Source organism: Arachis duranensis, chromosome 9 (assembly GCF_000817695.3).
Source record: "Arachis duranensis cultivar V14167 chromosome 9, aradu.V14167.gnm2.J7QH, whole genome shotgun sequence".
Lineage (NCBI taxonomy): Eukaryota > Viridiplantae > Streptophyta > Magnoliopsida > Fabales > Fabaceae > Arachis > Arachis duranensis.
This window is the reverse complement of record NC_029780.3, coordinates 15,975,871-16,045,746: the sequence shown is the minus strand read 5'-3', so window position 1 is coordinate 16,045,746 and position 69,876 is coordinate 15,975,871. Positions and strand designations below refer to the sequence as shown.

Sequence of the window (69,876 nt, the reverse complement as noted above, 5' to 3'; positions counted from 1 at the left end):
ACAGATGATATCATCAGCCATAGGGCAGGCATACATCATTTGCATATGTTTGAATTTGTTTGGGTTTTGCCTATTTGTTTTGGATTTCTACATCATATATGCTATGTTACCTGATTATATGCTACTTATTCTATTTGTACCTTATTTGTGTATTAATTGTCTGTATTGCTTGTGTTTGTACAACTGAGAGATCCCTCATGTTGGTATCGGTAGATGTTGAGGGTTGTTCTTGATGAGATGGATTGATAATGCGATTGCATGATGATGATGATTTTTGAATGAGATAATTTGAGCCCCCTAGGTAGACGCAGTGACGTGATTTCACTAGCTCGCTTAGTGAGTTTTTATTGCAGTGCATTGTATTTATTTGGCACTTTTACCGTACTGGGAACCCATGGGCCCGGGGTTCTCATTCCGTATATATCTCTTGTTTTTCAGATACAGGTTCAGGTGCTCAGAAGTGAGCTGCGGTTCGTCTGAGAAACGGCGAAGATATTTATTTTCTCTACTTTGTGTTTTCCTTAGAATCTCTCCACCTTTGTTTTGAAAAGATTATATTATGTGTTGAACTCTTTTGGAACTTGCCTATAGAGGCCCTTATGTTTCCTTTGGGAGAGATTAGGATGTACTGTTGTCAGTTACTTTCATACTGTACCCTAGCCGGCCTAAACTTCGCGGGTCGCGACTAGTGGCTATTTACTTATGTTATATATATCTATCTGTTATCTATCTCTTAATCTCCTTTATGCCTTGTCCATATATCGCTTTCGGCTTCACGTTCTATATTTTCGTTGTCGATATGTGAGTGATACGTCTTCGCGATTTTATTTCTACTCTTTTCAGGCTTTTCGATTAATACTCCTTTCGAAATTACCTATGTTTATATATTAAAAAAAATCCACCTGAGAGTCGTACCACCGTAATATCATTGACTTATGACTCGAGCATAAGGATTTGAATATTAGGGTGTTACAGTGACTAATCTTGTATGTGTTCTTAAGAAAAATAAATTTGTCCAATTTTTCAGATATACGCTTATTTTCAACTCCCCGAAGCATTTTGTTGCTTACTATGCCCCTTCTCGTCTCTGGGTGCCTAGGTATCCCACCATAAGCTTTTTCTCATTTGAACCTCGCCCTTAACTTGAAGGTTATGTCATCCTAAGGTGTTTCTAGATGGAAAGATCTTATCAACGTCCATGAATAATAAATCATAGCATAAATCAAACTGCCGAATTAGAAAAATTAGGTGCTATCATATAGCATAACTTTGTATCGGCTAAGTTCATGAGTTGGAGATAAGCGGACTCGAACCTCTGACATCCGCCACAGGGTAAACCACCACCTCTCAAGCCACAAGTGATTCTACCATAGGCGCCAATGATAGACAATAACTCACTCTTAACACAGCTTACAACTTGTGCTCTCCAAAGAGAAACTCTTCTCAAAATCTCAAAAGGTGCTCAGTTGGAACATCCATTTGTGGATGGTATGTTGTGCTATACAACATCTTGGTACCACAATTATAAAAGAGATTCTTCCAAAAATGGCTCAAAAAGAGTGGGTCACGATAAGAAACTATGATAGCGAGAAAGCCATGAAATCGGACCACTGTGTTAATGAACTTCTGAGCTATCATTTTTGCTGTGAAACCGATTTTCAAGGGAGCCGTGCAAACTGTCTTAGTAAACCAATCAACCACTACGAGCAGTGCAGTAAAGCCGGATGAGTTAGGCAATTTGGTGATGAAGTCCATACTCAAATCATCCTAAGGTCGTGCAGGTATGGGAAGTGGTTGGAGCAATCCTTGAGGTTTAGCAGTGACAGATTTGGTGCTCTGGCAGTCCACACAATGATCAATGAAGTGTATCTCGTCTTGATGCATACCCGACCAGAGAAACAACTCACATAACCCTTTGAAAGTCTTTAAGATACCTCCGTGACACGCAATTATAGCACAATGAAAGTGGTGGAGGAGAAGGACCTTCAAAATGGCAAACTCGGGTACCCAGATTTTTTCGTTATACAAGAGTAACCCATCATGAAAGTTGTAATCCGCAGCCAACTCCCATTTCTGCAACCTTTCTTGCACTGTTAACAGCTCTTCGAATTCTTGATTATCTTGGAAAATTGCAGAAATAATGGATGATTGAACAACTGCGAAAGCTTGGAAGTGAAATCTCTCACCCTCTTCATCTTGTCTTGATAAGGCATCAGCCACCTTGTTGAACTTTCCTGGTCGAAATTCAATGTCAAAGTTATACCCAAACAACTTAGAAAGGTAGTGCTATTGCTCTGGGGTTGGGATCACTTTTTCAAGAACCCCCGAAGTCCCTAGTGGTCAGTCTTAATAGTAAATTTTTGTCCCAAAAGGTAGTACCGCCACTTGGCTAGTACCTGAGTCACTGCATATAATTCCCTTACATAAGCTGAGGCATGTGCTAACCGAACCCCAAGCTTCTTACTAAAATAAGCCACAGGATCACTCTCCTGCGACAAAACTGCTCCGACACCCGTTCTGGATGCGTTCGTCTCAACCACAAATGGCTATGAAAAATCCAACAGTGCAAGAACCGGTGTGTGGGTCATAAGTTTCTTTAATTGGACAAAGGTTTGTTCTGATTCCAATGTCCAGTGAAAAGCAATATTCTTTAACAACTTGGTCAAGGAAAAAGCCAGTTGAGCATAATTAGTCACAAATTTCCAGTTGTAACCGGTTAACTCGAGGAATTCCCAAAGTTTTTTATTGTTTTGGGAATTAGCCACGCAAGAATTGATTCTATCTTTGTCGAGTCAACCTGAACTCCAGCCACTGTTATAACATGCCCTAAGTGCTCAACTTGTTGTTGGAAGAATGAGCACTTAGATCTTTTTGCAAAAAATTGATTATCACGCAAAACTTGCAATGCTTGACTCAAGTACGCCATATGCTCCTTCTTCGATCTGCTGTATACCAAGATATCATCAAAAAATACCGTAATAAAACGCTTCAAGTAAGATTGAAAAATTCAATTCATTGTCGCTTGGAAGGTGGAGAGAGCATTTGTGAGCCAAAACGATATCACGACAAATTCATAGTGACCAATATGTGTCCGAAAAGTTGTCTTCTCTATGTCTTCCTACCGCATTCTTATCTGATGGTAGCCACTCCTCATATCTATTTCAAAAAAATTAACAGCCCTATGCAATTCATGTAATATTTCATCTATGGTTGGTATTGGAAATTTATCTTTTACTGTTCAAAGCCCGGTAGTCAACGCCGAATCTCCAGCCTCCGTCCTTCTTTTTCATTAGCAAGACCGGACTTGAGAAGGCACTCTGGATGTTCCTGATGACCCCCACCTATAGCATCTTATCAAAAAGTCTTTCCATCTCTACTTTCTGAAAGTGGAGATATTTATACGGTCTAACACTCATTGGCGCATTCTTAAGGGCTAAATGAATAGAGTGATTCACCAGCCTTAGTGGTGGCAACTGTATTGGCTCCTCAAAGAACCCTAAGAATTTTTTGAGTATCTGCTGAACTTCATCATCATTAGTCGTAAGCTCCTCTTTATTGTTTCTAGATTCAACAGCCTCTAAGTGGAACAGTGATGCAATAGCTTTTCTCTCCTGTAATTTTCTCAGTTCTCTACAGTTGAGGCTACCTTCCTTTAACAACCTCTCACCTTTGAAAATCACCCAATTGCTAGAAACCTTAAACTTCATAAGTAATTCCATGTAATTTATCTGAATAGTGCCCAGCCTCATCATCCAGTGTATATCTAGAACTACGTCTACTCTTTTCAAATCCAAGATATACGCATCCACCGCAAAGTCATATCCCTGCACCGAGAGAGCTAACCCCCTGTATTTTGCACCGCAATGGATGAAAGCCCTATTGCCCACCAAACCCTTCACAAATTTATGAGTGCTGCCCATTAATCAAAATCAATAGAGGACGATTCCCATGAGTACCTCGAACATAGAGGGTTTCAGGGTGAAACTCCCTTTCCAGGACATTGAGGCTTATTCTCAGAGTCGAATGCTCATCATTATTCCCTTCGAAATCAGAACCAGCATCGCCGGCCTCCCCCTCCACCTTCTCTTGTAACAACTTATGGAGTTGATCTTAACACACCAAGAGTTGGTAAGTGGCTTTACAACAGTGGCCTGGCGCATATTTATCATTACAATAGTAGCACAACCTTTTTTCTCTTCTCTCGAAGATATCAGTGGTGGTAAGTTTCTTGAATAAAGTGCGGGTCATCATGGGTGAAGGAGAAGAACCTTGCGATACGATTGATGTAGAAGCGACATGAGTGGAATTCTATGTTGTAGTTCTTGGGTTGGGGCTAAATCGGGTCAGAGTAGTGATTGACTGGTTGTACTAGGTTACATTGCTCTTGGATAGGCCCAAGGTCACTGCATGTTTCTGTTCATGTATTTTAGCAATGGATACAATTTGGATGTATGAACTGAGCTGGGCCAGTAACAATTCACACTTCAAATGCTTTTGAAGTCCATCAATGAATAGGGTTATGATCCACTCCTTTTCAGCCCAGTCACATGGTTACTAAGCTCCTCAAATTGACATTTGTATTCTTCCACAAATCCTCCTTACTTCAGCTCCTTAAGGGCGGTGCGGTGGTCATAAAAGGCATTCTTAGCAAAACAAGAATTTAGGGCATCGAAAAAGGTCTCCCATGTGTAAGCGATGTTATTGTTGACTCCCAATGGTACCATCCATATGTGGGTCTGACAAGATGGAAGGAAAGATCATGGATTCTCTACTCAACGGAAATATCAAAAGTTTCAAGATACTGACGAGCTCTGAAGACCCAGTCTTCTACCCTCTCTCCATCAAACATAGGCAAGTCGACCACTTTCAACTTGCATGGCTAGTGTGTTTCCCCACGTGGGCTTAGTGAACCCAAACCCGAACCAATCACTAATTCTTTCCTTGGCTGAATCTGATCATCGCTTTTGGACTTCAACTTCAGATTCTTGCGAAGAAGTTTCTCGATGGTGGTAAGTTGGGATTGTGTCTCCACAATGCGCTCATTAGTCTCAACAAGCCCCTGACTCAACATTGCAACTTCGTGCTTGTTAGAAAGGGTGAGCTCCTCCAAACGATTTAGGCAAGTTCCTTCCACCATCGTTGGCCTCTCAATGAAAAGCATCAGTTGGTACTCCTTGGTAATGAACCAATAAAATAATTTCAAAATCAACAATTAATACAGAGAATCACAATAATAAACAATAACATAAAATAAGAAGAATTAACATAAATATGTGTGAATTATATGGACGATGAAGATAAAACAATGATTCCCTTTTTGAGTAAGAGAGACTCCTCAAAGATATATGATATTTTTTGCATATCTTTTGTGACTCCATTTTCTGCTATATATGACTCTCTCCACTAGGTGGTTACGTAACTAATTTTTGCTACTATCGCAAGCATTATTTCCCTAATACGCATTCCTTCACGCTTTGTATTTCTTCATCCAAACTGGCTACCTCCTTTCCCTTTTGTTTTTCTGCTGGAACTTGAATTACTCTTCTCAATTACCCCTTCATTATCTATAGTCTCCTCTATTGGGATAGGATTGGTACTTGAGTTCATATCATATGGGCAGGGATTGAAACTACAAATATAGCAGGAAAAATTTTGTACATCTAGAATAATGAATTTTTGATAAATTGTGAAGTTATCAAAGGTATTAGATTGATGGCTGTAAAAAGTACAATTAAAGAAAAAATGTTTGATTATACCTAATGTGTTGTCTATAAACCTTAGTACCTTACAACTAAGATGAGATTATGAGAAAAAATTTTGTAAGAAGAATATTCACAAAATTACAGTTAAAATTTGTCTGAGTTACCTTTACTATTAGGAGGGGACATTAATGAAATAATGGGAATTGGAGAGAGAAAAGAAAATGCATCCTTATCAAAGAACAATAAAAATTTCAACAGTTGGGTGAACTAATTGGTTATTTAGAAGTTGATTTCATGGGGAGGAAGCTTATATGGTATATAGGAAGAAGTTATAAGAGGATTGATCCAATTTTCTTGGATAAGGAATGGTAGAAAATGTTCATTACCCACTAATAATGACTCTGGAAACAGATAAGGTTGATTAGAGTCCAAAATATTTTGGTTCTTTTGATACATAATTTACTCACAAAAACTTTACAAATTTCATTAGTAAAATAGGTAGAGTAAGTTCAATATCAAATAAAAAATGAGTGAAGTAAGATTTTTTTTAAGTGATTTCTGTGATGGCATGAAATTCTTTAGTTAAGGATGGCTAAATTTGACTGGCCAATCTTGTAATGATATGTGGAAGAAAATTTTTTTCATTTGTAATATTACACAAGTACGATAACTAATAAGTAAATTATTACAAGGACATTTAGGGATTTTTTTTGCCAAAAATATATTTTTGTTATATGGGTCTTAATCTGAATAGACCAAACATAAAATAGAAAAATAATTGGATATCTAAAAATATTAGAAAACAAATAAATATAATTTTTAAAAATGCAACATAAACTAAGATGAATAGGACATTATAGAAAAAAAGAGATGTTATTTATCTTAGAAATTAATTAGAAGTGTATGTCATTGTTTTCAGTATTAAATCATATTTGTAAAAGCAATTATATAGCTTACAAAGGATATTTTCTTCTTTACTAAATAAATATATAATTAATTAATCATCGTTATGAATGTATTTAAATTATTTTTTATTTATAATTTTATATTTTTATAACAGTAAATTGTCCATCGTAAAATAAAATATACGACAGAATCATTTAGTGAAAACTCCTAACACTGATGAAATAAAATTACGAATAATGAGTTATAGTTTTTGTTGTTTTTTATTGTATTTTAATGAGTCAATAGAAATAAAAATTGTTAGTAAAGTTGGTATATTTTAAACTTGTTTTAATGATTCACACGCCCTTGATTGCATATCTGTTATGTTCGGTAAAAAACATTTTTACTTAAAAAAATACTTTCAACATATTAAATACATAAATAAGTACTTTATATTCTTGTACTTAAACATAATTGATAAATAAAAAATTATTTTTATATAAAATATTCAAATATCAAATTATTTTAAAAAATCTTTAAAAAAATAATTATTTTAAAAATTTACCCAAATAAACTCTTAATCTTGTTGAAATTGAATTGAATTAATAGTACAAGGTCATTTCAATCTATTTCAAATTAATTCTTAATGAAGTTATTTAATACCGTTAAATTTCATATTTCAAGAGATTTTTTAATTTTATAATAAATCAAGAGAGCAAATTACTCATTAAAAAAATTAACATAAGTCATAAGTGACTTAAACAAATTTATTCCTGAATAAAGATTTATTAAAAAGTATGTTTGCATTTTTACGGACTTCACATAAATAATTTTTTTTGGAAGAGAAAATATTTATCCTTTTTAAAAATAAGAATGAAATTTTATATAATACAAGGTGAATGCTATGGTGATGAAGAATATATTTTTCATCAGCTGATGAAATTATGTGAAAGACACAATTACATCACGCGTGTCTCTTGAGTTTGTATTATGTCATGTCTCTCTTCTGTGGGATTAGACGTAGTTAATGACTAATTTTTTTTAAGTTAATGATGACATTGTTATTATTTTAGTTAATCCTTTGGGTCTTTTGGTGGATTGGCCGGATTTTTTGTTTTGAGTGAGACATTGGGTATCATGGCTAATATTTGTCATAACCAGAAAAATTAGAATTTTGGTGTCACAAATTTAAAATTGAAACCCATTATAATAAAAAAGAAAGAGATTGAAACTCATGTTCTTGGACCAACTGAAATCATGAAAATAATAACAATGATAATAAAATAGAAGAGCATGCTTACTATGATGGTTTTGAATTTAAAAAAAATTAAAAAAATAAATTAATAAAAACAAAAAAAATATAAATTAAATGATAAAAACTAATTTTGAAATTTTGTAATTCTACCATTTGTATATTATTAATTATTTATATTATTATTCTTTAATATCTATCTATCATTTATGTGTTTTTATTAAAATAAATATTCCAAAAATTTAATTAGTTAAATTTTTGGTAAATAAGAATTTGATTGGTATTTAAAAATTATTATTATTTTATATTTTCATTAAATGATAGAGGAGAGCATACTAATATTTTGTAATTAAGATTAACATTTTAATATAAATTTTTAATATTATAAATTTTATATTTTGCTTCTCTTCGAAAATTTTCGCTCACACCTATTTCTATAGATTAGAACTCTTCACATTATACAAGATACACACTCATGATCATTTTTTTTTATATGGATAAAATTCAAAACCCAAATCTCTTTTTGCACTTTTCATCCCAAACTCATTCATTTCTCCTTCTCTACTGCACATGCAGCATCCTCTCTTATCTAAAATTAGTCTCTCATAGAAAAAAAAAATATAGGCTATAAAGAGACATCTAAAATCACCAAGCTTTCTGAACGAAATATCGGTTCTAATACAACTTAATTTGACTTCGCTAATGAAAATAGAGTTGTTGCTTCATTTTTCGTTCCGATCCAGTGCTGTTGATTCTCACCGGATTCGACGCTACTACTTCTATCCCTTTTAGCCAAATCTGGAGAGAATCAACAGCACCGAATCAGAACGGAAAGTGAAGTAACAACTCTGTTTTCATTAGCAAAGTCAAATTAAGTTGTATTAAAATTGGTATTTTGTCCAAACTCGCTGTTGTTCATAAAGTTTGGTGACTTTAGATGCTTCTTTATTGTCGATATTTTCTTTTTTCATGAGAGGCTGATTTTGGGTGAGGGAGGATGTTGCATGTGTAGTAAAAAGGGAGAAATAAATGAGTTTGGGGCGAAAAATGTAAGAAGAGATTTGGATTTTAGATTTTACCCATGTCCAAAAAAAAAAAAAGCAAGAACTTTGGTGTGAGAATAATAACAATCATAAAAAATTAAGAAAAATATACTTGTAATGTGTGTCTTTTGTAATGTGAAGAGTTTTGGTACATCGATCTATAAAAATAGGTGTGACCGAAAACTTTCGAGAAGAAATAANAACCAAAAATTTAACTAATTAATTTTTTAGAATATTTATTTTAATAAAAACATCATAAATGATAGATAGATATTAAAGAAGAATAATAATAATGGACCAACACAAGTTGAAAAATAAAATAAGAATAAATTATCATTTATATCTATAAAAGATACTGACACAAATAAATATACCCATATAAAAATAAAATGACAATTGTAACCATGGAAGATGGTTTTTGTGTGTCAAGAGTATCTTAACAGATTAATTGCGTAACCCAAGTCTAGGTATTGTTGGTACACGAAGCCCATCTTTTGTAATTATAATTGTCGTTTTATTCTTACATTGATAAATTTATCAGCGTTTATATCTTTCATAGATACAAATGATAATTTATTCAATAAAATAATATAAATAATTAAAATATTCAAATGGTAGAATTACAAAACTTCAAAATTAGTTTTTATCATTTAATTTATATTTTTTGATTTTATTAATTTATTTATTTTAAATTTTTTAATTCAAGACCATCATAGTAAGCATGCTCTTCTATTTTATTATTATTGTTATTATTTCTATGATTTCAGTTGGTCTAAGAAAGTGGGTTTCAATCACTTTCTTTTTTGTCATAATGGTTCCAATCTTAAATTTGTGACATCAAAATCCTAATTTTTCTAGTGATTACAAATATTAGCCATAATACCCAATATCCCAATGACAACAAAAAAAAAGCCTATCTAGGGGTGGCAAAACGAGTCGAGTCCGTCGGGTCGATTCGCTAAACTCGCTAAAAAGGGCAGGTCGGGTTAGGATTTGAAGCTCGCCAAGTTAAAAAAATCCGCTAAACCCGTACTGCCAAATTGGTGGGTTTTGACGGGGCGAGGCAGGCCGGTCCGGCCGGTCCGCCGGGCCAAAGATTTTTATTTTCATTTTTTTACTAAATAAAAGATTGATTACTATTATAAAATTAATAATTATAGAATTTTTAAACACTTTTTTTTATTTTTTATTTTTATTCTTCTTTTAGTTATTAACTTTATTTATTTTATTTTACAATTTCATATATATGCTCAAATTATGTGACTTATTTTTTAAAATAAAGATGATTCTATTGAAAAATATTATTTTGAACAATTTTATTGAAATTAAAAATTTTAAAAAAATAGTAAAAAAAAGTATATTATAATTTGACTATTTTTTATTTGTATTTGATTTTTTAATTATTATTTTTTGGTTAATTTTAATAAATTTTATTTTTTTAAAAAAAAAGAATTAAGCGAGTTAGCCCGCCAACCCGCCAATTTGCCATAAAGCGAAGCGGACTAGTATTTTAAACCCATTTTAGTTAGTGAAGCGGGTCGGTCCACCACATTTATGGAACGAGTCTAGGTGGGATGGGGCGGGTTGGGGCGAGCCGGCCCGCTTTACCACCCCTAAGACTATCAATCAAAATGATCCAAAGAATTAACTAAAATAATTACAATGTGGTCATTAACTTAAAAAAAAAAGTAATATCATTAACTTCATCTAATCCCACGGAAGAGAGACATGACATAATACAAGCTCTTGCAGCACCTCAGAAGCTGTCTCTTCTTCTCAGAGAATAAAGGACACGTGTGACTTAATTGTGCCTTCCTCGTAATTTCATCAGCTGATGAAAAATATGTTCTTCATTACCATAACATTCACCATAATACAATAGTTTCTATTAAATGCAATGTTCTGAAAACTGGACCGGACTGGCCGGTTCAACCAGGTTAACCAGAAACTGGTCACCTAGCCGGTCCGGTCCTCCAACAAAATCGTCTTGCAAAAAACTGGTTGAAAAACCGGTAGAACCGATGGTTAACCGGCGAACCGGGCAAACTGGGCCGGTTTCTGCGGGTACCGATTTTCTCTCCTTATAATGAAACGGCGCCGTTTTGCTTTTTTAAAAAAAAAAAGAAAATAAGAACGCGTGATGAAGGAAATGAGCCAGCCACTTTAGCATACCCTAATCGGTAATCCCTAATCTGCTAATCCAGGAAGCTTACCCCCAAGCCTAGCCTCCACCACCGCCTTGTGCCTCTATTGCCGCCGCGCCGTCCGTCGCACCGATCCCTGTTCGCTCTCAGACTCACCAGTCGCAGGCACGCTGTTTCTTCCTCGAGTGTCCGTCGTCTTCCTCTTCCCCTGGAGCTGCTGCATGCCTGCATACGAAGGAGGGACCTGAATCGAAACCGACGCTGGAGCTAGGGCCACTCACCGTCGCGGGTCACTCACCGTCGCGGGTAAGACGGTAAGTTCCGGGTTTCTAGCATTGTTTTCAACTTTTCATTTTTTTCTCTAGATTGTTTTCAACTTTTCATATTTTTTCTGGCCTTCTGTTCTTCAGACTTCAGTTCAGTTCCTCTGTTTGTCTTTTTTTTAATTTTGTTTTGAATAAATTTGTTGTATGTTGAATTAATTTGTTGTTTGTTAAATTTGTTGTATGTTGAATTTGTCTGTTCAATTCTGCTATGTTCAATTTTTTTTATTTTTTCAATTATGCTCTGTTGAATGCCTGAGGAATAAATTTGTTGTATGTTGAATTTGTATGTTCAATTCTGCTATGTTCAATTTTTTTATTTTTTCAATTATGCTCTGTTGAATGCCTGAAGAATAAATTTGTTGTATGTTGAATTTGTATGTTCAATTCTGCTATGTTCACTTTTTTTATTTTTTCAATTATGCTTTGTTGAATGCCTGAATGCTATATGAATTGTATGAACTATGAACTATGAATTGATATTTGGTCTCAATTCTGGGTTAATGGCATTCTGAATTTAGATGGCACTCTGCCATCTCTCTCTTTTCAATTTGTTGTATGTTTAATTTTATAACGCTGAACAGAATTGATATAATTTTGGATTTTGAATTGTTGTAATTCTGAATTTTGCTATAATGGCTGAGGTTTTTATTTTGCTGTAATGGCTGAAACATGAAGTTGGATTTTAAGGGGGCAGGGGATAGTTTGTTTTACACATCTTGAGAAAATGTTGCTGTTGAGATTGGTCCATAGCTATTTCTAATTAGTAATTTGGCATTAATTGAGTGAGTTTTGTCTAATTTAAATAATTATTGATATTATTATTGATTGTTGGTGATTGTTGATTGAATATGGATATAGTATTTTATGCCATGATTTCTTTTAGTTATAAATTGTAATCTTTGAATTTAAATGTAGAATTTTAATGATGAGATGAGATATAGTTTAGTTAGTAGGTGGGTTATGAAATTTTAAATTTTATTATTATATGAATGATTGAAAAAATTTAGAAGAAATTACCAAATATAGAATTCACATTGTGAAACTAAATATGATGTATTCTTAAATTTATGGTTGTAGTATATTATATTTTTAATAATTTTATTTTATATTTAACTAAACCGGTTCGACCACAATTCGACCACGATTGAATCATTGAACCATTAAACCAATTACTCGACCGGTTCAATAATCGGTCCGGTTCTCACAACCTTGATTAAATGAGATTGCATTTTCAAATACCATATTCATATTTTTTTTGAAATACCTAACCAAAATTTTCATTTCATATTTTCATCCATCCATACTAGGCCCAGGTAACAAAAAAAATTATTGGTTGGGAAAATCTCCCAAAAATCCTTGCATTAACCTACCCTCATTTACTGCGCTCAACATTGATCCGTTCAATGAAAAGAATCTCTTTGTCATATGTCATTACAATATTAGTCAGTCGAATTTTAGCCATTTTTAACCATTTAATCCTAAAGAAATGTTAGGGATAACAACTTTTAATTTATAGCTATCAAATAGTCATCAATAATAATTTTAATGGTGTGAGATTGGTATGAGATTTTTATCAAATTACTGTTCCTAAACTTTTTCTTAATCCCATGCTACCATAGAACTCACATTTTTTTAATGGTTCAAACCCTCATTAAGAGGAGATTCAAATATAAGACTACGTAAGTCACAAAAGACACACTGACACAATACAAAACAGCACTAAAACTTAGTGAAATGAACTTGTTGGAGAAGATGAAAACAATTCAGAAGCCTCTTAGGGTGTGGAACAAGGAATAATTTGAGAGCATTCATCGGAAGATTGAAAATCTATAGGAAGAAATAACAAAGAGTGATCTATTAATTGAAGGACATATTGATGTATAAATCTCAAAGCATAAAAAGAATGAACATCAATGCACCAATAAAGTAGATTAGTAAATAACGTAATAACATTCATGGTTTTTTAACTCATCCCTTTCTTCATCTAACTAAACATTACTACTATCTATCACAAATTAAAACGTAGGATCGAAGCAAAATGATTATCCTTCCAATATGCCATACACAACACGTGGTCCCGTACTTCAGTGAGGGTGATCAAATGAATTCTAGTTTACGCCTAATCGTACATTAGATTATTGATGATATAGCGTACAATGTAATATACATACACCATACGGTAATGACATAATGCTATCCAACCTGTGCACATGCAAGTACTCTTTTGTTGACTACTAACAATTGAAAAGCGGAACGAAATAATGGATGATTGTACGATATTATTGTTGGATTTTTTTCTCCTTTTTGTGAGGTTCAAATCCAATATTTTGAGGGTGTCTCTTTGCACCTATTGTGCCACAATCCTAATCAGATTTTGGGGTCTTTTGAGAGTGAGAGAGTGTAGCCACAAAAGAGAGAAAGAAGAGGGAAAACAAAATTTTCGTTTTTATCCAAAGCAGTAAATTTCAAATGGCAGTTTATCTTTTGTTCACCGTTGGATCAGGTTGAAATTTTAACTGCGTATTTTTATCATCTTGTTCTTCTTTCTGGTCGGTGAAGATGTTGATTGGAGATTTGCAGTGGGAGAAATTGGCTTTGCAACAGAGAAATTAGGTTTCCCATTTTTACACAGGGCAGCAATCTTTGAACTGCAATTTCTCATTCTTTCACCGTTGGATCGACGTGACATTTGGATTGTATATTTTTTACATCTTGTTCTTCATTCTGAACGGTGAAGATTTTAATTAAAGGTCTACAGAGGGAGAAATAGCTTCGACAGAAGCTCTATTTTTTGGGGTATATTTCATCTTCTTACTTTTCATTTGTAAGCTTTGGTGCTTTGATGTTTTGGCTGGCTATATGCACGTTTTTGTGCTTTGTTTGAGACTCTCTTATACCTCATTTGATTATAGTGTAGCTATTTTATTGGTCTGGATGACCCGTGATTTTTACCTCTCACATTGAGGGGGTTTTTCACGTTAAAATCTTGGTGTGTTCTTGTTATTGCTTTACTTGCTATTAAAATCTTGGTGTGTTCTTGTTATTGCTTTACTTGCTATATTTGCTTGTTATAGTTGCTGCCATATTATTCTTGTCTTGGATATTTGTATCGTTTCTGATGCTAGACTCTTTCATACTGGTACCAGAACTTGTTGATATTTTTCTGGGCTTGTGATTCGGTGAACAATGGAAGTTAATACTAATACTAGTAGGATGATCACTCTTAATGGTCCTAATTATGATTTGTGGAAGTCAAAGATGGAAGATTTGCTTTATGTCAAAAATTTTCATCAACTAGTTTTTGATACAGAGAAGCCTAATGATAAATCTGATGATGATTGGACTTTGTTGCATAGACAAGTCTGTGGATATATTAGGCAGTGGGTTGACGATAATGTGTTGAACCATATTATTGGGGAGACACATGCTCGGATCCTTTGGATTAAACTTGAACAGTTGTATGCTCGAAAATCTGGGAATAACAAGATATTTTTTATCAAGTAGTTGTTGGCTTTGAAATATACAGATGGGACACCAATGACAGATCACTTGAATAACTTCCAAGGAATAATGAATCAGTTATCTTTCATGGGTATCAAGTTTGATGAAGAGGTTCAATAATTGTTACTTCTTGACTCTTTACCAGACTCGTGGGAAATTCTCAGAATGTCATTGTCCAATTCTGTTTTAGATGGTGTAATCTCTATGGATCTTGCTAAGAGCAGTGTTTTGAATGAAGAGATGAGAAGATAGTCACAAGGTACATTGACTACACATTCAGATGTTCTTATTTCTGAGTCTAGGGGGAGAAACAAAAGTCGAGATCCTAAAAATAGAGATCAAAGCAGAAGCGAGTCTCGAGAAAAGTATAATATTGAGTGTCATCATTGTGGTCAAAAGGGACATGTGAATAAATTTTGTTGGCAGCTAAAGAAGGAGAAAGCCAAGGCAAGTAAAGACAAGAGTAAAAATAAAGATGATGATAGCAATGAAGACAATGTTAATGTTACTCATGATGATTTTCTTCTTGTTGAGGAGTTTGAATCTGTTAACCTTGTTGATAATAGCACTAGTTGGGTGATTGATAATTGTGCTTCTATTTATGTTACATCTAGGAGGGATTTTCTTACCTCTTATACTCCTGGTGATTTTGGTGATATGAAAATGGCTCATCAAGGTGTTGCAAAATGTGCTGGTGTTGGACAGGTTTGCTTAGAAACCTCCAACGGTACCAAGTTGACTTTGAAGCATGTGAAGCATGTTCTAGATATTCGGTTGAACTTGCTTTCTGTTGGTAAGTTATGTGATGAAGACTTGGTTAGCTCATTCTCTCGTGATAGTTGGAAGCTCACCAAGGGTTCCATGGTTGTTGCTAGAGGTACACGACACTCTACTCTTTATTTAACTCAAGCAAAGATTGTGAAAGATGTTGTTAATGCTGCTGAGTTTGTTGATGAAACTAATTTCTGGCATAAGAGATTATGTCATATGAGTGAGAAGGGCATGAATATGTTATCCAAGAAGAATCTTTTATCTGGTTGTAAGGTTGCTTTGGAAAAGTGCAACCATTGCTTTGCTGGAAAACAAAATAGGATTTCTTTCAAGAGCCATCCACCTTCAAGGAAGTCGGAGATACTTGACTTGGTGCATTCTAATGTATGTGGGCCGATGAAGACAAGAACACTTGGAGGGTCTATCTATTTTGTAACCTTTATTGATGACCATTCTAGGAAATTATGGGTTTACACTTTGAAGACCAAAGATCAAGTTTTGAATGTGTTCAAGCAATTTCAGGCTTCTGTTGAAAGAGAAAATGGGAAGAAGTTGAAATGCATTCGTACTGACAATGGTGGTGAGTACTCAGGTCCATTTGATGCTTATTGTAAAGAGCATGGTAAAAGACATCAGAAGACTCCTCAGTTGAATGGTTGGCTGAAAGGATGAATAGAACACTAGTTGAAAGAGTTAGGTGCTTATTGTCACGGTCTGGATTGGCAAAACCCTTTTGGGGTGAAGCTTTGAGCACCGTTGTTCATGTCTTGAAGTGGACACCATGTGTTCCCTTGAAATTTGAAGAGCCAGAGAAGGTATAGTCAGGTAAAGATGTTTCTTATGATCATTTAAGAGTCTTTGGATGTAAAACTTTTGTTTATATTCCTAAAGATAAGAGATGTAAGCTTGATGTAAAGACTAGGCAGTGTATTTTTATTGACTATGGCATGGATGAGTTTGGTTATAGGTTTTATGATCCTGTTAGCAAGAAGGTGATTTAGAGTAGAGATATTGTCTTTGTTGAAGACCAAACATTGAAGGATGTTGATAATGCGAAGAAGCCAATGGTTCAGCCTAGTGATGATTTTTCTGACTTGGATATTACTCCCTCTATGCCTATAGTAGAAGATGGATCAGTTGATCCGATACTTGATGAAGTTGGTGATGATGATCAAGATGAACAACCAGCTTTAGAAATTCTTGCAAATGCACTTAGAATGTCTACAAGAGAGAGAAAGCTTTTGTCAAGGTATTCTCCACATGAGTTTGTTTTGTTGACTGATAGGGGAGAACCTAAATTCTTTGGAGAGGCTGTTGAAGATGAAAGTAAAGCTCAATGGCTTGAAGCTATGCAAGAAGAAATGAAGTTCTTACTTGAGAATGATACCTATGAGTTGGTGAAGCCACCGAAGGGTATGCAAGTTTTGAAAAACAAATGGGTATTCAGAATCAAGAATGAAGAACACAATTATAAGCCTCGGTATAAAAGCTAGATTGGTTGTTAGAGGCTTTAGCCAAAGAAAAGGTGTTGATTATGAGGATATCTTTTCTCTTGTTGTGAGGATGTCATCCATTCGTGCTGTACTTGGATTAGCAGCGTCTCTTGATTTGGAGATCGAGCAAATGGATGTGAAGACAGCTTTTCTTCATGGTGATTTAGATAAGGAGATATACATGGAGCAATCGGAGGGCTTTGTTGTTAAAGGAAAGGAAGATTTTGTGTGTAAGCTTAAGAAGAGTCTTTATGGGTTGAAGCAAGCTCCAAGACAGTGGTACAAGAAGTTTGAATCTGTTATGGGAGAGCATGGTTACCGTAAGACAACTTCAGATCATTGTGTATTTGTGCAAAAATTTTCTGATGATGATTTTATCATTCTTTTGCTTTATGTGGATGATATTTTGATTGTGGGTAAGAATGCTTTGAGGATTAATGAGTTGAAGAAACAGTTGAGCAAGTTCTTTGCTATGAAGGACTTGAGTCCTGCCAAACAGATTTTGGGTATGACTATTACTCATTATAGAGATTTCAAGATGCTTTATTTGTCACAGGAGAAGTACATAAAGAAGGTGCTTCAAAGGTTTGGCATGAATGATGCCAAATGTGTTGCTAGTTCTTTTGCTCCTCATTTTAAGTTGAGCACCAAGCAGTGTCCAACCACTGATGAGGAGAAGCAAGCAATGGATTAAATTCCTTATGCCTCAGCTGTTGGAAGCTTGATGTATGCTATGGTGTGTACTATACCAGACATTGCTCATGCGGTTGGTACTGTGAGTCGTTTTCTCTCTAACCCAAGTAAAGAACATTGGAATGCTATTAAATGGATTATGAGATATCTCAAAGTTACAACTAACTTGAGTTTGAGTTTTGGTGGTGAGAAACCTTTGCTAGTTGGCTTTACTGATGCAGACATGGCAGGAGATATTGATTCTCGAAAGTCTACTTCAGGTTATTTGGTCAAGTTTGTAGGGGGAGCTATTTCATGGCAGTCAAGGCTATAGAAGTGTGTTGCACTTTCTACCACAGAGGCAGAGTTTATTGCAGCAACTGAAGCATGTAAAGAGTTGTTGTGGATGAAGAAGTTTCTTGCAGCACTTGGTTTCAAGCAAGACCGTTATGTATTGTTGTGTGATAGCCAAAGTGCTATTCATCTTGCCAAGAATTCTACTTTTCATGCAAGATCTAAACATATTGATGTTAGGTATCACTGGATACGGGATGTGTTAGATTCCAAGTTGTTGGAACTTGAGAAAGTTCACACTGATGAAAATGGTGCTGATATGATGACAAAAGCATTGTCAAGAGATAAGTTTGAAACATGTTGTTTGATCGCCGGAATGGTGAGGGCCTCCACCTAGTCGAGAAGGGGGAGATTTGTTGGGTTTTTCTCTCCTTTGTGAAACCCAAACTCAACATTTTAAGGGTTTCTCTTTGTACCCATTGTGCCACAACCCTAATCAGATTTTGGGGTCTTTTGAGAGTGTGAGAGTGTAGTCACAAAAGAGAGAAAGAAGAGGAAAAACAGAATTTTCGGCAGTAAATTTCACATGGCAGTTTCTTGTGTTAGATATTTGTGTCGTTTCCGCTGCTAGACTCTTTCATACTGGTTGTTGGGTCACCATGGGGAGCTCTCGACCACCGAGAAGACTTCGAAGAGGAATCAAGTGAGAGAACATAAGATGAAAAGACACCACATCCAACTCAAAACCTTAAGGAGTCAAGTTAATGGATTTCTCATCTTATAAACTCCTCACTCTTCCTTGCTTTCTTTGATGTGGGACTAACTTCAACACTCCTCACACTTGCAACACTAACAATTATCTCACGAAAATTATTAAATCTTCAAAATTCTAAGCTGTCAAACAAAAACACGTAATTAATTTATATTTTATATATTTTTTCTTATATTGTGCTAAAATTAATTTTTTTTCTTTATTATAATGGTAATTTAGAATTTTAGATGACAAAATAGTAACATATAAAAAATTAAAAGATAAAAACCGCGTCCAACATATGTCGCTAAGCAAAGAAAGATAACCTTAGAATTAGAACTTAGAAATTTGAATAGAAGTATATATATGCGTCTCTTTAACTTTTAACCGAATCACCTTCAAGAAATAAATATTACAATACACATGTCAAATTAACCGTGGTGTTTTTATTTTGATCGATTTATTCTACTTAGAAAACAAACGAAAATTAAAGTTATCCTTGCGGTTGATTTCTTTTATCCCTTTGTGGTTGATTTTCGTTCTTTTTTATGAGTTTATTTTTCTTAGGATGCTTTATTCTAGTTAATTTGTAAAAGACAAAGTTTTAGGTCTATTTTAAGATGAAGTATAATTCATTCTTCAATTTGCGGCACTAGTGTATTAGCCTTCTGTTGAGTTTGTGAAAACAAAATAATAATTTAATAATGATTAAATATTATAATTTTGAGTTAAAATCTAATTGTGTGTATAATTTGTTTGGTTAGTGTGTAGGTTAAATAAAATAATATTACAATAAACAATATAGCAAACAACACATTCTTTTGTGGCCCATAACAAATTGTTGCTAATCACTAGTCAAAATGAAAAGATATAACACTCTCTCTAATCCGATTCATTACCAAGCAATTGAATTCTCCTTCTCTTTTCTCTCTGCAAACCTACGTGATTATCCTTAAGTCAAGGATGAAAAGCTTTTGAAAGTAAGCAAATAAAAGAAAACTCAAGGTTTTTTTTTTTTGTAGAGTAGTAGTGGTGCGGAAATTATAACTCACAAACTAACTGATAAGTACACCAGGTTGTACTAAGTAGTACCTCAAGTGAATGAGGGTCCATCCCACGAGAATTGATAGATTAAGCAATAATGGGTAATTTACTTAGTTAGACAAACAAAAAAGAGTGTTGAGAGTTCAATTCCATCAAACAGTAATTCAGAGAATTAGAAAAATAGGCAGTAAACAAGTTGTGAACTATATATGGAGAAACAGTTAAAGTTTTAGAGATATCTATCTTCCGGATTATCTTTTCTTACTAACTATTTTAATCATGCAAGATTCAATTCATGGCAAACTATATGTGACTCAACCCTAATTCTTTAGACCTTTTTAGTATCCTCTAACCTTCATCAACCGCCAATTCCTTGGTCACTTAATTCCAATTAGAGAGTGAAGTTCAATTCTAGTTTATATGCCACAGAAACCCTAATTACCCAAATATAAGAGGATTATATGTTACGTATCCCGTTAAGTCCAAATAATTAGAAATTTAGGAGAAATTGTTTTCAAGTTGTTGCTCAAGTAAAGAGCTTTTCCATATTATATAAGAACTCAATTAGAACAAGGGGTCATACTTCCATTCCACCCAGATCCATAAGATAAAGAACGAAAATAATTCTTGAAATAGAAATCAATACATGAATTAAAATAGAAAAATAATAGTATCAATCCATACAATAGACAAAGCTCCTGACCTTAACAGTGGAGGTTTAGTTGCTCATGGTTCAGAGAGAAAACTAGGATTCAGAAAAACTATAAATTGCAGAATCAGGTAGAAGAGAAGAGAGTAGACCCCGAAGGGCTGATTCTTTTCCCTTTTATGTTTAATCCTAATTAATGTAAAATATATTTTCTAAAATTAAATAATATCTTTTTCTATTTGTAAATAAAATAAAAGTTTTAATCAAAATATAAATCAAATCTTCGTTGCTGGCTTCTAGGCGTGGGGACCACTTTCAAAATCCTAGAGCTGGCGCCAAATTTGGAAAATCCCAAGTTTGGCACCACCCTTTCCGTGCAAAAATGTGGTTTTATCTTGATCTTGGCGCCAAATTTGGAGAATCTCAAGTTTGGCGCCACCAAGGCCGTACAATATGAGAGAGAAGTATATACTATTATACATCGTTGGAAAGCTCTGGAAGTTAGCTTTTTAATACCACTAAAACCACGTTAATTGGATCTCTGTAGCTTATGTTATTTTTGTTGGAGTGTAGGGAGGTCAGGATTGATAGCATCATTCACTTTCTTCTCTTCTTCTACAAAAACTCCATCAAATCCATCCGAATGCTATCTGAAATAAACAGAATTTGCACACAACTTAAAGTAGCATTCATGGTGGCTAAAACATAATTAAATCTTGATTAAACTTAACAATTTGAATGCAAATTCATTAAGAAAATATAGGAAAGATGCTCACGTATCACAACACCAAACTTGAACTGTTGCTTGTCCTCAAGCAACCAAAACTAATATAGGCTTAGGATGTGAATTTGCATGAGAAGTGAGTATTCAATTAAACTCATGTCTCTTCTTAAAGTGGGGTTTACACATTGCAATCCTGAATAATTTTGGCATCTCACTATCGTTTGAATCAGAGGAATGTCACTGTCATTCAGAATTAGAATCCGGATAATATTATGAATTCTCTAATCTTTTTACTTCGGATTAATCCTTGAACACAGCAAATTTCCTTTAATTCTCTTTTCTTTGGTGCTTTTCACCTTGAGTCTAGCCATGACTTTAAAATGCTTTGTCTTAAGCTTTACTTGACACAAAAACACCACAAGCACTTAATTGGGAAACTCTCTTTAGGTTCTGATTTTTCTTTTAGTTACTCCCAGACAGTGGTACTTGAAGCCTTTGGCATACTCTATTAAATGCTCTTGATCTCGACTCTTAGTGCTCTATCTCAAGGATTACTTGACACAATCACACCACAAGCATATGACTAGGGAAATAACTCTTTGAGCTTTTAATCATGTCTGACGTTCCTAGTCATTGATGCTCAGAGCCTTGGACCTTGCTTTTATTTTTCTTTTGCTATTTCTTTTGCTACAAGGATTAAGTTTTTGTTTAATTCAAAGAATTCATAATAGTTCTTTAAATTCCTATTCCTTATGCACCAACATCCTTTGATTCAAATTCAACTATACACTGTTCATATCATGCATTTAGAATCACAAATAATACCACCACATTTAAGTAAATAAGACTACTCTTAAATATAAACTCAATTTCTCATGCAATATATCACTTCTTTTTTTTTCTTTTTAGATTCAAACTCAGTGAGCGGTACATGAGACAAAAAAAATTTTAAAACTAAAAGCAAATAACAAAATAAAACTAAATCTAAAAACTGAAAGTACTAAAGATCATGCAGGAAATCAAAGCAACAGAAAATAGAAAACAACAAAATAAGAATGGAAGGAAAAATAGAATGAAAGGAACTCAACCACCTTAGTTATGCTGGTGGCCATCTCATTCCTCCGGCTGTGCTCCTCCATGAAGAACATTCATCTCCCCATAGTGCCACTGATGATAAGCTAAACAGAGAGCGCACTCTACAACACCAAACTTAAAAGTTTACTTGTCCCCAAGCAAAGAAAAACTCCAGGGTGTCAAAAAACTTCTTTTAATTGCTCTTGTTCCTGTTCTAATCACTCTGCATGAAAAAATTGAGATAAAGTGATTTAAAACAAGAACTAAAATAACTATAATACTAAAATTAAAATAAATATAAAATTAAAACCAAAGTAACTGCAAAATCAAGGATACTAGTAGTTGGGTTGCCTCCCAACAAGCGCTTCTTTAACATCACTAGCTTGACGGTTGATTGTTGCTTTTTCTTCCTCTTCTTCCAGTTAGTTAAAAGAAATGACTCCAAGGGAGAACAGGAGAAAATTAGTTCCCCCTGATATAAATTCCTCCTAACAAGCTTTCTTTTATTGTGATTAGTTTGATTCACCTTGCTTGTTGGGGTAGAGGTTGGATTGTTTTTTGCTGACCTTCTCTTTTTCATGGATATTTTCTTCTATTTCTTGGTCACAATCCCCTTTTTAGTGCTTTTTTTAGTTGCCTTCACTTCTTTGATTTCAAAATTTGGGTGTTGTGTGATGGTTGGAGTGTACCCTTCGTTAAGAACTTCTTGAATTGGTGGTTCAATAAACTCACTCGCTATGCCACTATCTGCTTCATTGGAGTGTAGATTCCCATAATTATTTTTCATCCTTTACAACCTCCTTTGTTTGTGCATTTTCCTTCTTTATTTGTGCATCTTCTTCTTCTTCCATGTGTGAGGATGGAGAGTTCTCTAATTCACTAGAGTATGAACTCCTTTGATTGATTTTCTCACTTTCTTCTATAGGATCTTGCATTGTATCTCTTGGAAAGGAATTTGCTTGTTCCTCTTTCTGGGGTTTGATAATCAACTCCACATATTTCTCTATATTTTTGACACTCATCCTCATATCATGTATGCATTCTTTCATGAGAAGCTCAAGAGCTTATAGTTCTTGATATGAATAAGAAAATGGTGGTTGTTGATATAAATAAAAAGAAGAGGATGGTTCTTGGTTTGAATAGGGAGATGGTGGCTCTTGATATGAGTAGAAAGATGATGATTCTTGATATGGATAGAGAGGTGGTGGTTCTTGATATGAATATAGAGATGATGGTTCTTGATAGTTGAAACATGGAGCACTGAAGTTTCTTTGGTTTTGACTTTACCAACCAAAATTCGAGTAGTTCCTCCATCCACAATAATAAGAATCACTCATTGGAAGTGAGCCGAGCTAAGGCGAGCTAGACCAAGCTCAAGCTCGGCTCACAAAAATTGAGCTTGGCTCACGGCTCGGCTCATTAACAATCGAGCTTATTTCTTAAGCTCAAGCTCGGCTCACAGAAAGCTCACGAGCTGGCTCAAATAATAGAAACATAAATACATAATCTATAATTCTATATCAATAAATTATAACTTATATATTTTAAAAAATATTTAAAAAGATCAATTTTATATATTGTTATCTATCAATAAATTATAAATTTTTTATTTATGTTCTACATCAAAATTATATGTAAAAAATAAATATAAAATTTTAAATAATTAATCGAGTCAACTCACGAGCTAAATCGAGTCGGCTCACGAGCTAATGAGCTGAGCTTATCCAAGCTCAAGCTTGGCTTATTAGCTCACGACCTTAGCTTATCGAGCTATTAACAAGTCGAGCTCGAGCTAGCTCATGAGCTAACTTGACTCACTTCCAACCCTAGGTGTGAGTAGTAACCCATGTTATCTCTCTCCATTATTTTTCCTTAGCACAAAACAGCAAACAAAATTAAACGCACCATGTGGTAAACATGCAAGTAAAGAAGAAAGAATATAAAGGAAAATAAAAATAATAAAAATAAAATAAAATATAAAAGTAAACGAAAATAAAAAATAAAAAAAAAAAGAAAATAAACTGAATAATTAAGAAAATAAAATAACTAATAAGCAAAAATAGTATAAAATTTAAACTCAATAAGTAAAATAATTAGGAAGAATAAAACAACTAAGGGGACACCAAACTTAATTTCAGAAATTAAGCGAAAAAAGGAAAAAAATATTTTAAATAAAATAAATCAAAATATTTTTTCTAAAAAAATTTAAAGAAATAAGTTAAATGAAATTAAAGCAAAAAACCCCTAATCTAAGAAATCAAACAACTAGAAGTTGTTAATCACAGTTAATCGCTGATAACGGCGCCAAAAACTTGGTGCAAAATTTATAACCCACAAACTAACTGGCAAGTGCATCGGGTCGTACAAAGTAGTACCTCAAGTGAATGAGGGTCGATCCCACGAGGATTGATGGTCTAAGCAACAATAATTGTGTGATTTACTTAGTTACACAAGCAGAAAATGATGTTTTGGGAGTTCAATTGCATCAAACAGTAAATTCAGAGAATTAAGCAAGCAGTAAACGGGTTGTGAAATATATGGAGAAAACAGTTAAGGCTTTAGAGATATTTATTTTTCGAATTAACTTTTCTACCAACTACTTTAATCATGCAAGATTCAATTCATAGCAAACTATATGTGACTAAATCCTAATTCCTTAAACCTTTTTAGTCTCCTTTAACCTTTATCAACTGCCAATTTCTTGGTCACTTAATTCCAATTAGATGGTTAAGTTCAATTCTAGTTTATATGCTACAGAAATCCTAATTACCCAAATATAAGAGGATTATATGTCACATATCCCGTTAAGTCTAGATAATTAGAAATTTAGGAGAATTTGTTTTCAAGCTGTTGTTCAGGTAAAGAGCTTTTCCAAGTTTTACAAGAACTCAAATAGAATAAGGGTCATACTTCCGTTCCACCCAGATTCATAAGATAAAGAACGAAAACAATTTCTGAAATAGAAATCAGAACATGAATTAAAATAGAAAAATAATAGTACCAATCCATACAATAGACAGAGCTCCTAACCTTAACAGTGGAGGTTTAGTTACTCATGGTTCAAAGAGAAAACTAGGATTCAGAAAAACTGTATTTTGCGAAATGAGGTAGAAGAGAAGAGAGTAGATCTCAAGGAGCTAATTCTTTCTCCTTTTATATTTATTCCTAATTAATGTAAAATATATTTTCTAAAAGTTAATAATATCTTTTCCTATTTGTAAATAAAATAAATGTTTTAATCAAAATATAAATCAAATTTTTGTTGCTGGCTTCTAGGCGTGGGGACCACTTTCAAAATCCTGGCGTCAAACTTGGAAAATCCCAAGTTTGGCGCCACCCTTCCCGTGCAAAAATGTGGTTTTATCTTGATCTTGGCGCCACCATACCAGCGTAAATGGGGGGCTTGTAATGATCATGGCGCCAAACTTGGAGAATCCCAAGTTTGGCGCCACCAAGGCCGTACAATCTGGGAGAGAAGTGTATACTATTATACATGTTGGAAAGCTCTGGACGTTAGCTTTCCAATGTCACTAAAATTACATCAATTGGACTTCTGTAGCTCAAGTAATTTTTGTTGGAGTGTAGGGAGGTCAGGATTGACAGCATCATTCACTTTCTTCTCTTCTTCTACAAAAACTCCATCAAATCCATCCGAATGCTACCTAAAATAAATAGAATTGTACACAACTCAAAGTAGCATTCATAGTGGCTAAAAGATAATTAAATTTTGATTAAACTTAACAATTTGAATACAAATTCATTAGAAAAAGATAGGAAAGATGCTTACGCATCAAGTAGGGGGATCAAGGACCCCAATAGAAGCAGCAAGCAACCAAGCAAACTTGTTACATCCTCTCAATCTGAGAAAGCCAACAGCATCTAAAGAAAGCGCATGAATAATGGTGTCCAGAGTGAAAGCATCGAAAACATGAATTCTATACGGAGGATCCTGTCCCTTCTTAGCCAAAATGTTAGCCACCGAATTTGCTTTTCAAAGAATAGCAATGTCCTCAAGGAGAGGTGCACAAGGATGATGGGTTGAACAACCATTATTAACAAACTTAATGGCCATCTCAGAGTTCAACTCAACAACCACCTACCGAAATTCATTAGATACTGTGATTTGGAGACCTTTGATAATGTCCCACAGGTCGGCTTGCATAATCAAACAACCTCCTAAATTGTAAGAGAACCCTGTAACAAACCTTCCCAAATGGTTGCGGAAGAGGCCCCCACAACTCGCATTCTCTGTATGGCTAGAGAAGGATCCATCAACGTTCATCTTATTGGCATCTTCGTTAGGGAAGAACCAGCGAATTAACTCCTGATTAGTACTGACCTTCTTCGGTGTAATATCCGCCTTCATTACCATGCTGAACTGATCAGTCTTGCTCTTAATAACCTCAGCAACCCCTGTAGGATTAGAACTCTTTCCTTCGAACGCTTGCTTGTTTTTAACGTGTACCACAGTGAAGATAACATCACACCAAATCTCACTGCCGAATCTCCAGATATAGACAAGTTCTTGATGAGCTAATCCATGTAATACAGATTGAAAAAATCAGCAATGTGGTTACCTGGCTGCAACAAATTCCAGGTAGCTCTAGCAAAATAGCAATCACGAAGCACATGCATAGCTATCTCATCTCTGTGTTGACATCTTGGACAAACCGCATTTTGTGACATGTGTCTTCTAATCCTTTCGGCATTGGTGAGAATGCATCATGAGCCACAAACCATAAAAAATACCGAATCCTTTCCGGACCTTTCTATTTCCAAATGAGTTTGAAAATCTGATTCTGGATTCTCGAGTCGTCTTGTAAGGAGTTATAGGCAGTCTTCAAGAAAAAAGCTCCATCAACAGAATTTGCCCACGCAATATAATCGCCTTCCTTCCAAGTAGAGGGAGGAGACATAGTCAAAATCTTTTAAGCCGTCAAGTCTGGAAGCTAACTTTTAAGCTTAACCACGTCCTAATCACCTGAAACGGAAAAAAGGAAGTTCAAGTTAAATCCAATTTATAGTTGACATTATAGACTCAACAACATTGAGTCAAATCCAATTTAAAGTTAAAGTGCACAAATTTAAAAGAGGTTATAGATTCAAGCTCCTTCTTTACATAATCTTCACTTTCGATACTAAAAAAGAAATATAGACTAGGAGTGTTTTATGACTCAATTTAACCTAAAACTTGCTAGACTCTAAACATTTTTTTTTAGTTCGAATTTATCAATTTTATTCGGAATAATTTTGGAACAGATTTGGATCATGTTTTGAATAGATCCGATTCGGTTTAACCTATGTGTATTAGCAGTATAAATATAAATTGTTGTTAGACAAAGAACAACAGTAAAAAAAAAAAAAAACCCACTACTTTAATTAAACCAACTATAAAAACACATAGAGAAATTCAGATAAATAACATATTTATATTTATAATCAAATTTTATAATCAGTAAAATCAAACTAAATTCGTATTTATAATCAAACATTATATAAACAATATAATCAAATTAGATTCATATTTACGATCAAAATACAAATAAAAGTACATAAAAATAAAGCAGTGACTTATTTTTAGTATTCATAAAAAAATTGATTACTATACTAAGAAAAATTTAATATTATAGTAGATAATTATTTTATTTAAAAAATATATAAATTATATACTAGTGATTACTTTGGTGATTAATTTTTAAAATTTATAAATAATTTGTTATTCAATTTTTAAGTGAGTTTAGTTCTTATTATTTAAGTATCAACAAAGATGCAAACTCAAGTGCAGTCGACTTCACGTAAAATTAATATCTAAGAGCTGTTAGATGATGTGACTGATTTGATTAAATTTTTATCTAACGACTCTCAAATATAACTTCACATGAAGTCGACTTCACCTCAGTTTTCATCATCAACAAAATACTGTATTAATAAAAGAACAAAAAATTGAGGGAGACATCCGATATCCAAAGTCAAAACGTGAAGTAACGTTGTAACTAGCAGAAAGAAAGAGCCAAGTAATAGAGGCACTAGAATCCACAATTATTCTTGTCACAAGATGGAGCGGTTTAACAAACATAAATTCCCCGTTACGTACATTAATAATTTCCCCCCAATATAACGCAACCCGAATCAAAAGTTATTAATAATCCCTTTCTTTTAAAACAAACCTTATTACGATCTTGTTATTATGGGAAACCAACTCTCCCTTCGTCCTTCAAATGCAGCCACAGCGAAAATCGTCTTGTGGGACGGTTCCATTCATGACTATGAGCAACCCCTAACGGTGGCAGAGCTCATGCTAGAGCACCCGCAGCAGGTAGTTGTGGAATTCGATTCGGCTTTGACGACGAAACAGAAGCGGCCAACTCCATTGCCGGCCGACAAGATGCTTCAGATGAACAAGGTCTACCTTATGCTTCCCGTCAAGAAAGGGAAGCCTGTCTCTTTGACCAGCCACGACGGCCGCCGCATTCTCTTGGCCGTTAACTCTGCCTTGCGTTCCAAGGAAATCGTCTGTTCCTCCAGGCTTGTTCCGTGGCTCTTGCGTCTTGCCGGCGGGGAGGGTGGGACTAGAGACGCCGGTGGAGGGGTCCGGAGAAGGGAGGAAGAGACGGTGCGGTGCGAGTTTTCAGAGTTTTTGATGCCGGAGATGATGAGGCCGGAGTATTTGAGTAGGCAACTTTCAGCTGGGAGTAATGGGTGGAGGCCAAGCTTGGACACCATTAAGGAGAAGAAGATTGTAAAGAAACTTAATCACTGGTTGTTCATCAATGGTGTTTAATTAATGGTAAAATTACTTACGGTTGTTTTCATGTGATAGTATAGAATTATTTGATAATTTAATAAATTTGACTAAATTATCCTTTAATAATATTAACTATTAATTTCACATGAAAATCATCTTTCTTTAAGTACAAATTATAACTATTATAGAGTAGTAGCAGATGTCTTAGATGAATCATAAATGTTTTGCATATGAAGTCTATTGCCTAAAAAAATGTTATTAGAAGATAACAGAAATTAATCTAAATTTATTTTATTTTATATTTATTAATTATTATTAAAATAAATATATAATATTAAATATAATAAATATATAGTTATAAATATTATATATAAAATTATGAATATTAAATTAATTAAAATAATTTTAAATTATTATCTCTAGAAATAAGCCAGCACTTAGCACTTTTTTATAATTACGAGAGAACATGTACTAAACAAATCTGACATTTTTCACTAATGAATGAGAGTATATCAACTAGTCACCTTATAATTTAAAACGGGTAATGTTAGAATCTTATATTTAAAGATCTAATAATTTATTATAAATAAATGTAAGTGATAAAAAAAAGTTCAAAAAGAAAATTAAAAAAACACCTGAAGATTTATCATCATTGAAAATATAAGAAAGAACGTACAATACAATATTTGGGGTCCCTAATTCTCATCATTGAAAACACTGAAAGAATTGGAAAAGTTCAAATTACAATCTAAACTTTAAAACATAATTCATAAAATGTATTTTTAAGAAGGGTAGTACTAGAGAGCCAATGGTCTAAACGTACAATGTGTACAATGCGCTAAATCTTGAACATCACCTATACTATCCAGAATAACTATCCATATACCAGGGATAATAAACATCTTATGTTATAAAGCCAAAAGCTTAAACTAATTTTGGAGTTTACCAAGAATCGAACTGTTGACCTTTCGAATCTAGAATTCTAATACCATATTTGAAACCACGTATCCCAAAAGCGTAACCTAACAGGAAAATGTAACACTAATGATCATATCTCTAATACTTCCTAAATCTCCATTATACACATTGTACGCTTAAACTATTGGCTCCCTATACTTTCTCTTTTAAGAATTCTACTTTTTACTAATTCGACAAACATTTTTCTATCATGGAATAAATATATAATACGTAGTTTAGATAAGTTTAATTTACATCTTTTCAATAACAAATAAAGGAGAATATATAGACTAGGTTTTTTCCCCTTTTTTGAAAGGTATTAAAAGGTTATCACCATATACAAAGGTGAAGAAAAAGTTCAATACAACTGCAATACATACAACCTTACACATAAATAATTAACAAAAACTGAATATAAATAGTAAATTTTTTGGATAAAATATATAGATTTTATCGCTAACGTTTGTAATTTTTTTAAAAATATTATTGATGTTTAATTTCATTCAATTGTATCTTTAATATTTTTTATGTTTTTAATTATGTTCTTAACGTTTTCGATTTTTATCAAAAAAATATAATATTTATCAAATTTTTTCTTCTCTATTCTTTGTTCAGTTTGCATCACCATCCATCTCAGTTTCTTGTATATCAAGATTTTTTCAAATTTTATCGTTAACATTTTAAATAAAGTTAATGTCTAGAGATAATTTTGATACAAATAAAAAATATTACAGATAAAATTAAATAAAATTAGACGTTAAAAATATTTTTTTTTTAAAAATCACAAATATTAAGGATAAAAAATATACTTTATTCTAAATTTTTCTATTCATAACTAATATTAATACAAGTACAAGAAAAAAAAATATTAATCATCCAATATTTTTTATAAAACAAACATATTCATAATTTATTCCTAAAAATGTTAAAAGAAATTTCTAGTAATTTATATTATTAAAGATGTAACACCTTACCATACAAAATCTTACGCTATAATCGTAAATCAGAGGTGGTGAGGTATTATGATGCCTAAAAGCAAAATACATACATGTATAATTGAAAGATAGAAATATAGCTAGAAGCCTGTGAAGAAAGATGACAGAACAAAAATCGCATCACACTCAAAACGTCGAAGGTATACGGAAACAAAAAATATATATATATAAGATTCAAAAGGAGATGCTTAGCAAGTACTAGTCTCGACCTGCGAAGACAAGGCCGACTAGAAAGTATATAATACATCCCAGAAGTACACAAAATATAGCTCGTTTCTCTAAAATTCACCTCTAAGAGGGATATACAAAAACATATGCAAAAGTGGAGAATATAACTACACTAGGTACCACATACAAATCCAAAAAAAGAGCATTCTTTTCCAAGATAAATCTAGCACGCTCAACGAGGTGCATCACATCATGTATATGAAAAACAGACAATTTTCAAATGCACAAGGTTCAAACTTAGGGTCCTTCTTAAACCAAATAGGGTGACCAAAGCTAAATCTCATATATACAATGGTTTTAAGTCTCCAACTCTTCTCAATACAGGTCAAAAGCTTTTTCAGTATCACAATGATTAAAATTCAATAATTCAATATTCAGTAATTTGTTTAGTAGTAGTAGCAAACACAAGTAGAGAGATTTAAGCACAAACAAAGACAATTATATCAAGTAGGGCAAATAGCAGTTAACTAAAAATAACAAATAAGCAATCCAAATACAATGAGCATACTCAAACAATATCACATAAATGCAGATGATGCGTGTCTGTCCTACTGGTCATGAGCTCATGTGTCGGTTATTATGCAAAACTCGACACAAAATCCAGTTGCACCCCGGATCAGTCTCTCGGTGTGCATCCCCGGGAGAAATTATCAATCATTATACCATTATCTCAACGGAGAGCGCCGTCTTATCTTTCGTCTGAGAGAACGTGGACGTTACGTATTGGCGTCCCCATGCCACACCACAACTATGGAATAAGAGGGATGAGACCTCCATCCTTGCCCACTACAGGTGCCAAAGCAAAATCAATTCAATACACAAAATATCCAGACATTGTCAATACAGATATTCAATCAATGCACAAGAGGGATATCACCCAGACCTTGCCAATCCAGCCATTTGGCCACTATTCAGAATTATTAGTGTTTTTTAGTGATTTCGTAAGTAATTTAACTCATTAGTCTCAATTAGTTACCCGTTTCATCGATTGAATTCATAAAATCCAATCATGTATCGGCTTCCCAATTTCTTTAATATGTGAGAGGGATGGAACCTCTATCCTCACCATGGACAAGATAAAACTACCATTCCACAATAATTTTATCCTGTTTACCAAGTGGTTATCCAAAAATTTATCAGTTCATCTTATTATATCACTCCCTAGTGTATTTCAAACTTAATTATCGATTATTTAACTCCATACGAAAGTTAGAGGGGTTTATAAATAGACTGGAATGGTTAAATAGACAAAAACATAATTTTTAAAAAATCAGCACAGTTGTGGGTTGGATTCTCACCAACGTTTGCGCTATTTAAACTGACATTCTCGCTTCTGCTTCGTCCATCACTGCTCGCGCGAGTCCTTTCCTCTAAGATAGAACACTCCCCTACTCTTTCAAGAGTGGCTGCTTCTAGGCAAACCTCCTGGCTGTCTCTGCACCCCTACCTCCTTTATCACTGAGCGGTCATTTAGAGGGCCTTAGCTGGTGATCCGGACTGTTTTCCGCTCGACACATGCGTACGCACGATTTCAATACGGGTTGGGACATCATTCGTACACACAACCTATGCTTATGCACGATTTCAATTATGTTCCCACTTCATGCGTACGCATTCCCTATGCATATGCGCTCATTTTCATAATTTCTATGTTACGATTCATGCGTACGCACAAGTTCAATTTCTACAACTCTGCATTCAGTTTTTTATCCCTAAATTCAAATATCAATAACTTTTGCTACATTTATCAATTTTCATCAGTTCTTAGACTGTTTTAAAGATTTTTTCACTAGCTTTAATTTAAGATAGATTTCATTAAATTTCACGTTCCGAGCGCCAAATTATAACCTATCGAAGTTGGTCAAAATTTTATTTTTACCAATTTTATCAAATTGTCAATTTTTACCAAAACTCAATCGAATTTAATTTCAAATTACTCCAAAGCCATTTCCAAATATCTCAACATTCATTCATCAATCTCTATCCATTCAACACCTAATTAAACAAGCTTCATTACAATCAATCAAATTTCCAAGTTTTCCATCAACAAACCAACACCAGTAATCTAATCATTCAACCAATCCATACCATAGCAATTTTTCAACTTATCGCAACTTACCAAAGTTTAATTCACAGGAGATATCTTACCCTATCATGGCCTCATGCCCAAATTTTCACACCACAACATTCATTACTAATTCATTCATATCATCATGTATTTCATTCATATCACAACATTCGCATCCAATTCACAAAATCAGGCTAAACCATAGTCCATCACAATATATATCATTCAACGCTATCCTAAGGTAATTAACCTAGCTTTTCATATAGTGGTACAGAATGTCTATCCGAAATTAAGACTCGTACCTTCGTTGACAGTGGTCTCAACCTCAGAAAAACTCTTCTCCGGCAATTTCAACGTCCACCGGTCTAAGCTCTACCAATTTCCTTACCAAGCGATCCTTGAATTCAATCCTGCACCAAATTTTACTGAGCTAGTTCATTCCGTATGAACATAAGCCAACCCAGTCCTATTCAATCTAACCATATTCACTTTCCATAATATTCACACTAAGTTCATAACTCAAATTTGAGAAAAATAAAGAGGAAATGTTCTCTTACCTTATTTTTCGTAACCTTGGGTCAAAACTCCGCTAGAACTCAAGATTGAACTTTCCCTGAACATTGAAAAATCGAAATTTTTTCAATACCCAAACCAAAATGCGAAATTGAAGAGAAATGGAGAATGGGGCAAGAATTTTGAGTTCCTTACCACAATAGTTAGATAGAATCGAAGAGCACAACGAGTGCGACATGACCGCAAACGGATCTTCGATCGAAGCTACGGTTTAGAAGTTATGTAGATTTTTGTGAAGTGATGAATAGTGTTTTAGGGCATGTTCTTCCCCTTCTCTTCTTCTATCCGTAGAGCTCTCTCTCCCACGGTAAAATTCTGAATTTTGCTAAGTTATGAAGAGTTATGTATGTGGACTTAGGTCTAACATAGTTCCGGTTCAATTATTTTAGTCTATTGACCCAATTTTAGACCAAAATATTTAAGATTAGTATTTTAATTTATATTCTAAATATTTTTATTTTTTCTAACGACAAAATTTTAAATTCTCAATCATTTTGTTTATAATTAATTTATCATTTAATTATTTATTATTTAACTGAATTTTACAAAATAAACAGGATTTGTAATATTATTTGAGTATATTATTTTTGGATATAATATTTCTAAAAATATAATTTTTAAAGGTATATTTTATAACCTTAAAATAAAAATTCATCTGTAGCTAGTATTTAACAAACAAATTAATACAAAACATTTATGGTTATTTTTTAATATCTAATTATTTTTATCTAAATTTTTTAAATTTAATGTTCTCTCCTATATTTTGTAATTATTTTTATCAGTTATTTAAATTTAATGTGCTAGTGCTTGGTGGGCAACGCATGGGTCTGACCGGCTGCTGGCTGCTGGCTGCGTCAGTTCGCCAATGCAGTGTATCGGACAAAACACAAACCCATGAGAATACGTGTTCTGTGTTTGCAATTTTGATGAGTCACTTAACCAAGTTTTAACTATGGGATTAATCATTTTTTAGGTTTCAGGGCAGACCCTTGCATTTTCTGCTGGGCTTAGAGATTGGACCAAAGGTTATTTTTCTCTGATGGGTCTTTTGTTTTGAAAGTATTTAGAATGTTTAAGAGGGTGCTTTGGTCCCAGGCCTGAACAATAAAAAGAGGATACTTGTATCTAATGTCCAAAAATAAAAGGTATCTGTATCTTATTTTGTGTGGCCTTTATGATGAATATTCCTGTTTGAGCCTTATAATTCTGGATTCGAGTTTGAATCTGGGTTATTAAGTAGTGATAAACAAGCCCTTGAGCATTGTATGTGTGAGATTAAGAATTATACAATTCATTCGACAAAATAAAAAACGCCTTATAATTCAACATTTGAGATTTGGCACAGATAGAAGTTTTGCATGCAGTAGGGCTGACAATACTTAATTCTATCTGTGGGTATTTAATCCGATCTAATTTGTTCTGATAGTGTTGGTTTTTCAACCCACAGCAGGTTGGATTGAGAACAAAATGAGTTAAATTAAGGATAAGGTCAGTGCAAGTTTTAGGCTAATCTTGTTCAACTAATTCGCATCCTTGATATATTATAGTATCTAGTTAAAAATTATTATACAGGTATAACGAAATTGATGGAGATCAAATTCACATACATCATCTTTCTTTCATAATTTTAGCACAAATTTCCTTATGGCTTTGTTGTTTTTAATTTTAATATAGACTGAGTCTTTTTTTTTTATGTGTTTATGAAATACAAAATAATTAAATATTGTATTTGATCGAAAAATATTGATTTGCTGAGAGTAAGATTGAAGGTGGAATTTTAAGATGTATGTAGGGTTAGAATTGAAATTTTTTAACTTGTAAATAGGATATAAAGTTAAATTTTAGAAAAAATTTAAACATGTAAATTTAAACATGTGGGTAGGATACATGTTCGACTAATTGTCATTGAAAAGTCACAACAATTTTCTTTAGTTTTAAACTAAACCAAATAATAAAAATTTGTGTTTTAAATAAACAAGTTTCTATTCTAAAAAAATGTGATTTTAGTTGGTTTTTTAATTGAAAATATTCATTTATTTAAAATTGTTTCGTATAACTTCAGGTTAATTTGGCTAAATTGGTTTATTACCAAATATATATATTACCAATGATATATTTGTATTTTTAGCACCCCTATGATCTTATCCTCAACTCACTTGTAAGCGAAGCTACTCTTTACCAACAAGCACTTTTAAAAATATCCAAATTAAAACTGAAGGCCAATAATTGAGAACCCCATTTCTTGATCTCTAATTTCTAGCTGTTGGACCTGAATCCACTTTGCATGATGTTTTTAATAATCGAACACTCTTAAAAATGTGTGATATACTCAACCTATTTCAGTTGTAGTCCATTTCAGAAAGTGTTAACAGCTCAACTATAATATAATAGTGAAACCTACTTAATCAAGCAACTCATGAATAAGTAAATGCCATACCAGTGGTTCTTCACTTACTAATATTGAAGCCCGCTACCTTTTATAGCACTAACAAAGAACCTATATCAAAATTGAAATCGAAGCCATAGCTCTTCTAGACTATGGTTTAAGGAAGAAGCAACTTTATTCTTTTAAGTAGACTAGACCTAAATTTTAGAGTATTTGTCGGTCAGGAGTCAGCGACTAATTTTTAATTTGTCTCAATTTAATTTTTTTTTATCAAAGATAGAGAAATTAGAACCATAAACTCTTAAATGAATATAAAGAGATTATACCATTATTTGAGCTATAATTCATTAGCCGTGTGAATTTAACCTTTACTAAATTAGAAAATTAGTCATAAAATTTTTTGGGATAAAGTACTATTTTGGACCTTAATATTTGGATCAAATCATAATTTAGTTTCTAACGTTTTAAACGTTTTATTTCTATTTCAAAAAGTTTTAAATAGATTTAATATTGTTCTACTGTTAAATTTGACACTAATAGTTAATGGGATGAGCGACGTAAACGTTACTAACATTACTAGTTAAGTCATATCTTCTTTCATATGTTAAAAAAACATAACCAAAATTTTCTTGTAACACTTTTCTCTTCAATTTTCTTTTGGTACAAAACTCCAAATCCTAACAATCAATTATCAATGCTTCAAAATTAAAGTAGTAACTTTTATATTAGTAATCATTTGTGGATCGATTTTACTTAAATACTGAAATAGAATGCTATTGACTCTTTAATATGTGAATTATTTGTGTCAAATTTAATAATGGGACAATATTAAACCCACTGAAAATATATTTGTCACTAAAAAATGCATCTTTTACTATTTTTATCATATTACTTAGCTTGAAGTCTCTAATTAGCAAAATTTAAGGCAAAATATAATTACTAAATATTTATAAGAAGAAAAAACAATTCAATCCTCAATATTCTTATTAAACAAGTTTGATGAGTGAAAATTGAAGTTCACAGATATTGACAAGTGCACCGAATTGCACAAATAATATTGCGATGAGTGAATATCGTTCTCACGATGATTAAAAGATTGAACAAACAAATTTCCAATAAAAACCTAATTAAATTAATAAAACCTAATTACGATTGATGATCAGAGAAGACAAGAGGATATCTTGCTGAGAGTCTTGAGAATCTTGAATGTTGAATGCTAGGATACCACAGAAAGTGAGTCTTGAATGATGAGAGAAGACAATGATGATGAAAGTTAAGGACTTTGGAAATGTTTATGCTCTTAGAAAAACCAACTTTGTTTATTTATCTTGAAGTTTGCAAAGATCTTCATGACAAAATCTTTAGTGACTAATTTTCAATTCTTTGACTCCTCAGTTTCTCAAGCATTAATTAGTCATTACTTTAATTAATCAAGAGATTAAACACAAAAATTGATTTTAAATTTAAATAAGATTTAAAAGTAGTCTTTAGGTCAAATTATATGTCATGTATTAAAGTTAGTCATGTCCAGTTAAATCTTAAAAGATAACAATTTTCAAAAGTTGTTCTAATCCAAATTATATATCACTTATTCAAAATTATTCAAAATAAAAATTATGTATTTATCGCACACTAATTGAACCACTATGTCTAGCCGAATTCAAATAGTCATGTGAAAGAGTTTTCAAGCTTTGATTCAAATATCAAATTTTTCAATTATAATAAAAGAATTCGAGAAGAATTAGCTTACCTTTCGATCCACTAATTCGAATGAAGAATGAATAATTCAATCATGAAATAGATCAATGCAAGACTTCAAAAAAAAAACGTAGATTAATTATCCATAGAAATCATAAACAGAGATCCTAACCGTTTGATAGAGAATTAGTTACCCATGAAGAAGTAAGAAAAAAAAGAAGAGAAGTAGTCCGAGGACTTGATGATCTCCTCTGTGAGTTATGCTCACTTATTTATAGCCTAAACTCTATAATTCAAATTTAAAACTAAACTAATCTTATCCATCGAAGAGGAAGATAAGATAACTATCCTAATCTTATCTTTCAGAGAGAAAGATAAGGTACTGATTTGAATTTCAAATTCAAAACAAAAATTTAATTACAAACTCTAACAACCAAATCTCTCATACTTTTAGAGAGAATTAATAACTAATCTTCTAGATCTTCAATTCTTCTGAATGTGATTAAAACTTTTGATGATATGGATAATTAATTTTGGGCCTTAATTTGTTGAATCTTTGATGTTGAGAGTTGTAATTATAGTTAATTCGGACATGAATTAGTAAAGGAATGAGCAAAAGAACCAAGAAATCCACTTCCAAGGATGTATGCACACTTGCAGAGGAGCAGGTCCACCAGTTGTGGAGCCTAGGCCACCGGGTATAAAGCACCTCCACCGGACGTTGCTTGCATGGGAATAGGTCACGCAGGCGTGCCTCTTGTGCCGTAGCTTCATTTTCCTTGGGCCACGCTTTTTGGGCTATGTTTCTTAGGCTACGCTTTTATTTCTTTTGTACTTTTCTTGTGAAAAAGTCTTGATTTTTGTTATTTTTTTAGTCCAAAATTCTTGAAACATAAAAGCACTGTTCCAACTCCAGATATTTGATTATTTATTAAATTCTATTAAAAGACATAAGAAATTTAATTAAAATTTAAGAAAATGAATAAGAAAAATAATTTAAAAATTGCTTAAAATGACGTATCATCACAATACCAAACTTAAAACTTTGTTTGTCTTCAAGCAAAAAGAAAGATAAACAAAGTTTAGTTTAACGAAAGAGATTTGAAAAGTTTTAAGATTTGAAAACAAAAAGTGGAGTTTATGATAATTATTTGTAGTTGCATTTGACTTCTCTTATCCTTCATGAATCTTGCGTACTTAGGATTAGGAGTTTTCAAAAACTAAAATTCGAATTGTATTATGAGATTTCTTTTGAATTTGTATGACTTGGAGGCATATATTTTTTATTTGAATTTACAGAACAATCTTCGCAATTTTTTACTCTAAGGGTTCTATCGTAAGACCACTTTTAGTGGGTTTTCCTTGGCACATTCACCCTACAAGCACATAACTAGGGTTTTGATTCAGACATCGATGCCTAGAGCTTATTTAGACTTCTAAATATTTGTCGTAAGGCAACTCTTTAAACAGTCTTTCAATCGATAATCTCAGTCCAGTTAGCTCAAGTTACCAGGTGATAAAGCATCCCTTGGATTTACTGATCCAAGTCTATCGTTAGAACAAAAATACCATAGCCACATAACTGAATCCTAATCATTGGTGTTTAGAGTCTTGGAACTTTTGATTTTTTTTATCTTTTCATTTTTTTGTCACTGCTCCAAGAAATTGATGATTAAAATCTCATAATATTTCTTTAAATTTTTGCTCTTGGGGATTCATCTTCTGTTTTTCTCAAGACTCAAGCATTTCAGATCTCTTCAAGTACAACCACATATTCTTATGCACCTCCATGATTTTTTTTTTAATAATTTACTTCAATCCCTTCATCAAGATACTCTCCATAAAAATAGTTACTGGGGGAACAAACATTCAACTTTTAAGTTTGAGATGAGAAAAGAAGGATAGAATAAGAAAGATAGAGTATACTATGTATGCAGGGAGAGAAAAACAAGGAGAATTAAAATAGAAAAGACAAAAATAAAGGAGAAAAAATAACTAACCATCAGTAGCAAGGATTTATCTTATTCCAATCTTACCCGAGTCTGTTAAGTTATCATCACTGCTTCTTGTGTCGATCTTTTATTATCTATGGTGTTACCAATACCAAACTTAGGGGTTGACACCAAACTTAGATATTTTTATAAAATCTCGCTAATAGGTGTAAACTATGGATAGAAGCATACATGCATGAAGAACAAGATAGAACCTAAATAACGTGGTTTTTTTTCTCTTAGAAAAAACGTAATTAGAAAGGATGAAAATATGTATGCAACAGAAGAAGGTGACGGGGAAGAAGAAGATGATGATGATGACTAAGACTTCTTAAACAAAATAAGAAAGAAAATACTAAACATGGTTGGGTTGCCTCCCAACAAGCGCTTCTTTATCGTCACTAGCTTGACGTTGAATCTCCTAGATTAGTGGTTGCGGTATCTCATACCTTCCCCAGTGTCATCTTTTATGAGTCATGTATTGTCCAATTCTTTTTTAACTTTAGAATATGAAGGGTCTTCAAGGATTTCTTCGTCCACAACTTCTTGGACTAGGGTATCAACTAAATCAATGGACATGCAATCCTCTACTTCTTCTGATTCGCTTGGATATTGTATGGTTTCAAAGACATTAAAGACTATTTGTTCTTCATGAATTCTCAGTGTAAGCTCTCCTCTTTCAACATCAATAAGTGTCCGTTTGGTGGCTAAGAATGGTCTTCCTAGGATAATTGAGGCATCCTCATCTTTTTTCATGTCAAGGACTATGAAATCAGTAGGAAAGATGAATTTTCTGGCCTTGACTAATACATTTTTTACTATCCCATGTGAAAATTTTATTGATTGATCGACTAATTATAGTGAAATTCTGATCGGTTTTATCTCCTCAATCCGCAACCTTTTCACCATAGATAGGGGCATCAAATTGATGCTAACTCCTAAATCACAAAGAGTTTTGCCAATGGTGATATCTCCAATAATGTAAGGAATCTAAAAACTTCCTAGATCTTTCAGTTTTTGTGGAGTTTTCTTTGAATGATAGCACTGCATTCCTTTGTAAGAATTACCTTTTCATCTTCTTGAAAGGATCTTTTCTTGGTCAACAGTTCTTTCATAAATTTGGTATAGAGAGACATTTGTTCAAGGACCTCAGCGAATAGAATGTTGATTTGTAACTTTTTGAAGACATCTAATAATTTTGAAAAATTTTTCTCTTGATCTTGTTTCTTGAGCCTTTAAGGGTATGAGATTCTTGATTCATAGATTTTCATTTTGTCTTTTTAGAATTCTATTAATGTCGGAGTTTCTTCTAAATTTTCCTTCCTTTATTCATTTGGAGGGTCTTCAATTGTCTTCTTGTTCTCTTTGGAGAGTATTTTATTGATCACTATCCCACTTCTCAGGGAGAGGGCCTTACATTCTTCTCTAGAATTTGGTATGGTATCGCTAGAAAGGAAAGTGATACCCCTTTCTACTAGTTGCTTGGCCATCTGTCCCACTTGCACCTCTATATTTCTTATGGAAACTTCTTGGTTTTTAGAAATTTTTCTTGATTCTTGCATGAAGGCCTCAGTGGCTTGAGATAGTTTCTCCACCGTAAGCTCAAGAGGTGATTTTTTATGATTGGTTGGTTAATATGAATTGTTGAAGTTTCTTTGCCCTTGGTTACTCTAGCCAAAGTTGGGATGATTCATGTAACCAGAATTATAAGTTTTTGAAAAGGGATTATGCTCCGTCCTTGAGGAATGTTCCATGAAGTATACTTGCTCATAAAATGAATGACCCCCAGTGTGTAAATCACACCGTTCACTTGGATATTCTCCTCCACACATATCACATGAAACTTAATTATGCTTGATTTGTCTTTTGAGTAAATTTATTTGTTTGGCCATCGCCTTGCTCTATGCTAGGAGAGCATTTACAGTTTCCAGTGCTTCGTGAGTAATCACACCCTGATTTGATTCTTGGAATCGATCCTTTCCCCTCTCCCCGTGTGTGTGAGTATGATAATGACCAAAATAAATAAATAAATAAATAAACAAACACAATAAAAATTTATTTCACTATATTAAAGTTTGGTTACATAAATTAAATGATATTATTGTATATAATATCATATATCATGTGTTGCACTAGAATTTCAGAATCTACGATTCAATAGAATAGTGAAATAAATAACTATGTAATTGATGAACAAAGGAGAAGAATAATATCCTATTTGAGTCAGGGTTTAACTCCAAGAAAAATATCCTTTACAAATTTTTCTACTGCATTATGGCCACTCTCCTCTGAATATAACAATTCCATGTAACAAACTTTGCTCTGCTAGCAGGAGTCATGATCTGTTGTGGTGTGTTTCTCATCCCACATTGTAGTTCTCCATCCATTAGAGCTTATTCCTGATTTTTGGCTTCTTGGGCTTAGCTGCCGAAGGCCCAGCTCTACTTTCCTACTCTAATTCTCCATCTTCATTCTCATTAATTAGGCTCTTTTCACTTGTGCTGATATTTGGTGAGCTAACATTTATTCCTTCTTCTACAATGACTTTGTCCTCAAGGTCAAGTTTAGGAAACAACTTTTGCAACTCAACAACATCCTCCCAAGTTGTCTCTTCGCATGTGGCACCTTTCCAATCGACCAACAATTGCACACGAGACCCTGCTGATGTTAAAACGGCGCAACGACTAAGTATCGCTACAAGTCATGATTAGAGGGATGGAGGTGATTTCGGCAACACCCCAGTGTCATCCGGTAGTGCTCCTTGGAATTGCTTTAACACTGATACATGAAAAGATGGGTGTAGTGCGCTTGATGAAGGTAAGTGCACATAGTAAGCCACTTTTTCCACCCTCTTGGCAACATGAAAAAGGTCAATAGTAATATTGTTGGAGTTTATTGTATCCCTCCCATGTTAGAGAACGCTACCTATAAAGCTTCACCTTCAATAAAACTCAATCCTCCACTACAAACTGCTTCGACCTACGATGTTGATCAACCTATTTTTTTCATCTTCTCTTGAGCTCGTTGTAGAGTGTACCGTAATTCCCAATATAAAGCATCTCGAGTTTGAAATAATTAATCCACTACTAACACAGTAGAAGAGCCATGATAATAGCCAGGTAAGGTCTATTTAGGAAAGCCATAAAGTGCCTCCTGCGGTGACATGTGTATGGAGGAATGGTAAGAATAAGTATAGCAAAATTCAGCCTATGTAAAAAGTGCAGCCATCTCTTTAGGTAGGAATGTGTAAAGATGCATAGATACTGCTCGAGACATCCATTTACCACCTCAGTTTCTCCATCACTTTGTGGGTGATAGGTAGTACTGTAGTGCAATTTTGTTCCACTGAATTCAAACAGATGGCACCGGAGCTTAGTGAGAAAAATGGGTTTTGGTCTGAAACAATTGTCTTGGAAAACCCATAAAATTTCACTATAGAGCTGAGAAAAGCCAAGCTACATCATTAGCTGTAAACCCCGATTTAAGGGATGTGAAGTGCCTAACTTTACTGAACCTATCCAGCACCACTAAGATAGCGTTATACCCTACGAATTTATGCAACTGTATAGTAAAGTCTGATGAAATCTCTATCCATGGTGTTATAGGAACTGGAAATGGTTGCAATAACCTTTGCGCTTTGGGGGGAACATATTTAGTGATTTGGCAGGTAGTACATTTCTCAATTAGTCGTTGTACATCTACTCGCATTCCTAGTCAGAAAAATAAATCGCTCAAAGACTTGTAGGTCTTCAGGATTCTACCATGACCATCCCGTACCGAAGAGTGAAACTCCTATATAGCAATTCCTTCAACCCTTGAAAATCTAGCACCCAAATACCATCTTGGTACAAAAGAACCCCATTCTTAGCTTCCCGTTCAGTAACTATTTACGAAGTTCTCAGATCTTATCACATTGGCTATTAGCATCCTTTATAGATTGTAGGAGGGTGGACTGCACAGTGGACAACACATGAAATTTAGGTTGGGGCTGAGAATCAGGGTGGCATGATAGTGAATCAGTGACTTGGTTGAATCTTCCAGGTCGATACTCGATTTCAAAATCATAACCAAGTAATTTGGCCAATTAGTACTACTGGTCAGGTGCCAAGACGACTTGGGACATGAGCTCTTTAAGTCCCTGATGATCAGTCTTGATGATAAACCGTCGTCCCAACAGGTAATGATGCCATTTTACAACTGCTTGGGTGATGCCATACAACTCCCAAATGTAAGCCGAAGATAACATCAATTTTTGGTTCAACGTCTTACTGAAATAGGCCAATGGGTGACCCTGTTTTAATAGAACAACACTAATTCCAACATGAGAGGCATTAGTTTCTACTATAAATGGTTGAGTAAAATTGGGTAGAGCCAAAACTAGGGTGTTCATCATTGCAGCCTTAAGTTCAGCAAAGGCTCTGTCTGCTTCCGCCCCCCAATTAAAATTATTCTTCTTTAGTAACTCTGTGAAGGGGTGAGCGATTTGGGCATACTTAGCAACAAATTTTTATAGTACCCTGTTAACCCCATGAATCCTTAGAGTTGTTTCAATGAATCAAGTTTCGGCCATACTTGAATGGCCTCAATGTTAGTCCGTCCATTTTAACCCCCGCGGTACACACAATATGGCCCAAATAATTCACTTGGCGTTGTTCGAACAAACACTTAGATAGTTTAGCATAAAGTTGGTGTTGGGCTAGAGTAGTAAGAGTTAACTCTAGGTGTTATATGTGCTCTTTCCATGTTATACAATAGATAAGGATGTCATCGAAAAATATAGCAATGAACTTCTGAAGGTATGACTGGAAAATCTTGTTCATTGTGGCTTGGAAGGTAGAAGGCGCATTAGTAGGCCCAAACGACATCATTACAAATTCATGGTGGCTTTGATGAGTACGGAAGGCAATCATGTGAATCGATCTTTCATTCATTCTGATCTGATGATAGTCTGATTGTAGGTCTATCTTTGAAAAAAATTATGCACCAAAGAGTTCATCTAGTATCTTCATAATAATGGGTATTGGAAATTCGTCCTTTGCAGTGATGGCGTTCAGCGCTTGTAACGACCCAACTTTTAACACGTCATGACCAATGCTAGCCGCCAGGCGCTACTTCATGGCTTTTTTTAGAGGCTCTAGACCTTATATTAAATATATACGTATGAGCCTATAGTGCTAGTCGAGATCACGTGTTAGATAGATAAACTAAATAGGTAACAGTTAAACAGATAATATCTACATGAAGCATAGAAAACACAGAAAATATAGTAATATTATATATATATGTCCGAAGGCTCATTTAGTACATTATAGTTCACACTGGGTTACGTCGTTATTTATTCATGAAAATATTTACAAACTCCATTATTTATACTAACAGGCCCCGAATCACAAGAGCCACTCTAGTCTGGGACCCATTCTAACTTATTTATATAGATATTTACAAAAGTACCTAGCCCTCTAAAAGTCTATACAGAGCGAGGGCAAAGACTACTACTACTACTATTACTGCTGCTGCTCATGGATATCTTGGTAGCTGAGGGAACATTGTGCTGAAGCAAGGGGAGAGTCATCGAACACACCCGTGATGTTGATGCTCGCTTGTCCAAATGCGGAAAACTCAAAGAAGATCATGTTGGTTTCCATCTATGGAACGAGGTAAAGTAAGGGGGTGAGAACCTAAGGTTCTCAGTAGGGTACTACATAGAAAACTTAAAGGGACCCACAGTCTAAGTCTAAGCGTTTGCAAGGTTATAACAGTGATTAACATACAAGCAAGCAGAGTGACAAGTATACAATAGAATAACAGTAAGCAATCACAAGCAGAGAACTACAGCAACCAAGTATGATGCATGTCTGGTCCTATGCAGACCATGAGATCATGTGTCGGTTAACTACCCGCAACCCGACGTTACCTAGGAACTAGTCCTAGATATGATTTTTCCAACTGCGTACATTCTGCATACATACCTAATGGACAAAGCCACATACATTCTGGCAACTGGTAATCGTCGCAGAGTTTGATGCCATAGTATGCTAACAGTTGAGCGAACAAGTTTCAACATAAAGTGAACATCCCCACATCTTATGGTTCTAGTTCCGTCGGTGCAAAAATTCCTTCTCCCCAAATAAGCTCTTAGCATGGTTCTGGTTCCGTCGAAGCAGATCCTCCTCCTCCCTAGGTAATGTCTTAGCACTTTGGGGTTTACAATTTTCTTTTTCCACAACACTTTTCAAATAAATTTTATTTCTAAGGGACTTTTCTGCCCTTTTTTTTATAAAAACTTGTGCCCGCTCTCTTCTCTTTAAATCTCTCAGCCTTTGTCACATTTTACTATTTGTACTTGGTACTTTTATATATTTTCAATTTCGCCCTTTTGTACATAATTTTTCTTTTACCGTTTTCTTTAGGTTTTTAGTGACGCTTTCACCACTAATATTATTATTTAACCATTTTATTCTATATCCTTCCTAACATATCTCTTTATCCTTTATTAAGTTAATTAACTATTTTTATATTTACTTTATGCCCAAAATTATCATTTTACCTTTTAAGTCCTCTAGTTTTTTCATTTAATTTTATTTGGCGTTAAAACTTTACCAAATTAACCCTAATAATTTTAGTTAGTGTCAATTTTACCCTTAGGAGCCTAAAGGACTATTTTATCCTTTATTGATTTATTTACTTGTTTTAGTTACCGTTTTTTATTATTTTACTTCTAATTTTTACTAAAACTTTTATTTAGACCAAAAATTTTATTTTAATTATATTTTGATCCAAGTAATTTATATAATTACTATTTTACCCCTGATGACACTAAGTTCAGAATTATACTCATCTTTAAATTAAGTTATATTTTTAACCCTCTTTTTATCCAAAAATGATCATAACACCCTTTTTATTTTTACCCACTTATTTCATAAACTATTTTTCTAACTTTTTCTTACTCCTTAGCATGTGACTTTTCAGATTTTCAGGGGTTGAAATTTTTAGAAATATAGTTTTACAATTCTATCCACTTTTAGTGATGTTTAAGATTTGAAGCTTAAACTCCAAGTTAAAAATAGATAAGCACCACTTAATTTTTAGAATTAAAAATCAAGCACAAAATTACCACAAAGTGGCTTATATGAATATCGAATCAAGCACAAATATATTCTTATTATTCCTAACCCTTACCTCTTATTTAATTCAGTTCTTAGACCTCTCACACACCAAAAAATTATGCACACAAAGGCAGAGACACGGCTAGTGGTAGTGCAGTATTTTTTTTGGCCAAAAAGTGTCGCAAAAAGTGATGAAATTAACCACTTTGAGCTTGAATTTATCTAGCTTTTTAGGTGTTCTCCATATGGGCTTCAAGAGAAGTTTTCTATACATAGAAGAGGGCAAGAATTCATCATAGTCACTACTGGAAAAACAAAAAAAGAATGGAGAATGAGCAAGAGCTTAGCTTGCTGAAATTTTGGTAAAAACGTAAGAATTAGTGAAAACGGGCAAGAAATTATATTTGTATGGTTTGAATTCTTGAAGAACACTTGGGTAGCATTTGGAGGGGAGACTGAGACTGAAATACTGAGACTGAAAGATAGAGACTAAGAGACAGAGATTGAAATAAGTCTCAGTATTCTGTTTGGTGCAAAGTCGGAGACAAATTGAAACAAGAATGAAACTCTAATTTAATTTGCACAAAGGGTAAAGTTGGAATTAATTAATTGAAATGAGGGTATTTTAGGTATAAAATGTTATTAAAATTTCAGTCTCTATTTCTAAAAATTTCAGTTCCTTATGTCCCCACTTTTTGGAGGTACTGAAATACTAAAATTTTGGGAACAGAGACAGAAATTTTAGTACCAGTCTCTGAGCCAACAAATATAATACTGAGTCTCAGTCTCTCAGTCTCCATCTCAGTACTTCAAAACAAATGCTACCTTGAAGAACAATGGAAGAACAGTAGGAATGATGGCTGGAATGTGGATGAGGAGTGCACAAATTTACTCTCTTTCTGTCTGTCATTTTGTGCAAAAATGCATAAAGTGTTTCATAAATTTTATGATCAAGGATTCCTTAAATTAAAATCCTAAGTTGGATTAATTGTGGTGTAAAAGGCTAAAAATTTTCGTGGTCTAGGGATAGGTATTAATGAAGAAGGGGCTGGAAAACAAGGAAGTTTGGTCAGCGCTTGCGTGTCGAGCTTATCCACAATTAACCGCAATTAGTTACTCAGGTTTAAAAACATAACAAAGAGGGGTGAGAAGCTGAGATAATCTCGGCCCATAGGCTGAGAGGGAGGGTGAGTTACTTGAGTGGCAAGTAAGAGAATTCAGGATATTTAGAAGTCGTTTGCAAAATACTAGTCAGAAATTTGGTTCGGGGTAACTTTTACCATGTGGTAAAATAATTCATGGCTATGATTTATTCTTAAAGAAATAAATCATGAATAGATGGCTAATATTAATCTTGGGACACAATTACTAAGGTATTAATTATTTTTACCATTGATTCTAATTTTTTCGGTTATTAACTTTTTCGCGGCGCGCGCAAATTTATTACTAAAAGTGAATTTTCAGCTCAATGGCAAGCAAGTGTTAACTTTTTACAAGTTAAGTTTGACTTAGAGAAATTAATTACCCTCCTAAAGTCAAGTTTGACCTATTAATTACCATTTTTTAATTTATTTTCTTTTTCTTTTACCATTGGACCTGCCTCACTAATAGTTATTAGGCCGTGGTTCAGGATTTTATAGAATAAGTTAAAAAAATACCCAGAAAAAGTCAATTTACTAAAAATTAGATTCTTACAACTCTCTATAATCAACACAAAACCGCCAACTCCTATCCTACTCTTTCACCAAAAGGATCGAACTAGAGAATGCACTCTTGTTTTCTCTAATAATTCCTGCTTCCAACATCTCTTGGACTAATCGCTCCATCTCTGTTTTCTGAAAATGGGGTTACTTGTAAGGAATCACACTTATAAGTGACAACCCTGGTGCAAGGTGAATGTTGTGATCAGTTTTTCTGTGGGTGGCAGTTGACTTAATTCCTCAAACACAGCACCGTGGTGGTCAAGAACTTGCTGCAACTTACTTGAAACTTCTAGTACCTTTGAATTCTCACTGTTCCCCAACAAATTCAAGTGGTATAGGGTCGTGACCACCTCACTTAAAACCATCTTCTGCAGTATCCTATTACTAAGAGCTTCGAATTGCAGCAATCTCTCCCCTTGTAACTTCACCGGCAACCCATTAACCATAAATTCCATTGTGAAAAGGGCATAATGGGTGGTGATGTAACCGAGGCACATCAGCCACTGCACGCCCAATACAATGTCAGTTCCTTGTAGGTCCAAGATAAATGTGCTTACCATGAATTGATAACCTTGCATTACTAACGGAACCTCTTCACAATATGCTTTGCATCTTATCACATCTCTGTTTCCACCAACACCTGTAATGGTGTGGTTTGTTTCACCTAAATTTCTAGCTTCTCTGTAATACTTGCCTTGACAAAGTTACATGAACTTCTCCCATCAATTAAGACCATCACCGACTTCCCTATATAACTGCCCTTCTATCTGAATGTCGTGGGTTGATACTGCCCCGCCATCGCTTTGAAACTGATTTCAAGCTGCACTGTATCCACAACCACTAGGTTATCGGCTCCCATGGTTTGAATCACCCCAAGCTCGGGGTCTTTAAAGATCTCTTGCATTTTTTCATTTCTAATCAACAAATAGCAAGATGTTTGCATCTGTAACCAGGGGACCATTTATCCTTGCAATAGTAACATAATCATTTCTCTCTTTTTAAGTTGATTTCTGAAGTTAAAAGTTTCTTAAGGGGTGGTTTCTGATTGGTATAATGACTAGTTGTTGGGGCTTCAATTTACTGAGTTTAAGGGAACTATAGCGAAGCTAGGCTTGGGTGGAGTGGTGCAATTGAAGGATTGGTTATGTGTTGTGGTGTTCTAGGCTAGGATTTGGGTCATAGTTGGGGTCTTCCGATGGTTTGGATTAGTAGTTGAGTGCTTCTGCTCATGTAACCGAGCCAGAGCAGCAGTGGCAACATAGGTTGTTGGTTTTGCCAGCAATAATTCACATTTTAGGTGGTCCTATAGTCCAGCCACAAATAAAAAAAACAGCCACTCCTCATTCAACCCAGTGACTTGGTTTGATAATTCCTCAAACTCGCTTTGATATTCGGCTATGATGGAGGTTTGTTTGAGCTCTTTAATTGCTGCCTTGGGGTCGTAAAATTGATTTTAGGCAAATCTCACTAACAAGGCATCTAAAAATGTTTCCTATGTATAGCTAATATTATTGTTAATCATCCAGCAATACCATAAGCAGGCAGATTCCAATAAATGAAATTAAAGCATACGTATTCGCATGTCAGTTAGTACAGAGTACCATTTAAAGTATTTCTTGGCCTTGAAAACATATTCCTCTGCTCGATTACCATCAAAGATGGGTAACTCAACCTTAAAGCTTTGGAACTTCGTGTGGAACACGTTTGAACCCTTAATGCAAAAGTCCTGCAGGGAGTTGCCTTTATCAGGTTCGTCGGCGATTTTTTTCATCTTCAAGGCTTCTTTAAGAAGTCCTCAAATCTCCTACAGCAAATTCTCAAAGCCGTTCATGCGTCTATTGGTGTCGGAGAATTGACTCACTACTTCAACGTAGCTACGCTGAAGAGTAGCAACTTCCGCTTGATGATTGAGTTCTGTAGAAATGACCATTTCTCTCTCAACGAGAGCACGAAATGTTGCACTAGAATTTTAGACTCTACAATTCAATAGAATAGTGAGGTAAATAGTGATGTAATTGATGAACAAAGGAAAAGAACAATACCCTATTCGGGTCAGGGTTTAATTCCAAGAAAAATATCTTTTATAATTTTCTCTACTGCATTATGGTCACTTTCCTCTCAATACAACAATCTCATGTAATTATTTTGCTCCGTTAGCAGGGGTCATGATTTGTGGTGATGTGTTCCTCATCCCACAATGTAGTCCTCCATCCATTGGGACTTCTTTCTGATTTTTGACTTTTTGAACTCAACTATCGAAGGTCTCCTGATTTATTTTCCATTTTTATTTTTATTAATTGGGTTCTCTTCACTTATGCTAATATTTGGTGAGCTAATATCATGTTTGTAATATAATCATTCATACTTAAACAATTCTTGATAATCGCATTAATTTTTGTTTAGAACTTTTATTATTTTTAATGTGTATTTTTTATTTATTTACTATTTTTTATGATTGAATACTTTGTTTTTTTCTCATATTTTTAAATTATTTGAGATGAAATTTCATCATCTTTTCAATAATATGTGTTGCTTCAAATTTATCATTTTATATAAAAATAATTTAACCACACTTGCAAGTTGCCATAAGCTCTAGACATTAGGTGATATAAATGCAGTTGCTTCATAATTTCTTTAAACTTAAAAGCTATAATTTTTCAATTCTTCTGGAACCACCTAATCATTTTATTGCCCTAGTTATACTCTAGAGATTGTTACCACAAGGAAATTAAAAGTCAATAGCATCTATCTAACATATAACTCCATATGCATGAATTATTAATGTCTGAAAAGTAGGACCAACCACCCCCTGATAACAGTATCACTAATGCCCATCCATCCAATCAAAAGTGTTACACTAATGCTTTCAGCACTAGTGCTCTGCAACTCCTCTGTTTTATTAAAAAAATTGTTATAACGAGAGATAAAATTGTTTTTGGATATATATATATTTAAGAGCAAGAAACCAAAATAAATTGTATGTAATTTAATATTATTAAAATACAATTTTTAAAAATTACATATCCAAATTGTATTTTTGTATTTGTGTATATTCCTCTGACAATTTATACATTTTTTATGTTTTTGAAGAAATCGTTAGAAGGGTGTCACAATTTTTTGTTATTGTGTTTAGATGTAAACTGTTATACTGCTTTAGCAGTTTACGTGTGTTTTTAATTCGCTGAACCTCTACAATAATATAAAAATTGTATTTATGTATATAATCTTTAAAAGTTGTCATCCGTTAATATTCATGTGCAAACAATTTATTTTAGTACTTTGTCCTATATTTAATTTAAGTATTTAACATGAGGGGTTTAACATTTTATTGTTAAAAAAAGTAATATTAAAAAGATAAAAAATTAAATTTATTTTATTTAATATTTATTAATTTTATTATTAAATATTAAATAAAATAAATTACGATTATTTTTGGTAAAAAAATTTTTGTTATTAAATATTTCTGTGTTGAGAAACAGAGTAAAACAAGATATATTTGTTGGTAAGACCCCACCGTTGTGAATTTGCTATATGATTCGCTTGGTGAAAACACTCATTGATCAAGTAATAACATATTTCAAAAAGTACATGCAGCAGGTAGATTCTAATATTGTACCACCGGTTGTTAATTAAAATTGGTTACCATCTTTCTGTTAGTCACCAACTTGGTAACTTCCTATTGAAAATTTCACCAGCAAACTTGCTTCATTGTTACCTTGAAACATTTTTTATTTTTTATTTTCTTTTCCTTGACATAATGAGATTAATTAATGATATTTGTACCACTTTTGTATATATCTTTTTTGTACATTTTCTACTTTTGATATTAAAAATAATTAATAAAAAACTAAGAGAAATAAGAAAAAATTATCTTTTATATTATTAAAAAAGAGAAAGTCTAGGAAGCCAGCAATTTTTTTATTTTGTGGCCAGCACTTAACCATAAAAAAAAAAGTGAGTGATCTCTCACCATTGAATGGCCAATTGATGTAATCTCACACTATCAAATCATTATTGATAACTAATTGATGACTAACAATCACAAAAATTACTAACCCCTGACATTGCTCATAACCTGGGCAGGTGCCCGTGCAGGCCGGGTCTATGCCTAGCCCGGGGGGTCGTTGCCCGGTCTCCGTTTCACGGGCCTTGGCCTGCCTCGAAAAACCCCGGCTTCTCCTGGGGAATATTTATGGCCTCGAGCCGAGAACTTTTTTAACTTGTGAAATTTTTCAAGGGGAGGGACGAATCGAAGCGACAAGGGCTGAATCTCAGTGGATCGTGGCAGCTGGAGTTTTGTTGATATTGTGCTCCAGAAAATGGGCTTTGGCCAAAGATGGAGGAGTTGGGTGAAGGAGGGTGTTACTACGGCTACCATGGCAGTCTTGGTGAATGGGTCACCGTCTAAGCCATTCAAGATGGAGAGGGGACTAAGACAAGGGGACCCGCTCTCTCCACTGCTGTTCGTTTTAGTGGTTGATGTTTTGCATCGGATGTTGGGGGAAGCTGTCAGGAACGGACGCATTGCTCCACTGCTGGTAGGGGGAGATCATATTGAACTGTCACACTTACAGTTTGCGGATGACACTATCTTGTTCTGCCCGCCGGAGACTGAAACAATTGTTAACTATAAGAGACTGTTGCGGTGCTTTGAGTTGATGTCGGGGCTGAGCATCAATTTTGAAAAATCGAATCTGATATCGGTGAACTGTGAGCAAAGATGGATTGATCAGGCATGTGGAATACTGGGATGCCAGCAAGCTGCTCTACCGGTAAGATACTTGGGAATTTCTTTAGGTGCAAATCCGCGGCTGGTAAAGACTTGGAAACCAATCATTGATAAGGTGGAACAGAAGCTTAGCTTGTGGAAAGCGAAGGTGTTGAATAAATCAGGGAAGCTGGTCCTTATCAAGTCGGTACTGAATAGTCTTCCCATATATTATCTTAGTCTGTACAAGATGCCGAAAGCTGTGGCGGACAAGCTGATCACTCTACAACGGAACTTTATGTGGTGTAAGGAGAATGGTAACTCTGGTATACCTATGGTTAAGTGGGAGCTAGTACAGGCTCCAAAAAAGGTGGGGGCTTGGGGGTTGGTGATGCAATGCTAAGGAACACAGCGCTCCTGTTTAAGTGGTGGTGGCGGTTTTCAAAGGAGGATTGCCCGCTGTGGAAGAAGATTGTTTGTTCGTGTAACAAGTTGAACCCGAATGTAATGTTGGCAACTCAGCCTTTACAAGTAAAAGGAGGGCCTTGGAGGGACATTTGTCAGCTAAATATAAAAGAACCGCGGATTCGGGATAAAATGGTAAGTGGCCTGGCAATGGAAATAGGTAATGGTATGCAAACCCGATTTTGGGAAGATAACTGGATTCAAGGGGGTGTTCTCAAAGGGAGTTATCCGAGACTATACTCTATCTCAAGCCAGCAAGGACTTCTAATTGGGGACTGTGGCTTTTGGGATGGGCTTGATTGGATTTGGAATTTCCAATGGAGGAGGGAGTTGTTCCAATGGGAGCTAGAACTTGTCAATCAGCTGCATGAGAGGTTAAGGCCAGTGAGGTTGTCATCAGGTCGGGAGGACAGCGTGGTGTGGAAGTTTGACAATAAAGGTGTTTTTTCTACTCGTTCTGTGATACAGGCTATACAAGCGGAGACTCTTTCGACTGAAATAACGAGTTATAGCTTCACGAGCTCTGTTTGGAAAGGTTTTGTTCCTCCGAGGATTGAGCTATTTGGGTGGTTTGTGCTAGTTGATCGAGTTAACACCAAGGAGCGGCTGGGTAAAATAGGAGTCAACATTCTGGGAGATAGTTTGTGTGTAATGTGTACTAAGGAATTAGAATCTGCTGAGCATTTATTCCTCAGGTGTGAGGTAGCTTGGCAGGTGTGGTGTCAGTGGTTGAGGTCACTAGGTAGAGAGTGGGTGATCCCTGGAACCATTAAGGAAATGTTTGAAAGCTGGCATGGCTTGCATAATAGACAACAAGGGCAGAAGATGTGGATGACAGTGTTCTTTGCAGTTATTTGGAACATCTGGTTGGAACGAAATGCACGAAATCTTTAAGAATACAAGAGCAAGCCTGGAGGTAATCCACACAAAGACGGTGATGAGCTATACAGAATGGCGTGGTGATGATTCTGGGGGAGGCTGTTGTTAGGTCTGGGGTGTTAGGTATTGATTTAGTTGGTAGCTTGTTGTGTATCTTCTTCTTTATTTTATGCTCCACTTTAATATGTTGAGCTTCCTATGTTTCAAAAAAAAAAAAAAATCGTACAAAACAATATGCACAATAGTTAATGCATGAAAACATCATTTCTTAAGAAAAATCCAATCATCAAAGGGCCAACTAATTAATTGGATAGCTCTGTCTATTACATGTCAACAAAAACCAATAGTAGAATTTATTGGAGTACATTACATGTAAATTTACACATTATCTAAAGAAATACTTACATTATAATTGTTAACTTTTATAAAGTTTGAACGACTGAAATTTTAAAGAGCCTCCTAACATAGATTTGGATTTTTTAAAATTTGAATTTTATTTTAAAGAATAAAGTATGATCTTTTACTTTTGTATAATTTTTTTTTATATTTATTTTTGATTCTACCTATAAAATAAATAATGAGAGATCACACTTTACTATCTAAAATAAAATTCAAACTTTAAAGAATCCAAATCTCCTCACATAAACATTTAAAAAGAAAAATGTGATTTTCTATTTTAATGTTAATTATTGTTGTAAAATATAACCATTTACATTTAGTTTTTCCTCTTTCACGAAAGATTACTCTTATGCTTTATACTTCTCTTAAAAATAAAAATATTATTCATACACTAAAATTAATCATTAATATATTTGTGTATAAATATATATATAATTTAATTTATTTTTAATATATATTTATATTTTAATATATATTTTATACTAATAACTAATTTTAATAATTAATTTTAATGTATACATAATATAATATAATATAATATAGTCGTTTAAATATTCACTTTTATTGAGTAATGAGATAGATATATTAGACTTATACTTATTTATGTATAATAATTGGAAAAAAAAAACACGGTCAACTTTCCCTATATATTTCCTTCCCTCCATTCCATAACTGCTAAAAACCACCAAAGCCTATTACATTCTCACACATTATCATCCATTTTTTTCCCTCTCTTTATCTTCTCAAATGGCCTCCATTTTCTCACCCTCCACCGTCCCCGTCTTCTTTCTCCTCGTCCTCGTCCTATTGGGTCTTGGCGAAACGCGCGACCCGTTCGCCTGCGACCCAAAGGACAGGGCCACAAAAAACTTGCCATTTTGCAAAGTTTCCCTGCCAATAAGGGTGAGGGTGAAGGACCTAATCGGGAGGCTAACACTACAAGAGAAGGTGACTCTGTTAGTGAACAATGCTGCTGCAGTTCCAAGGCTGGGGATCAAAGGGTATGAGTGGTGGTCGGAGGCGCTTCACGGCGTCTCCAATGTGGGCCCCGGAACAAAGTTTGGTGGCCCATTCCCTGCTGCCACTAGCTTCCCTCAAGTCATTACCACTGCTGCATCTTTCAATGCATCATTATGGGAAGAAATTGGACGGGTGAGTTTACTTTCTTGCTTAACATTTAATTTAGAAAAAAAAAGAAATTATATTGAAGTCATTACAAGTTTATAAATATGAGACATTTTTTTACCTAAATAACTTTTGAAATTAAATTAGACTTGTTTGATCTTAATTCTAATGTATATAGAATTAAAATTTATCCGATTTAATATTATTACATCACCCACTTACAAATATTGAAACCATATTGACTTTGATTCATTCAATCAGAGTTCTAAAATAACTTAGAAATTACAAGTGATTATGTATTTAGTGAGATAACTTTGCCAATAATGAATTCACACAAATCATCATCTTGTCATTCTTCATTATCGTTATAAATTGCACTGTAACTTGGTCCTCTAAGTAAATAGAAAATTATAGAAGTTTGATTCAGAGTGTAAAGTAATTTTAAATGCTAAATTAGGGTGTAAATTTTTTAAAGATATGATATCAATGTTTAAGTTTAAACTTATAGACAATCATTTAAATTGCCTACTATCCTTTTATCACTAGATCAATCATAGCTATTCAATTATTATGCAATATAAAGTCACAATGTGAATAAAATTATGTTTAACATGTATAAAGGACCATGTGTTTGTTTATACTTTTAGGTTTGAAGAGTTAAGAAAACTTTTGAAAGTAACTTATGAAAATGCTTTTCAAAGTTAATTTGTTTTTTCAAAAATCTAATATAATTATAAATTAACAAATATCTATATTTATTCTTACTCTTATTTTTATGTATATTAAAGTCATGTTAAATGATAAAATATTAAAAGAAATTTTATCAAACATAATTTCAATAGCTTTTACTTATTAAAATTACTTTTATTTTGATTTACAAACAAAACTGTTATAATTTAAAATATATTTTTTTTAATAAGCTAAAGCTTTGTCAAACCGTCCTTAGTAAAACTTTATATATGGATGAATATCTACATTTATTCTTATATTTTATTACATTTATATCTATTAAAACAAGTTTAAATATTAAAACAAATTTTAACAATGTAATTTATTGTAACTTATACTTATTAAAAAATATTTTATTTTTGATTTACTAAATATAACTCTTACAACTCTTAAAAAGGTTTTATAATTGTGTCATTTGGTTTTAATAATTTGTTGTTATTTCCTTGACTTTTATGCTCAACAAGATTGTGGGGCAAATTAATGCTACTAAAATATAGAGTGCACGCATAACCCTATGGAAGAAATTAAAGCTTTTCAGAATATATAATCCAATGAAGTGGTACTCTCTTTCTTTATTTTAACTTTTAAGGCACTGCCTTTATAAGGGTGCTTCCTTACACTGTCCAGAAAATTAAATATTGTGTTTCAATAATACGATATTAAACAACTATACAGAATAATTATGAAAAAAAGTGTATATAATATTTATTATATCTCTTTTGTTTTTACGTAGTTGTCTTGTGTAATTATTTAAAAAGAAATAAAGTAAAAGTCGTTTACATAATTGTGTTTAGGTGAAATTTCAGAATTGGAAATGACTTACATTACTGTTAAAACAGAGAATCTTATAATTTTCAAATTGAAATTAGGGGTTTGGTAACATTGGCATTCGTTAAAATTACTAGAAGAAAAAAATTTTAAACTTCCAAATCTTTTAAAGCATTGAAATCTTTTTTTTTTTAACTTTTCTACATAAATTTTCGCCTTTAGTTCTTTCATGTGCACCTTTAGAATATTCATTGCCAAAATTCTTAAAATGAATGTACAAGATTTAAGAAAAGAAAATAATGACTAGTTTATAGGGCATGATTCTTGTAAGCTACGGTAGATTATTAATGCATTTCTATCAACAATTAATAGAATGGTATTTAATTTTTTTTTTCATTTTTTGGCTATATTTTAAAAGCCTCCCTGTGCGTGATTGGTTCACTTCTCAACTTGCATGCTATTGTCCCTGCCATGTTCCCTCGCGGGCTTTCATAATCAACCGCACATATCATGCATCAAGCCACTAACAATTTAATCAATTTTGAGAAATTTTATAATAATTAAGTAATGAGTACGATTTTGATGACAACTAAAAAATATTAGAAACTAACTTTTTTTCTAATCAATTAATATTTTTTTTTAAATATTTTCCTTTTTATCATAACAATTTTACATTCAATCTTGCAATGTTTTCTTAGTTTAGCTGGTTGTTGAATAAACAGAAAATATTGTCTTAATTCGTAATATTTTGGTCAAATTTTAATTTTTTTAATATTTAAAAGATTTTATTTTTAGTATATGCGTACTAACAATATTATTAATTAATGGATCTCTTCTATTAATATGTGATTATTTTAATGTTGTTATTTTATAGATAAGAAAAACTAATAATGTTTACATCAAATTAAAGGTATATATTAGAATTTACTTGTTGAATGAGTAAATTGAGAATTAGGCTAATATATATAGGCGGAATGACGATAAATATATTAGAATATTTGCTTAACTATATACTATTAAAGATGTCAACTATTTCACCCATATTTAATAATCGAATAATATTAAATTCATTTAAAATATTTTTATAATAAAAATAAGACATTTTAAAGTTAAAAAAGTCTAAGATTTAATCCAAAAATTAAAAGAGTATTTTATTCATTTTCGAAAACAGTCATATTAGATGCAGGGGTCGAGCTTTATTTCGACAATGAGAGCATGGCCCTCCGTATATTTTATAATACAATTAATAGTAGTGATGTTACATATGGTATTGTTTATCCAATTGATTAGTCATTTTTTTAATTCAACTACACACACGAGTATCTGAGTTCGAATAATCTTTGTTCTTTTCTCATTATATATACTTATATAGTAGGCGATTATGCATCTCTTCAAAGTTCAAAGTGCTTTCATTCTTTATCAAATGGAGGATTGAAGAGACTGATTTAAAATTATAGAGTTTAAGGATTTTTTTTTTTTTGTGACTAGAGTTTAAGGGTTTATCCACATCTTGCTACACTTTAATTTTAAAATAACACTCTTAAAACAATAAAATATTATTTAGACATTTACAAAATAGCTAATAATTCATATTTTTTATAAAATATGGTAATAATAAATTTAAATTTAATCAACTTAATAAATAAAAAATATTTTATTTTTTAAATTATACATAATAAAAGAATTTTAAAAAATAATTTAGATGTTAAAATACTCACATATTTCTGTTATATAATAGAAAATAGAATATATATATATACACACACAATAAAATACATTTAAAAAAAATAATTTTGACACCAAAAATTATTCTCAAATATGAACTAAATAAACAAAAACACAAAATTTTTCTTAAATTTTTTTGTCTGCTTTGCCAATGAATGAAATTAACCTCTTTTCTAATCTAGTGATTATTGTTTTGTGGAACCAGAACACTAAAACTTTAAAACTTGTTACTCGTGGTAATTTTTTTTCTTATATATTTAATTTAATATTATTTTATTCTTTATAAATATTTTTATTGAAATTCATTTTAGATAAAAATATTTAAACATTAATAATATTTATTATTCTAACAATAATTTTTTTAAATATTTTTCAGTTTATATATTTTAATTTTTTTATACCTGTAATAATGAAAAATAAAAAATGTCATTTTTAAGAAAAAAACTAATATTAACTTCAACAATAGTTATATTTATAATATTTTATCAGTAAAATTATTTATTTATTGCCATATTTGTTTCTTTTGGTAAAAGTTCAAATGCAGTTAATAATATTATATAAAATTAATAATAAAAAATTATTAAATAATTCAACAAATATGCTTAACTATTATCTTCACTCAACGCCACTTAAGTTTCTACACTTTGTTTCTTCTTTATATGGACACATCCGAATTTAGTTATAGTAACGTGTGGCAGTGGCAATGATGTGCACAGGTAGTCTCCGACGAAGCAAGAGCAATGTACAACGGGGGCATGGCGGGCCTCACATATTGGAGTCCAAACGTCAACATATTCAGGGACCCTAGGTGGGGCCGCGGACAGGAGACTCCCGGTGAGGACCCTATTCTAGCCGGTACATATGCCGTCAACTACATCCGGGGCCTACAGGGAACAAGCGGTAACCGGTTGAAGGTTGCTGCTTCTTGCAAACACTTCACGGCTTATGACTTGGATAATTGGAACGGCATTGATCGCTTTCACTTTAACGCACAGGTACATATCCTATCTTATTTAATGCTATAAGTGCAAATCATTATTGCCATTTAGGAATTTTCGGGATCTTCATATCATTCTTCCTTCTCGTCTGGACCACTGCCAAAATAAAATAATAAACTTTATATAAAATATATATTAAATACAAAATTTTTGTAGAGAATATGTGAAAGGAAATAACACACGTATATATTTACAAATATATGATGATTGCTTTGGAATTAATTTTTTGTATTTACTTAACATTTTTCATAATCATTAAACTAGCTATTCTCAATCTGCCATGCAAATTAAATAAAATGTTATTTATTATTTACAAACTACGCATACTTATAAAGAGTGTACAAAAACTAACCTAAAAGAACATATGTGTACGATATCAGGCTTAATATTTTAATTTTAGTAACATAAATGCACAATATTGAATCTGCAAAAAAAAGAATATTTTTACTTCATTAATATAACTTAAAACTTATTTTTAATCACTTTTCTTGTCATTAGAATATTTACAGCAATTTTCCATTTTTCCACCTTTTTTTCTCCTTTGTAGTTCTGCTTTACAGATAGGAAATGACTCAAATGATTGGACATCTAACAATATTGTCTCTTTTTTTTTTCCAGCTAACTTACGATCTAATCCTTTATTCATTATGAGTTTCATGATGATTACTTGGTAGGCAATTATGCGACGTAACGAAATCAGTTATTATTCAACTTGCCTTTGTGTCAAAATCAACTCTAGTCACATCAATTTGTGTAGTATGCTTGAATTGTCAGTATTTCGTTTTTTTTTTTTTTTACGAAAACCAGAAAATCATAATCGAATTAAAATATAATTTCAAAAAAAAAACGAAAATAAACGTTCATTGGTTATATGTTGTCAGAATTAAAATGTGGGTGATAATGCGCAGGTTAGCAAGCAGGATATAGAGGACACATTCGATGTGCCATTCAGGATGTGTGTGAAGGAAGGCAAAGTGGCAAGTGTTATGTGTTCATACAATCAGGTGAATGGTGTTCCTACTTGTGCTGATCCCAACCTCTTAAAAGGAAGAGTTCGTGGCCAATGGCGTCTAAATGGGTAAGCTAGCATCAAAATCAATGCTTAATTTAGGCTCTAATAGAGGTTAATTAACTGTGTTTTGCTTCGTTATGGTTAGGTACATTGTATCAGATTGTGACTCTGTCGGGGTGTTTTATACCAATCAGCATTATACGTCAACACCAGAAGAAGCTGCTGCAGATGCCATCAAGGCAGGTTAGTCAAATTCAATTCAATTTTCATGGATTAAACTCCTCAAAGTAAAAACTAACTATATATTTTACTTTTATTAAAACATCTTTATATAAATATATTTGGTTAAATAAAAGTGTCTCTATAAAAATAACATATTATTTGAAAAAAACATAAATAAGTTCTTAATTTTTTAATTAAAAAATATTTTGACTAATTAAAAATATAAAAACGTCTCTGATCTTTTAAAATATAAGATATTTAATTTTTTCGTCTAAAATATATAAAGACAAATCAGTTCTCTAAATAAATTTAAATGTCTCTTATTTTAGAAAATAATGGACGTTTTTATATTTTTAATTCATCCATAACTTATTTGTCTTCGAGATAAAAAAATCAAGGACGTATTTATCGCTTATTCTAAATTTTAACTAAACTATCTAATAATTCATAATATTATTTTCATACAAAATTATTTTCTCGGACAATAAGAAATGACTATAATACAACCAAAAAATGGCATGCATAGGTAAGTTAAGTAAATAGAAAAATCGTTGAGTGGCAGATTCAAGGCATTTCGTCGTTATCGTGTAACAAATAATAATGGATGCGTATACAAAAAGTGAGATAGATAATAGGGTTGTTTTGTTTTGATAATGTTACAGGGTTGGATCTAGATTGTGGGCCATTTCTAGCAGTACACACAAAGAACGCATTGGAAAAAGGGTTAGTAACGGAAGGTGACGTTAACGGCGCATTGGCGAACACAATAACAGTACAGATGAGGCTAGGAATGTTCGATGGGGAGGCATCAGCGCAGCCATATGGGAAGTTGGGTCCGAGAGATGTGTGCACAGCAGCTCACAAAGAGCTTGCAGTTGAAGCAGCGAGACAAGGGATTGTGCTACTCAAGAACCGTGGTCCCTCCTTGCCCCTCTCTCCAAGGCGTCATCAAACTGTTGCTGTCATTGGACCCAACTCTAATGTCACTGTTACCATGATTGGTAACTATGCTGGTAATCCCATCTCCTATTCCTTTAAGAAATGAAAACGTCTAACACAATTTGAGTATGGGTAGTGCTACGGTGCTGATAGTAATCTTTTTCAATATATGATGAAATGAAGTGGCAAGAAGGAACGGTGGACGTGTGGTTCACCTGTAGCTATAATTGGGGACAACAGCTGATACACAACAGATGGGTCACAATCATCCGTCAGTTGGAAAAAAATAGTTGGTGAGGTTTGCAGGATAAATTAATGCATCATTGAAAAATTAATTAATGGTTAAGAGAGATAATCTCTCGTGTCTTTTTTTGGGTATGGCCATACTAACTGGACCAACAAATACTCTTTTGAACATAACACTCAAATTGGGCTATGAATATAAAGTTCACAAGGAGAATAAGTAATGATAATAATAATAATAATGATAATAATAATAATAATAATAATCTTACATATATATATAAAAGACAACTACGAATTTATTTATAAACCCTAAATACAAATTTTATTTTAATAAATACATTAAAAATTAAAATACATTAAAAAATTTTAATATATGAATTAAAAGAAAAATTTAGTTATAACAAATTTTTTATTTTAATTTATATTAATTTATTATGTATGTATTCAATTTATTATATATATATTGTACATAATAAATCGAAATTCAATTTATATGTAAATACCTAAAAATTGAGTTTACCTGATTCGATTTATATAGATCTATTTAGGACATATATGAAACTAATTTCTATTTAAGACATTCGTATAGTTTTAGTCTCCAATCAATTTATTAACATAAATTATCGTTATTTTTAAATCCAATATATATATTTTAGTTTTATTTTCTCATAAATTTACTATTTTTTTAACTTTTAATGATTCATTAATTACTTTGTATTTACTGCGGTCTTCAAATTTTTTATAAAAAATAAAAAATCAAAATCATCAAATTACAAAATACTAACAATAATTATTTTTTCTTTTTAATTCTTGAACATAATTTTACTTTACTTAAGATAGTATATTTAATACAAAAAAATAAAGCATACCAAATAATAATGTTTTAATTCCTGAATATAAATTAATTCTTTATTAACATGAAAAATTAAAATCTAAAAATAAAAAATATCATTATTAGCATGGACAATAACAATGCAATATTCAAAATTAAAATATTATTATCTGATATGCTTTATTTTTTTTGTATTAAATATACTATCTTAAGTAAAATAAAATTATATTCAAGAATTAAAAAGGAAAAGTAATTATTGTTAGTATTTTGTAATTTGATGATTTTGATTTTTTATTTTTTATAAAAAATTTGAAGACCGCAGTAAATACAAAGTAATTAATGAATCATTAAAAGTTAAAAATGTTATAACTAAATTTTTTTTAATTCATATATTAAAATTTTTTAATGTATTTTAATTTTTAATGTATTTATTAAAATAAAATTTGTATTTAGGGTTTATAAATAAATTCGTAGTTGTCTTTTATATATATATGTAAGATTATTATTATTATTATTATTATCATTATTATTATATTTATCATTACTTATTCTCCTTGTGAACTTTATATTCATGGCCCAATTTGAGTGATATGTTTAAAAGAGCATTTCTTGGTTCAGTATGGCTATACCCAAAAAAGGACACAAGAGATTATCTCCTTTAACCATCAATTAATTTTTCAATGATGCATTAATTTATCCTGCAAACCTCACTAACTCTTTTTTTCCAACTGATGGATGATTGTGACCCATCTATTGTGCATCAGCTGTTGTCCCCAATTGTGGCTACAGGTGAACCACGCGTCCACCATTACTTCTTGCCACTTCATTTTATCATGTATTGAAAAAAATTACTATCAGCACCATAGCACCACCCTTTGAGTATATCCTCTTCTTTTCTTTGTTCATATTTCCAAGTAGTGAAAAAAGAACTTATAATATGGTGTATGTGAATGGCTGTGTGTATTATATATGACAAAAGAAAAGTCCATCCATCATTTGTTACCCTAAGATTAACTTTAGATAATATATAAAAGAATATAAAAGATAAAATAAGAACAAATGTTCTGAAAATTGGATTAGATCAATTAGGTCAACCGAATTAATTTGGAATTGATCACTGATTAGTTTTGTTCTAGTAAAAAAAATTGGTGTTAATGATGAACGATAAAAAATCAATAAACTAGTTGAATCAATATATTTTTCCTGTGAAAATATGTTAAAAAAAAATTAAAAAGAAAAACATTTCCCTAAAAAGCATATTTTATATATGAATATCAGTATAATTCCGATTAAATATCTAAATCTTTGAATATCTAGTTTCACATGTTCAATGACTAAACCAATTTTCATAATCTCAAAAGAAAAAAAAATACAAAATGTTGAAATTTCATGCGTATTAGAAAAAAAAAAATTGGTCCTGCTAGTATCTCTAAAACAAAACCAGTTTGTATGCCAGTTTCTATTTCTGCACACATATCGAAATGCAAACTAAACATACTCTCATTTTACCGGCAGATGATTTGTTTTAAAATATTGGGATGAGAATTGAGAGAATAAAATTTAATATTATGTTTACTGATTCAAGTATTAAAATTTTAATTTTTATCTTCAAAATTTCAGTTTAATACCTCTAAAGAGTGGAGACATAAAAATTGAAATTTTTAGAGATAAAAATTAAAAATAATATTTTATATTTAAAATACTTTAATTTTAATTAATTAATTTTAATTTTATTCTTTGTACAAATTAAATTAGAATTTTATTCTTATTTCAATTACTGTCTTTCATTTTACACCAAACACAATACTAAAACTTATTTCAATCTCTATCTTTCGATCTGTGTCTCTCCATCATAATCTCTTTAGTGTCTGTTTTTCTTCCAAATACTATTCAACCGTTTGCTTACCATGTTATTTATTTAGGTATTGGTTGTGAGTACACAAGTCCCTTGCAAGGAATAGGAAGATACGCCAAGACTATTCATGAGCCTGGTTGTACAAATGTTGCTTGTTCCAATGACAAGCAGTTTGGGTCAGCACTAAACGCTGCCCGTCAAGCAGATGCAACGGTTCTAGTAATGGGCCTTGACCAGTCTATTGAAGCTGAAACTGTTGACAGAGCTGACCTACTTCTTCCTGGGCATCAACAAGAGCTTGTCTCAAAGGTTGCAGCAGCTTCAAGAGGCCCAACAATTTTGGTCTTGATGTCTGGTGGGCCTGTTGATGTAACTTTTGCTAAGAATGATCCGAAAATTGCGGGTATATTGTGGGCTGGGTATCCGGGCCAAGCTGGTGGTGCAGCCATTGCAGATATCTTGTTTGGTGCTGCCAACCCAGGTATCTAAAAAACACCAAAAAGAAAATTAAAATTTCTTTTGTTTTCATTCCTTTATGCAATACTCTAATTGCCCATGGTTACTGAGTTTCTTATACTTATGTTGAAAATATGATGACATGATAATTCATGCTAAAGTCTCCCTATTACTTATGCAGAAAGAAGGTAACAATATAAAATACACGATATAAAATATATATTAAAAATAAATTAAATTATATTAGATACATAATAATTAACTTTTTATGTTCACACAGTATTTTTATTTATTTATTTATATGTGAACGGCTCATTGTTACATTATGTTCAACATTAATAAATATCTAAAATTATTAACAATCATAGCACGTATATATTAAAAATTAGTCACTAATATAAAATGAACATTAAAAATAAATTAAATAATATATGTATGTATATAGAGTTAAATAACATATGAGTGGTTGAATTTGTTCAGGAGGCAAGCTTCCAATGACATGGTATCCAGAAGAGTACCTTAAGAGCTTAGCAATGACAGATATGGCAATGCGTCCAAGACGAAGCAAAGGGTACCCTGGAAGAACCTATCGATTTTACAACGGTCCAGTTGTGTACCCTTTTGGTTACGGATTATCCTACTCTCACTTTCTTCACACTCTCGCTAGCGCGCCAAAGACGGTCTCAGTTCCCGTTCATGGCCACCGCCATGGAAATACCACAAACATCTCTAACAAAGCAATTAGAGTGACACATGCACGATGCGGAAAGCTCTCAGTTAGCCTCCACATTGATGTCAAGAATGTTGGCTCCAAAGATGGCTCTCACACGCTCTTAGTGTTCTCGGCGCCCCCAGCCGGTAACGGCCATTGGGCGCCGCACAAGCAGTTGGTGGCGTTTGAGAAGGTCCATGTTCCTGCTAAGTCGCAGCAGCGAGTCAAGATTAATATTCATGTTTGCAAGCTTTTGAGTGTGGTTGATAGGTCTGGGACAAGGAGAATTCCAATGGGGGTGCATAATCTTCACATTGGTGATGTTAAACATTCATTGTCCGTACAAGCACAAACACTTGGGATTATCAAGTCCTAAGAAACAAGAATTTTTTCCATAATCTTCATGTAAGTGTATTATAACCATCAATTTGCTCATATGTTATGGATAAGAAGAAGCTAGCTAAGGGATTGGAATTGGATACTACTTTAGATTGATTCATTAAGCATTGGGGAATAAAGTATTAGGGTTTATTGCAATTTTTGGAGAAGGGATCAAGCAAATGTATTGTTCTCTACTCCCAAATTTATTTGCCATATATGTTGACCACTTCATGTGGTCTGATTTGTGTTCTTATTAGTTGTACGCTGATTGTAATCACTTATAGTTTATTTCATCATTATTGCAAGATTGATAGTAAGAATTGGCTTTATATATCTATATATATCATGAAACAACCAATGACACCTTCAAAAATAAATAATATATATATAATCAACGAAAACTTACTAAATTCTAAAAATAAAAATATCTTTTTTTTTTAATTTTACTTGCAAAAAATTGTATAAAAATTTAATCTCTAAAATATTTTTAAAAAAATATATATTTATTGTTAGATATTTGTATCGCATTTTTAAATTATTTAAAAAAATTATTAATAAAAAATTTTAAATGTATTTTTATCAACGACAAAATTATTCGAATGCATTTTGTATAGTTTATCTATCCTAATAAATGAGTATTTTCCGTACTCGTCAATACATAAAAGTGCAATATATGCATATGTTACAAAAATTCTTCAATGATATGTTTAGCATTATAAAATTCTATAATGCCAAACAAAAAAAAAGAGAAAGAACAAAAATTCTTTTGCATTGTTACATATATGATTCATATCTCATTTTATCAATTTAAATTTTTAAAAATAATAATTTTATAACATGATATTATAATTTGTATAACTCACAAAAAATTTAGAATTTGATCATTATTAAACCTTAAAATAAAAAGAACTTTAGCATAAAATAAAAAAAATTATACAAAATGTTCAAGCAAAAAAAATTATACTTAAAAGAATATGTTGAAGATATAATTATTCATCTGCTTATTCTTATTAGTTTAAATTAAAAAAATGGTTTCATGATTAGACCTATATCATCTTTTAATTTTTTAAATAATTGATCGGAAGTATTTTTTTTCATCTAAACTAGTTCGTGACTAATTATCTAGTAACTTATTTCTGTAGCGATTTATGAATAGAAGTCAAATAGTAATATAATAATAGATTCCGTTAACTTGCTCATTTTTCATTAGTTGTTATCTTATTTTGCGTATAACTTAAGTATATCATGACTACTAAAAACGAGTAGATTACGTATGAATTTTGTTGCAAATTTTAGGTTATTTTAGTTTTAGACCTGTGACACATATAAAGTTTTTAATTTTTGGCTTACAAATCATACAAATTGGGTCAACATTATAAGAATTTGATAAATTAACGACGAATTTTTGCAAAAAATATTTTTTGTCACTAATTCGTCACTAAATTAGTAACGCACTAATGACAAAATTAATGAGCGGTCACAAAATACCCAAACTTGAGAAAAGCGACTGATTAGTGAGAGATTTACGAGTAAGTTTGTTTCTCGCAAATTGACTTTTGTAGCTAATAAAAGAGCGGGAAAATTTTTCTTGCTAATTTGTCACAAATTAATTAGCAAGTGACAATATTCTAGCAAATCAGTCATTTAGGAGTTCAATCGAATAAAAGTAAAATAGTGAGGATATTATTGTCATTATTCCGTCGCAAGTGTTTGATATACAATTAGCGAGAAACAGTTCACACATTAGTTCATTGCTAAATAAACTTTGTGCGAAAAGGCTAATCAGTGAGAAACAATATTACTAGCTATTCCGTCACAAAAACTTGAAATGCATGACAAATTATTAACTAATTTGTTACCAAAGTTTTTTTTAGCGAGCAACTAATTTCTCACTAATTTGTTGCATAATATTGTAAGAATTTAAAATTAGGGTAGCGATAGAAAACAGTCGTCGCTAACTTGTCGCAACAGATAAATCATTCAGCTAGGGAAGTGTTCCTTGCTAATTCGTTGCTAAAGTGGAAATACGGATATTGAGTGCCTAGGACCTAAATAGCGAGAAATTTGCTACCGTTTAACAACTGACACACTTCGTTAGTTGATTTCAAGTCACTGATTAGGGGGCGAAATATATTTGTCGCTAAGTTGTTACAAGTTTAATTTAGCGAGCGACTTGGCAACGGCAATATTGTCGTGAAAGCTATATCCTACTTATTTTGTAGCAAATTACTCGCTAGTCTCGTTAAAAATCCGTCGCAGAGTTATAACAAATCCAAAGCTAACTGAAAAAATGTTAGAAGTAACGGATCACAATTGAGTCACTAATCAAAAGCTTATTCAGTGAGGAATTAGTGACTGCTTAACAACTGATAGACTTTTTTCACTTATTTCATGTTGCTACTAATTTGTGAGGAAACCTCCTTATTCTGTCACTACTTTAACTAGCGGCTCACATACCTATTCAGCTGCTTTTTGTTGTGTTTAAGAAATTAATTTTATATTTATATTTTTATAATTATAAATTTTAATATTAATAATTAAAAATAAATTATAAAAAATAAAACACCTTTAGTTATTTAACATGTAAAATATATAAAATAAATAAATTTAAATTAAAAAAACAAAATTAAAAAATATTTTGTTATTATTA

At 32.7% G+C, this 69,876-nt stretch overlaps 2 protein-coding genes across 3 annotated transcripts; both read left to right on the top strand.

Annotated features, from left to right (window-relative positions):
* Positions 1–28,462: 28,462 nt before the first annotated feature.
* On the top strand, positions 28,463–35,082 carry LOC107464898 (uncharacterized). The gene is made up of 2 exons (XM_016083861.3): positions 28,463–29,112; positions 34,865–35,082. The coding sequence occupies exon 1, from the start codon at positions 28,513–28,515 to the stop codon at positions 29,104–29,106; it is 594 nt and encodes a 197-aa protein (XP_015939347.1). The 5' UTR covers positions 28,463–28,512; the 3' UTR covers positions 29,107–29,112; positions 34,865–35,082.
* A 20,835-nt stretch (positions 35,083–55,917) lies between these two features.
* Positions 55,918–67,546, top strand: LOC107464911 (probable beta-D-xylosidase 2). Of its 2 annotated transcripts, none has more exons than XM_016083878.3 (7): positions 55,918–56,378; positions 60,290–60,568; positions 61,480–61,649; positions 61,729–61,826; positions 62,468–62,818; positions 65,745–66,158; positions 66,614–67,546. In XM_016083878.3, exons 1-7 carry the CDS (start codon positions 55,974–55,976, stop codon positions 67,219–67,221), a joined length of 2,325 nt encoding a protein of 774 aa, XP_015939364.1. In that variant the 5' UTR covers positions 55,918–55,973; the 3' UTR covers positions 67,222–67,546. The 2 variants fall into 2 exon arrangements, with proteins under 2 accessions (XP_015939364.1, XP_052109532.1); XM_052253572.1 differs by having other exon boundaries at positions 55,918–56,382; positions 60,294–60,568.
* Positions 67,547–69,876: the final 2,330 nt, after the last annotated feature.

What these genes read in the sequence shown, in the direction of transcription:
- LOC107464911 (XM_016083878.3), top strand. Translation starts at nt 55,974, where the DNA reads ATGGCCTCCATTTTCTCACCCTCCACCGTCCCCGTCTTCTTTCTCCTC. An exon ending in TATGGGAAGAAATTGGACGG is followed by an intron (nt 56,379 to 60,289) that starts GTGAGTTTACTT and finishes TGATGTGCACAG; the next exon opens with GTAGTCTCCGACGAAGCAAG. An exon ending in CATGATTGGTAACTATGCTG is followed by an intron (nt 62,819 to 65,744) that starts GTAATCCCATCT and finishes TTATTTATTTAG; the next exon opens with GTATTGGTTGTGAGTACACA.
- LOC107464898 (XM_016083861.3), top strand. Translation starts at nt 28,513, where the DNA reads ATGGGAAACCAACTCTCCCTTCGTCCTTCAAATGCAGCCACAGCGAAA.